Source organism: Adiantum capillus-veneris, chromosome 23 (genome assembly GCF_014529385.1).
Source record: "Adiantum capillus-veneris isolate H3 chromosome 23, ASM1452938v2, whole genome shotgun sequence".
Classification (NCBI taxonomy): Eukaryota; Viridiplantae; Streptophyta; class Polypodiopsida; order Polypodiales; family Pteridaceae; genus Adiantum; species Adiantum capillus-veneris.
Window position 1 is genome coordinate 64226506 of NC_140953.1, and position 72089 is coordinate 64298594.

The window sequence follows — 72089 nt, forward strand, 5'->3', positions numbered from 1 at the left end:
TATCAACACTTTCACCCCTCTGTGTGGGGGAGGAAGCAGGGTTCCTACAGGTGATCTAATGCAGTGCCGTCGCGTTCACGTACTGTTTTCGAGTGTGTGGAGGAGTGAATTAGAGCTTTCTCTCTTCAATTTTGCACTTAGGAGAGTCTATGGAAGTTCTGAGGTTTCCATGGATGTGTGTATGCGAGGAATTGAGGGAAGAATGTGCGGCTTTTTTCAAGACTACGTGACCATGTATCGGTGCCATTAGGCGCTACTCCAAATAGTCCAACAAAGTGGATTTTGGTGAAGCTTTTGCAATGGTTTGAGAGTGGCCTTTTGTGGCTGGAGTTTTTTAGTTTTTGATGGTTTTTCTTGTATATTTTGGTGACCACCAAGTGTAATTTCAAGTGTTGATCAATTCGACTCACCTTGTAGTGTCTACAAGCAGGCAACGGCTTGTAGGTCGAGGCGTTTGGAGTTTGAATTGAGCTTGTGGATAGTGTTTTTATTGAGCTCTTGAGTGGTGGTGTGTGTGGATTGGAATTCAAGTAAATTTCTTGTGTGGTGTTGAGTTGTCTGGGTGTGTGAGTGTGCGCACGGTGTCTTTTGCTCCATCATCCTTTGGCGATCCCGCTGGGGAGCGGAAATTTGTCGTTTGTGCACCCAAGTGAAGCGGTTTTGCTGTGAAGTTCGAGTTTCATTGAAGAAAAGTGGTCATTTGGTTGAGGTGCAAGACTTCAACTTTTGTGGAGTTACTCATGCAAGGGAAAAGCGACTCTGAAGAGATGGCTTATAGTCGGCCATTGTTAACAAGGAAGGAGGATGTGAAGGACTGGATTGCGGACTTCGATTGGCATACGCTTGGTATGCACATTGTGAATGACAAAGCAAAGCTTCATGTATTTCCTCTTGCGCTCAAAGGATAAGCTCGGGATTGGTTTGAAGGTTTAGAGGAAGACAAAAAGAAAACATGGGAGCAGGTGAAACTAGCATTTTTTGACAGGTTTGGGAAGAAACTAACCGCGACAGAAGCGACGACAAAATTGAGAGGTTTGCAGCAAGATGTTCATGCTAACTTTAAAAAGTTTTTGCAGTACTTCAAAGGACTTTGGATTCAATTAGAGGCGGCATCCCAAGTACCTCCAAGGGATTTCTTTAAAGTGAGTCAATTTATGGATTGTCTCCATCCAAGTGTAAGGGAGACGGTCGATCAAGATGAGCCTCCTACATTCAAAAGAGCTGTGGAAATTGTTGAGACCAAGAGCAAGAAGATCAAGAGAAGGTGGGAGCAAGGCATGACACACACTGAGCCAGCCGTGGTGCAACCAATGGTCCCTGTGGCAACGGATGATAGAGTGGAGCGAGTGGTTCAAGGTCCAAATTTCGTTACGGCCCCGGTTTTGCATGATCTTGCTGGTCAATTTTTGCAAGAATTAAGAATTAACATAATAAAAGGAACCAAAGAGAAGAGCGAGCAGCTGGGAGAGGTAGGGGATGAAGTCTACAAGGTAGATGCTACAATTGTGATGAAGAGGGTCACTACGCCCCTGATTGTCTTGAACCACCAAGAGAGAAAGGAGGGATATACCCTTTATATGGACGTGGTCGAGGGAGAATAGAAGAAAATCATCAAGAGCGGGCACTACAAGCACCACCACCGCAACAACAACCACAACTGTTGCCTCGAAATGGAGAAGGTAGAGCTATTAATATCATTACCCTTGAGCTTCAAGATGTGGATGTTCTAGTCAATAAGAGAGCTAGCCATGATAGGGAGAAAGAGACAGAAGAAGAGAAGGAAACAAGAGCAAGGAAAGGAAAGGCTAAGGTAGAAGGCAAACTAGAAAGTAGCAAGAGGCGGCGAAGAAGGAAAACTGGTCCAAAGGACTACCTCCTTGGCCAAGGTGTTGAAGACTATGATATTGTCGATGACATATGAAATCAAAAGGAAAATATATCTTTTGGTCAGTTGTTTGGTGGCTTTAAACTCTAAATTGAGGAGGCATTGGACCAAGCGTGTGAGTACGCAGCTTCCTTCCAAGAAGGAAAATCATCAAAGCATGGTGTCATCCTTGAGGGCTGGTCACCCAGTGGATATGGTGCCAATAGTTAAAGCTATAATGGGAAAGAAGACGGAAGTGCAAGCATATGTGGATGGTGGTGCCCAGGTGTGTGTCATGACCATGGCTATCATGAAGGAAGTAGGTGTTAAGATGTCAGTGAATGCTTCGATCCGTATGAGGATGGAAAACCACAAAAAGACAAGGTGTCTTGGGATAGCTAAAGATGTGAAGATAAAATTCTTGGGGATTGAGTGCTTGGTTGATTGCTACGTGATGCAAGCGGGTGAGAATGCTTATCCGATCATTTAAGGGATGCCATGGCTTATAACCCTTGGTGCTCAGCAAGGGCTTGATCACCATCCCTGACAAAGAGAAAGGAAGGACCATTGTCTACAACATGAAGATACACAAGAGTCGTACACAACCCCTAGTGGAGATGCAAGATACAGATTCGACAAAAACCACGTCATACGATAGTGATGCTTCGTCTACATCAGAAGAAGAAAGTGTAGAGGAAGGCTTGATGCAATTATGTCCTAATCTATTTGGGGTAAGTGTTGAAAAGGAAGCATCGATGCATGATGTTGATAGCCATTTTTCGGCTCTCATAAAATAATTTTAAGAAGCCACTTCACCCCACAAAAAGACCCTAGCACAATGACTAGGCTCGTTTTTTTATTATAAATAGTGTGCGTGCGTTTAGGTTTTCATCATATTTTTTTATATCAAACCATTGAGCGAGTCATTGGGCTAGGAGACAAAAAAATAAATTTATAATATTACTGTCCTCTTTATATGTAAATATTTTCTATCGAATAAAGGACCTAAGTATAAAGGGTTTTTTCTCAAATTTTTTGTATTTATATAAATATATATTCCTAGGTGTGCGTTATCAGGCCTAAGTATGCTAGCTTCCATCTCGTGTCATTCCTTATACATATTTTACTATCATTCTATCCCTTAAGCTCTACTCACACAAGCCTTGAAAAACCTTTATGTGACTTCATTGTAAAAATTCACCAATAACCTTATCGGCTCCGTCATATTTTTTTTTTCCATCCGTCCCAGTTAAATATTCACAAGTACATAGATTTTATCTTCAAATAAATTCCATGAGTAACTCAAAGTAGAGAATAACTGAGGTTCCCTTCCCTCATGATTTTCCTCCTTTTATTTTATATATTTTTGCCACCATGCATCCCATGTGTCCATTTTTCATGACTAGCTAGCCTATCTTCTTACCCCACAAGTATATATTATATTTGATACTTATCCTATACCATACATGTGTGCAAGCTCCTTGGCAATATTAGGTCATGGTTGATGTATGGGGGGCTCACTTGGAAGACTACAAAGGAAAAAGAATCAAATAGTGGCCCACTTCAAGCTTTATTAGGTGCTGCAGGGACAGCTTTTTGCTCGAATTTTGGCACCTTCTTATGATCCGAATTTGAGGATACTTCCAAAAGACAAAACGTAGCTCGTGAGCTGAAGTATTTTCCATTATTGTTTCAAAAATTTTGAAGTCAAGGGCGATTTTACATTAAATTTATGGCCTACTTCAAAACTGCCACCTCATACACCCAAAAAATCTTCCTATTTCTCTCACCCTTCCACACACCTACTCACTCTTACACACTCCTCCCTCTCCTTCCCACTCCCAAACCTGCAACTCCCATGTCCTAATTCACCCTCTTCACCATTGCCACTTCTCTCACACCTCCATAGCCTTCATCCTCCATTTCTACACCCTAGGTGCTCCCCTTTCTCTCTACATATATGTCCATATTACCATACTCTCTTCAGCTTTGTAAATAACTTCAAAAAATCAGCAAAAATCCAAGGTTAAACTCTGAAAATGAAGGCTTTTATCATGAATTTTCCAAGGTTTGAGGATAACATAGCTTCATCGACACGCGCTACTTTGCCATGCTGACTGCTTCTTCTTCCGGTGCTGTAAAGAGGTGAATGTCAACTTCTCCAAAGCTTCAACCTCTCTTTAGAAGCTCATCCCTTCTCTAACTTTTCTCATCATATATCTCACCATTTGGTGAATGATTTTGTAAATATTTTGTAGTGATAATTACTAACTACTAACCACTAACCTTATTGTAAAATGTACCCTCTACTAGAGTAGGCACTCCCAAATTATTCACTCAATCCTCTCTCCTTTCATCCTCAATAATTCTCTTCCCTTGAGCCCACATCCATGTGACTTAAAGGATAAGAGAGACCCACCCTCATTTAAAAAAATAAAATATGCATAATCTTTGATTTCTTCAAATAAACTTAATTAGGTCTAATCCTAATCGGGGCTTCTAAAACCTATAAATAGAGCCCTTCTCTCCCTTGTAAATCATCACATGATCACACTACACCACACCATTCTCAACACATAACACACCAATCTTCAAGCCTAGTTGTGTAGAGTGTGTGCATTGTGAGTGCTCTATTCCATCACTACACATAGGTGCATGGAGAAGCTTGAAGTTAGTTATGCCATTTAGAGGAGTGGAGTGATACTATACTCTGCAATCACACTTGTAGCCTACTCTTGTCCATAAATAAGATTCATAGTTTTGGGTGCAATTGTATGCTACAACTACGACTCTTCTCTCCAAATTGACTTGATAAGTTGGCTCATCAGGTGGTTGAAGGTATATTGTCCTTGAAGTTTGTTGTGCCATTTCATGCTTGGTGGTTTGAGGGCTTGTTGAATTGTTTGCCTAAAAAGTCAATTGTAAGAGGGTGCTCGGTGAGAGGGCTCCTGTGACCCTAAGACAATTTGTGTATTGGCAACAAGGTCAAGTTTTGTGTTGTCTCTCTATTTCTCATCAAGCTTTGTGTGCATCTAATATTTAAGGCTAAGATTGAGTTGCTCAAGTTGATTCGTGCTCTTTACCTCTCTCTCTGGCGTGGTGAATGTTTGTGTTTGGTGTGTGTGGCTATCTTGCATTCCCCTCTCTTTGTGCGTTTGAGTACAAGGAGATATCACATGCATCATACTTTGCATCTACAACTAGGTGGTGCCCCTTTTCTTGTTTGGTTTCTAGCTGTGGGTTGTTGTTGTCTCTTATTGTGCTTGCCCCAGCTCCAATTGAGTAGCACGGGAGCCTCGAAGGGTGTTTAGAGGCCGCTCTTCTTGTTGCCCGCCCCGGACCGCCTCAATGTGAAGGTCAAGGAGGAGAAAGATAGTCCAAAAGAAATTGTAGAGCCTACCAAAGTGAACGCAAGGAGCATGCTAGGAGAGGACTTGACAGAAAAAGAAAAGAAGGAGTATGAAGACATGTTTACAGAGTTTCCAAAGCTACTCGCCACTGAATATAAAGAGTTGCAAGGAGCTAAAGGAGTCGAGCATAGAATCAATGTAAAAGAAGGTGCCAAGCCAAAGGTTCAAAAGCTTAGGAGGTTGGGGTTCATTCATGAGAAGGCACTTCGTGAAGAGGTGATAAAGCTTTTGGAAGCAGATTTCATATTTCAAGTAGAGGAATCCGAATGGGTCTCTCCAGTAGTTATTGTGCCCAAGAAGAACGGAAGATTTAGGATATGTGTCATTTTTAAACCTTTGAATGCTGCCACAAAAAGTAATCATTGTCCATTACCCTTCCTAGATGAAATCCTCAATTAGGTTGCAAGTCATGAATGTTACTCAATCATGGATGGATTTTCTGGCTACTTTCAGATCTTGATTGCGATTGAAGATCGATTGAAGATGACCTTCATTACTCCTTGGGGTTGTTTTGCCCACAAAAGAATGCCTTTTGGGCTGTTTAATGCATATGCTACCTTCCAAGGATGGATGGATAGAGTGTTTGGTCCCTTGTTGGGTAAGTTCATTCGTGTTTTCATTGATGAGATTGGGTGTTATAGCTCCAGGGTCACACATTTGGAGAAGCTGAGGTTGAGTTTTGAAAGGCTTCAACAAGAGGGTGGGCAACTCAACCCAAAGAAGTGTAAATTTGCTCATGCCAGAGTCCATTTGCTAGGACATGTGGTTTCCCAAAATGGAATAGAAGCTGACCCAGAGAAAGTTAAGGATTTATTGCTTATGGATCCGCCCAAAAACACAAAGGATTTGGCATCATTTGTGCATAAGGTCAGGTACTTGTCATGTTTTTTTTGGATGCTCTGTCAGTATGTATATCCTCTCCAGAAATTGAGTCAAAGAGTTCAAGGGTTTGAGTGGAGTGAAGACATGCAACAGGCTTTTGATGGTATCAAGGAGGTATTGTGTGCTCTACCAACAGCGATTCCTCTTGACTTGCAATCATTTTTCTATGTATCTATTAGTGTGGGGTCATTAGCTTTTGGGTCGGTTCTCTTAGAAAAGCAAGGAAGGAACTTCAAGCCAGTTTATTTTGAGAGCAAGATGAAGAATGTAAGTGAATTCTCATACACAGAAATGGAACAGTGGGTATTTTCCTTGGTTCTTGCTTGTTGCAGGTTCAAGACCTATTTGTTGCCCCAAAAGTTCTATGTGCTCACCGCATCAAATCTTTTGCCGGATGTAGTACAACATTGAAGCCTAGCAAGCGCATCTTAAAGTGGACTTTGGAGCTTCAAGAGTATGAGTTTGAGTTTAAAGTGGATCATTCTATTAAAGCTCACTTGGCAGACATAGTGGTACATAAAGGGGGGGGGCTTCCATCTTACCCAAGGGTTGACAAGGATGATTATGAAGAGGAAGTAGATATTACAGATGCGTATACAATGATGTTTGATGGTGCATACCTGAAAGTTCTTCAAAAGGCAAGTGGTGGGGTACTCATCAACAACCCAAAAGGCGATGTGATCTTTTCTAGAGCTTACGATCTTGATGAAGTTGAAATTAACAATGAGGCCGAGTATCTCACGCTTTTCCTTGGGTTGAAACAGTGTGTTGAGTTTGGATTGAAGAGGGTCATTGCAAAAGGGGATGTGTTGCTAGTCATGAATCAGTTGCTTGGTTTGTGGAATGTTAAGAAAGACAATTTGAAGAAGTGGTTCTATGGTATCAAGAAGCTTTTGCATGATTTTGAGGAGATACAATTTAAGCACGTTCCTCGTGATCAGAATAAAGAATCTGATGAGTTGGCTAGGGAAAAGTTGGATGCCTTGGTATCTCCTTTAAAGGTCAAGGAATCCCTGTATGTAGGAAGGAAATCATTGCAAGATGTAGAAGTATTTCTTGGTAAAGGGCATTGTGCAAAGGGCATGTCAAAGGTTCCATGTAAGAGAATAGTTACAAAAGCAAGAAACTACAGATTGGTAGGTGAGGATCTCATGCTTTATGGCAAGGATAGCTTTTTGAGAAAAGTGCCATACAAAGAAGAGATAGGCTTGATTTTGGACCACTTCCGTGAAGAAACAGGCCATCAAGGCAAGGATTAGGTTGTCTTTTGTATTTTGAGAGCAGGTTATTGTTGGCCCTTTATGATGAGAGATCCTTATTTTTGGTGCAAGTCATGCCATGACTGTCAAGTGTTTGCAAATCGGAAGCTTTTGGATGAGCCTCAAAAAGCTATAATGTCTTTTGATGCATTTTCAAAATGGGGAGTAGATGTTGTAGGTCCAATGCCAAGAACCAACAATGGAAAAAGGTATATCCTTGTGGTTGTGGACTATTTGACAAAATGGGTGGAGGCAAGAGCAGTAAAAGATGTAACATCAGGAAGAATGGCCTCTTTTTTGTATGAGCAGGTGTGTTGCAGGTTTGGAGCTCCTATGGTTATCATTTTTTATCGTGGACCAGGGTTTAGGGGAAAACTTGTTGCTGCTCTCATGGAGAAATTAAAAATTCAGCACACGCATTCTTCTCCTTACTACCCACAACGCAATGGGTTGGTTGAGAACTGCAATGGTCAAATTGTGAAGATGCTATCAAAGTATGCTAGAGAGAATCCTAAAGAGTGGGACTCGGAATTGGAAAAGTGTTTGTGGGCTTATAGAACTGCGTATAGAGTGTCGACACAATTTACACCATATGAGCTTGTTTATGGAAAGGAAGCTCTTATGCCCATACAAGTGCAGTTGGATGCCTTGAAGTTGTTGTGCAGAATGTAAGGTGAGCATAATGACAAGCTGCAACAAGAAAGAATTCTTTCTCTAGAGTTGTTGTGAATGAATAGAGAGAAAGCCAGTGATTATTATCTTCAACAATCAGAGACAAGGATGGAGAAAATGAATAAGAGGTTTCCAGAGAAAGAGATCAAAGAGGGAGATCTGGTGATGAAGTATGATTCTCGCTTGGATTCTACTTTTCAAAATAAGTTGAGGGACAAATGGTTGGGTCCATACAGATTGAAGCATGTATTCCATAATGGCACCTATGAGTTGGAAAAATTTTCTGGTGAACGTTTGCGCTACAGAATAAATGGTTATAGATTGAAGAAATATTTTGCGAGGGATGTGGTTCCAAATGTAAATACTCTCTTGGTTGAGCATAAATGCTCTACCTAGAGGGTGGGCAATGATGATAGACCGCTTTTGGCGTGTACAAAGTAGCATTTATATGCATGTTCATATGTACAAAAATATGTAAATACATGCATTTGGGATCTTTGCAAAGTGGATTCAAGTTCGAAAAAAAGATGCAACGTGTACACATTGTGACTAGGCAGGTTCGCGTGCTAGTAGTCGGACACATGTACATGCCGGATAGGGTATCGGGGCCTTGGATATGGTTCTAGGTGGCTTAATTTGGCTCTAGAGAATGTGTTTGAGCTTTCTAGAATGTAAATAATGCAAGAAACAAGTATCGGTACTCTCATCCCGCTCGAGAAGTTTGGGACATGCAGTAACTGTCTATTTACGGTGCTTGATCTACGGTGATGCATGCACCGCCCTACAAGTGGTCAAAAATAGAATGTGGGGATGTGGAAAAGTTCTTTGGGTATTGAGGTTAAGCGTACAAAATTTGGTGAATTTTGGAGTCCGTTTGGGGTTTTTCCTGCGAAAAATGCCCGCCGGCGATCAAAATTGGCCAAAACTGGGCCAAAAAAGGTCAAAAATGGTCAAAAAGGTGTGAAAAGGCTTCAAATTTCCACATCACTCACGGTTCCGTGATGGTCCAAGCTGAGGGAAAACTTTTGAAGAGAGATATCAACACTTTCACCCCTCTATGTGGGGGAGGAAGCAGGGTTCCTACAGATGGTCTAATGCAGTCCCGTCGCGTACGCGTCCTATTTTCAAGTGTGTGGAGGAGTGATGAGAGATTTTTCTCTTCAATTTTGCACTTGGGAGAGTCTATGGAAGTTCTAAGGTTTCCATGGATGTGTGTGATAGGAACTGAGGGAAGAAGGTGCGGCTTTCTGCAAGACTATGTGACCCTGTATCGGTGCCATTAGGGTTGGCGCTACTCCAAATAGTCCAACACAGTGGAGTATGGTGAAGCTTTTTCCATGGTTTCAGAGAGGTATTTTGTGGCTGGTGTTTTTGATTTTTTTATGGTTTTTCTTGTATATTTTGGTCACCAAGTGTGATTTCAAGTGTTGATCAACTCGACTCACCTTGTAGTGTCTGCGGGCAGGCAAGGGCTTGTAGGTGGAGGCGTTTGGAGTTTGAATTGAGCTTGTGGGTAGTGTTTTTATTGATCTCTTGGGTGGTGGTGTATGTGGGTTGTAATTGAAGTAAATTTCTTGTGTGGTGTTTTGTCTGGGTGTGTGAGTGTGCGCACGGTGTCTTTTGCTCCATCACTGTTTGTTGTTGGAATCAAGCATGTGGATACTTTACGGAGGTCTATAAGACACAAGCTTCATCTTTATGGTCTTGGTTTTTGTCAAATTTAATCATGATTCAGGTTAGGGTTGTTTCCCGCCCGACTTAACAGGTGTTCAACATAGGTTATTTCCGTAGCTTTATGGTGTTTCCTTCCGATGGTGTGGTGTGTGCAAGGCTATAGAGGTTCTTGTTTTCCTTCTTGTTTGCATGCTAACATTGTTTTGGTGCCCCCATGGAGGAGCAAGTGCTCCTATGCTCCAATCCTTTGTGAAATATGTCTATTCTGCAGGTAGTGAATGTAAAAGGGATGTGGGTCCTTATGGACGACCGCCTATGTATGTGCAAATTGTGGACAGCATTTGAGGCGGTCGTATAATTGGATCATAGCCTTTGGAGAGTCGTGAGGTTTTGTGAAGCCAAACACTGAGGGCTAGGTTACCCAGTGTGAGGTGGATTAGGTACTGGAGAAATCCATCGACATCCCTTGAGTTTTTGACGTCACAAGTAAGTGTTTTTGTGGCAATCAAACATGGCAGACGAGTTCCAACAGTTTCATGGATTGCCTAATGAAAATGCACAGATGTTTATTGAAAAGTTGGAAGTCAATTGCTTACTGCACAATATACTAGACCAAGCCATATTGTTGCCACTGTTGCAATATAGTTTACAGCATGAGGCAAAAGTTGCATAATTTTGAGGAGTTGATGCAGGCACAAAATCCAAGGGTAGTTTTGGACTACAATCATCTGAAGCAAGCTTTCCTGGCACAGTACCGATCCATCGAAATGCTTGATGAAGTTTGGCATGAATTTTTAAGGTACACTCAAAGGGCTAATCAAAATGTTGATGATTTTGTCATGCAGTTCACCCGTTTATGGGATAAATGGGTTGGAGCTTTGGGAAATGATATCCCTTCATCCATGTTAAAGAAGGACCGTTTTGTGGCAAACCTAAAAGAAAGCGTGAAGCTCAAAGTTGAGCTGAAAAGACCTGTCACCTTCGAGGAGGCAGTCGCCATTGCCAGAGGGAAAGAATGGAAAGCTCAAAGCCTTAATAAATATGGGAAAGTGGTCCCTGAGCAAAATAATGGTAGCCAAAAGCAGGAGAATGAAGCAAAAGCTGGAGGTCAACCTGTTCAAAGGGCCTCTAGTATTGAGCAGTTACAACAAAATATGCAAGATATGATGACCATGATGCAAGAATTGCAACTTAGTGTCCTTGGTGGTGGAGGTGGTCGTGGTCGTGGGCGTGGTAGAGGAATGGCTCGGGCATGTGAAGCTCAACCTAACGTGAATGCTGGTTGTGTGGACAAGGAGGTTTTGAGCCACAAAGAAGGTTCATCCCCACTTGTTATAATTGCGGTGAACTTGGTCGTATTAGCACTTATTGTTCAAAGCCAGCAAGGATGGGAGGGGATATGCTCCCACTTCCTCAGCAGATTCCTAATAGAGCTAATGATTATGCATTGGATATATAGGGAGATCAAGGTACTGGACAAGAAAATCAATCCTCAACCTCGGGTAGTCATGTGGATATTGTGCGGGTTGAAAAGAAAGACACAGATGTATTTCCAGTAGAGGCAAAGGAGAGAGGAAAGGCTATGCAGCACCATGGCCTAGTAGAAAGAAAGGCAAGGAGAAGGAGGGTGAAGATGCAAAATCCAAGATAAAGAGAAAGCCTTGTAGATGATTTGAACTGGTAGATTTGCCTTTGGGAGAAGGCCAAACAGCTTACAGTTTAAAGGAAAACCTGATTGGGAAGAAAGTAGATTGTACTTTTGGACAATTGATGAATATGGTGCCCAAACTTAAAAGGCAATGGAAGTCATTAGTGAATCCATAAAAAGAGCGGAAGCATGGACAAGTTAGAGTGTTGTCTGTGGGAGAGTTACCCGACATCTGTCCTATGGTGAAGCTTGGCACAAAGGTGTGGGCATGGAAGAAACCTACATTGATGGAGGTGCTCAAGTTTGTGTGATCACATAGTCATGTGTCGACAGACTGGGTCTCATTACATGCGGAATCTCTGGGTTTCGGATTCGACTAGCAAACCATGCCACAATGAAATTTTTGGGAATGATCAAGAATTTGGAAGTCGAAGTCTTTCATGTGAAGGTTATGGTGAACTTTCATGTTATGCCAGTTGGTCTGGGAGCCTTTCTTTCATTTTCGTACGACCTTGGTGGAGATTTGTTGGTGTTGTACAAGATTGGGGGAAGGGCACAATTGGTGTGAAGGGTGAAAAGAAGTGTTTGATATGACTACCAAACAACCTATGGCACTTGAAGATGTGAGTGAGAATGACGAGTCCAAAACTACTAGTGATGATAGTTCTGAAGACTCAGAAAGTAGCACTACTTCGAGTTCCAGTGATGAGGGTGAAGTGTCATTCTTGTTGTTGGACGAAGAAAAAAAATAATTATTGAAGTGTTGCAAATATCAAGAAATATAAATGCTTCAAGCCATTTAGAGCAACTTGAAGAGTTGATGCAACCTAAACAGGAACTGCCAGTGAAGAAAGAGTTGATTCAAAATATGATGAGTACTGATTTGACACAAGGAGAAAGAAAGTAGTACTTAGCAATGTTGGACAGGTTTCCAAATCTTTTCATTACCTCATATAAGGAAATAAGGGGTTTTGTTGGGGATCCTATGAAAATCGAGCTAGTTGAAGGGCCAAAGCCAATACGGCAGAAATTAAGAAGGATAGGTAAGGAACAGATGAATTCTTTAAAGGAAGAAGTAGATAAGCTTTTGGATGCAGGGTTCATTGTGCCAGTGGATAATGCTGAATGGGTGAGCCCCGTAGTAGTCACCCCAAAGAAAGATGGGCGTTGGAGAGTTTGTGTTGATTACAAGCCACTAAATGCAGTAACCAAGAAATATCCTTACCCTTTGCCTTTTATTGATCAATTGTTAGATGTAGTGGTTGGTTTTGAGAGATACAATGTCTGTGATGGGTATTCAAGATACTTTCAGCTTATCCTTGCGCCTGAAGACCGGAAAAAGACTACTTTTATCATGCCATGGGGTTGTTTTTGCTTTTGTTGCCTTCCTTTTGGGTTGACAAATGGGCCGGGAGTCTTTGAAAGAAAAGTAGATTGGGTCCTTACCCCATTCCTTGGGAAATTTGTCAAAGGCTTCATAGACAATTTCTGTGTATACAGTTCAAGTAAAGAGCATGTTCAAAAGCTTGAAATGACTTTTGCAATGTATGATGAATCAGGGGGTCAGCTAAACCCTAAAAATTGTCATTTGGCACAGCTACGGGTGAAGCTTCTTGGGCATGTTATTTTAGAAAATGGGATTCAAGCAGATCCAAAGAAAGTGGAGGATTTGTTGTTACTGTTATCTCCAGACAATTGGCCACTTTCATACAAAAAGTTAAATATCTGTCTCGCTTCATACCATCGGCATCGTAGCTATTACATCCATTGCAGCAAACAGCCAAGAAAGATTCCTTGGAATGGTCTCATGACTGTGAGGACGAGGTTTTTGATAGAGATAAAGAGGTTTTGAGTACGCTCCCCATTATGCAGGCTCTTGATTAGGAAAAGGAGTTTTATGTTAACCCATCACTGGGAGATGATGCTATCAGGGCTATGTTATTACAAAGGGGGAAGGAATCTCAGTATATGAATCGTGTTCATTATGCTAGCAGAGTAAAGACTCCTCATGGAAGAGATTTTTTGGAAATTGAATTGGCGTGATGACCAGTATGGTTTATGCTTGCAAATGATTCAGACACTACTTGCTGCAAAAGTCATTCACCTTTCTCACCAGTTATTCATTGCTTCCTCAGTTGTTCAATAATTCAAATATATAAAAAACAATGATGGGATGGGTTATTGAGCTCTGGGAGTTTCAGATCACCTTTTTGGTGGAAGAAAGTACTCGGGCTACCTTGGCAGATCTTCTCACTTATAAGAATACTCTAGTTTTGGTTAAACAAGAGGTGGTGCGAAAGAAGGAAGTCGGGACTCTTGCCATCCCTAATGCTTCACTGTTATACTTTGATGGTTCTTATTGAAGAAGTCATGATTTCCCTTCAGAAGGCATTGTTATTTATGATGCACAGGGGAAGCTTATGAGGAAGCAAGGGCTGAAACTTGATGCCAAAAGTAACAATGAAGCAGAATACATGGCTCTTGAAGGTGGTTTGCATATTTGCTTACAATTGGGAATTAGACGCTTGCAAATTAAAGGAGATGCTTTGTTGGTTGTGAAGAAAGTGTTGGGAGTATGGAAGAATAAGAACCATAAACTAAAGAATTTATGCTTCAAAGTAGAGGCGTTGCTCAAAACACTTGAAGCATGGAGTTTGCAGCATATTGAGAGGTCTTTAAATGAAGAAGCTCATGATGTTGCCCAGGAGATGATCACTTGTGTGTTTGTGGTAAAAGCAGATGTCCCCTTATATCATGGGAGGGAAATCTTATCAAAGGAAGTGGATTTTCTATTGCCAGGTGTTCTACCTAAAGGTTTGTCGTCTTCTAAAAAGTATGCATTCATAAGGACAGCTAGGAAATACAAAATGCTTGATGATGTGTTTTACATGAAAGGAGGTGATTTGGTTTTACGTCATGTGCCTTGGAAGGAGGAAATTTACAAAATACTGGAAGAAAATCATGAGGGGTCTTGTGGAGGCCATTTTGCTATGAAGATCATGTTGCATAAGTTCTTGCAAGAAGGTTATATATGGCCGAGTATTCAACAAGATGTTAATCATTGGTGCAAGTCATGTTTGCCTTGTCAGAGGATGGGAAAGAGAATTTTGAAGCCTGAGTTGCGGAAGACAATTTTAGCTTTTGATGTGTTTGAAAAATGGTGTTTTGATGCTATTGGACCCTTACCTATGACTAGCAAGAGAAATGCTTACATTTTGACGGCAATGGATTATTTGTCACAATGGGCAGAAGCCAGTAGAAGCCAAGGCTGTCGCAAACAGATTACTGGTAAAGAGATGGGAAATTTTGTTTATGAGTACATATGTTGCAAATTTGGTGTGCCACTAGAGCTACTTTCGGATGGAGGACCAAAATTTAGGGGAGAGCTATTTGATTTCTTCTGCAAAAAGCTCAATATATAGCATAGGTACAATTCTCCCTATTATCCACAATGCAATGGTCTTAATGAAAGGTTCAATGGAGAGTTGGTAAAGATCTTGACAAAGATTACTCAAACACATGGGAATACTTGGGATTCAAAGTTGCCTTGTGCATTATGGGCCTATAGAACTGCTATCAAAACGAGCACAGGATTTCCCTTACCACTTGGTTTATGGCAAGGAAGCTTTATTGCCAATTGAAGTGCAAATTCCTGCTCTCAAGTTGTTGTCATTGGAAGATGAAGAGCAAATAAATGCATGGCAGAAAAGGTTATTGGATTTACAATGCTTGCAATTGGATAGAGTTTTAGCTTTGAGTTACTATGAGGAAGTGTCGAGGAAGGCTCAGCTAAAAGTCAATGAGTGCGTGGAGGATGAAAAAATTAAAAAGGGTGATTTGGTGTTGCGATACAATAGTAAGTTGGACAATACCTTTCAAAAGAAGTTTCAAATCAAATGCGACGGTCCTTTTACTGTTGTGGATAATTTTGATAATAGCACTTATCAACTGGCTAATTTGGGCGGTGCATAGCATAAATATTGTGTTAATGTTTATAGATTGAAGAAGTATTTGGCGCGATGACAATTGTGACAGATGAAATGTTATCAATGGAGGGAGACAATGTTGGGACATCTAAGGATGTAGATGAGGTTTCTGGGGATGAAATGAAGCAATTGTTCACCCTAGGGACCTCTGCTTGTCATGAATGACTAAGCAGGAAAGGGGGGTTGGCAAGCTATGGCAGGCATTTTTTGGATAAGCATGAAGTTACTAAGTCATGCCAAAAAGCTTGCCCACTAGCTTCATGTATATATATGTACATAGCCCTGCAAGTTTTGGAAGTGGCCTTGTAAAAATTCATGTATAAAGGTGTGATTTTGTCAAGATTGAATGCTGATGTTTTGGGTTGTTGAGACTCCAAAATATGGTGTTTAATAAGTATTTTTAGCCGTGCTTTATAGCTTGTGAATCGGACTTGTACATCACGAGTTATGAGCATCCGAAGCGGGTGGTCTCAACTTAATAGGTGCTTGCAGGTGCATGCGAGAAGGGCAACTAGGCCAACTTGGGAGTCTAAGATTATAAATGCTAAATTTTTATATTTTTGGAGATAGCTGAGGTGATGGGCTTCGAGCCATGTGTTATAGTGCATTATTCGGTGACCGGAGTAGCAAGGTATGCATGGGGGAAAATTGTCTGAGAAGTCCTCTCATGCTTTGGGAGAAGCTGGGAATTTTTAGGGAAGTTGGGAAGCTTGTGGAGAGTTGCCAAATGGAAATGGAGTAATTCCACATGGGGGGGTGAAATTTTGGAGGGTATAAGGGGGGGAATGGCTACCCCCCCCCCCCCCCCCCCCCCCCCCCTTAGGTTGTATCAAAGGAGCAAATGGAGCTCACTTGCCTAGCCCATGAGGGCTCATGGACTTTGGGAAAGGAAAGGACACCCATTTTGAGTTCCCACTACCTAGACAGGAACCTGGCCATTTTTTTGGTCCCCGAACACTTGCCCCCACCCCATTCCTTGGTCAAATGGTCACTAACAGCTCATTTTTCACCCAAAAAAGACCAAAATTGGACCAATTAAAAGGTGCCCAAGGAGAGAACCATGTCGGCTAAGAGGAGAGAGAAAATCCTTAGGGATAAGAGACAAAAAATACCCCTTTTTAAGGGCTGCAATTCCCTACACACCCTTTTTCCTAACAGAGACTATCTTTTTTGGAGCTTTTGAGAGATACCCCAATTTCGAAAGCTTGTAGCTCTCTCATCTGTTGTCGGAATCAAGCATATGGATACTCTATGGAGGTCTACATGACAAAAGATTCATCTTTATGGTCTTGGTTTTCATCAATTTTAATCATGGTTTGGGTTAGGACTATTTCCCACCCAACTTAACAGGTGTTTGACATAGGTGTTTTTTGTAGCTTTATGGTGTTTCCTTCCAATGGTGTGGTGTGTGCAAGGCTATAGAGGTTCTTGTTTTCCTTATTGTTTGCACGCTAACAATGAAATTTATGAATTGTTTCAAGAGATACTTCTTTGATCCCCAAAACACTCAAAAACTATGGCAAGACATTGTTTCTCATAAGCAAAAAGACTTAGATGACTACTACTTGTACAAGCAAGAGTTTCTACGTATTTGGGCTCTATGAATATGAAATGTTGCTAACCCTGGTGATGGTGTAGAGTTCCTAAAGAAGGAGATATTCATAGCTAGTCTCTTTTCCACACTCAAGATAAAAGTCGAGGTGGGTGCACCTGCCACCTATGATGCAGCTAAAACTAGAGCTTCCAAGAAGTATAGGAAAATCAAGTGCCTAAGAGGAGAGGTTCGAATAGAGGGTCATAGACCCAAGGGAAAGTTGCAGGCATCAACATCTAGAGAGATTACTAAGGTAACACCTGAGGTGATTGAAAAGATAAATGAATCCTTAAGCAGCTTGCCAATTCACCTTGCACAAGCTGTAGGTCTCAAGGAACAAACAAAGAAAGCTGAGGAGCGAGAGCCACGACCTAGGAGACTTTTGTAATGTTGGAATTGGGGAGCCAGAGAGACTAACTTGAATTATCCAGTGATGAATGCAGGTGAAGGAACTAATCAACAACCAATGCTTCTAAAGAGACAAAATGGAGCAAGACCACCTCCACAAGGAGTGGAAGGAGTTCCACCTTTGCCAGATCCAAATGTGCATGTGATAGAGGTGAAAAATTCAAATGAGGTTGACTTGGAATCAAATGGCATTAATCATGGCCAAGGAAAAGGTAAGGAAAAAGAAGGAGTCATGTCACAAAGTGACCATGGACGAGAAAAGAAGGTGAAAGAGACCAAGGAAGCCAAGCGGACTTGACGTCGTATCAACCTCCAAGACTTCTCTCTTGGACATGGTATGGCTCCATACAACCTTTTGTAATACATGAGAGGTAAGGGTCCTGATATCCCATGGCCTCAATTTCTTGCATTATATCCACATGTTAGGAGGGATCTAATGAAGGCAATTAGCAATATGAGAAAGGTAAAAGAGAGTGTGCATGTTGTAAAAATTGTGCAAGCTGAAAAAAGTCATTAGCTCCCATTATTGGCTACATTTTGGAGGGCGAGTTTCCACAAGATTTCACAAAATCTCAGAAGAGGAGACTCATGAAGAAGTCAAGTGTCTATCTCTTCCTAGAAGGCTCCCTCTATCAAAGAGGGAAGGATCAAGTGTGCAGAAGAGTACTAGCTATCAAGGAAATTCTAGCCATTCTAAAAGGTTTGCATGAGGAATCATGTGGTGGTCATTTTTCCCAAGAATTAACTGTGAAGCAGATTTTTCTTGCGGAGTATTTTTGGTCAAGCCTACATGTGGATGTCCAGCATTGGTGTAAAAGTTCTCACAGCTGTCAAGTAAATGGAAATAGAAGATTGATCTATGGTCTAAGGCAAATCTTGCTTGCAAATGGACCCTTTGAAAAGTGGGGCATTGATGCTATGGATCCTCTGCCTAGAACAAAAAATGGTAAACTCCACATTCTAGTGGATGTAGATTACATGATTAGGTGGGTAGAGGCTCAAAGTGTGGCAAGGGTAAATGGAAAAACAATGAGCAAGGTTGTCTACACTAATATTTTTTGCAAATTTGGCACACCTTTGGAGATTGTTTTTTATAATTTTCCAAGATTCAAGAAGGGTTTACTCACGGAAGTTTGTGAAGAGCTTCACATTCTACATTATCATAGCACACCCTACTACCCACAGTCAAATGGTTTGGTGGAGAAGGCTAATGGTGTCATTGCAGGCATCATTAGGAAGATGGTGAAAAACAAGACAAAGTTGTGGGATGACTTCTGCCTTGTGGGCGTATCGAACCACATATAGGGAAGCAACAGAGTTCACTCCATTTCACTTGGTTTATGGTCAAGAGGCTTCATAGCCTATCGAGCTCAACATCCCTACAATAAGGCTTCATAGCAAAGGTTTTACAAGATGACCAAGAAGCATGGATAGATTGACTTCTTACATTAGTGGAACTTGAGTGGAAGAGAGAAGCAGCTTATGAGTGCTACAAGAGGAAAGCTACACAAGCAAAAGAGAAGCTTGACAAGAAACAAAAGGACAAAGGCATCAAGGAAAGAGAGCTTGTGCTAAGGTATGACAATCGCAGGGACCGTATGTAGTCAAGAAGGCTTTCAATTCAAGTTACTACCAGCTCATGGACCTGAATGGTAAAGAGCACTCCAAGAAGGTAGATGGGTATCGGCTAAAGCCTTATTTGAGTCGCCTTCTACCAAAGGATCTACCAAAAATCTGTCAAAAGGCAACTATCTCATGTAAGTTTTGTTGCATGAAGCATGAGTGTAACTCGAGCCAAAATGCCAAGGGACCAAACAATGAAAATCTTGTCTCAGAAACACTCTCTTTGGTAAGATGTTTTATGATGCTACATGAATATACCATCATCCAGGGGGAGGGCTAATGATAGCCGTTTTTTGGCTATCCAAAATTTCCATAGAGAGCTACCTCAGCCTATCAAAATCACTCAAACACTGTGATTATCCTCACCCTTTCACTATACATAAGTGTGTGTGAGTTATGGTACTTTCCCCATATCTCCTTACAAACCCTCAATTAGCTAGTCACTAGGCTAGTTGAGGCAAATAAATAAATTAAATAAAAAAGATAAGCATATTATGGCTTTTTTGTGTGTAAATATTTCATTGTATATAGGGCCTAAATATAGGGATTTTTTATGGTTATTTTGGTATTTTATTTAAATATTTATACCTAGGTGTGTGGCTAGGTATGCCTTCTTCTATCCTCTTGCACCATAAGTATATGTTTGCTACCAATGTGTACATTCTCTAATCTCATAAAAAGAAATTTCTTTTATACAAATCATCTCCACATTTCTATCCTCACCCTTGTGAAAACAAAAAAAACGGCTCCTAATCCCTTAGTCACTTTTATTATATAATTTTTATTTACTTGCACACTTTTTCCTCGTTCACCCAAAATAATACAAAAGAGGGACCATATCATATGATTCCAATATATTTTTCCATATCCATATTTTTTATTATGTACTCATAATTCAAACACAATATGCTCATTAAGCTAAAATCCATGAATAGTCCATACACTAGTCCCACCATGTATATATTTCTTTATTCGCCAATGATCCTCCTCCATGCATGTGTAAAGATAACTTGGATGCTTTGTATTATGATATGAATCAAAGAGGGGATCACTCTTGGATGCATTGTGAAAATTCAACAAAGGAGGGGCCCACTAAAAGACTTTTGTAGGCATTAAAAACAGGCTTTTTGGTGACATTTTTGGCATCTATCTTCGCTTGGCCTTTGAAGATGTGAAAAACAGACAAAATGTAGCCCATGACTTGAATAATCACCTCAAGATTTTGCATAATTTTTGGAGCTACTATCGGTGAGATATGAATTTTATGGTGGACCCCAGTTTTCCCATTTTTTCTCACAAGTCACCCTAGTCTTCTCTCACATACCTTCACACTTCTACACACACACACACTCATTTCTCTCCATACCTCACTCAAACCTGCAACTTTCATGGTTTCTTTCACCCTCTTCACCACTAACCTCCCCTCTCACCTCCATTAGCTCCCATATGAACTCTACATGTATATACACCCTATCTATGTCTCTCTCCATTACCTGTAACTCATAATTCCATCTTACCTCTTCTCTATGTACACAAAATTCAGCATGTAGGCCATGCTTAACCTCTGCAAAATTGGGAAGTCTCGTCACCAAATTCATCATTTTCATGATTGGTGATCAACATCGGCAACGAAGGTGTAAAGAAAACAAGAGAAGAAGAAGAAGAAGAAGATTGGCAGTCCTTCTTGACAATCTACACAAGGTAAGTCCAAGCTTCTTCAAGGCTTCACCAGCTTAAGGATTCCCACTTCATTCATCATCTCCTTTTACCATCAAACTCATTCTACCCATTGTAAATTGTACCACTGATTTTTTAGTTATTACTAACACTAACCACTAACCTTGTTGTAAAAAATGCATCTCTACTATCCACTAAAGTAGGCACTCCCAAGTTATTCACTCAAACCTCTCTTCTTTCAACCTCAATAATTCTATCTCGTTGAGCCCACATTCATGTGAATCAAAGGAAAAGAGAGACCCACTCTTATTTGAAATTCAAAAAAAACTCATGATCCATCTTACTCCTAATAAAATATATTAGGTTTAATCCTAACCGGGGCTTCCAAAAACCTATAAATAGAGCCCTTCTCTTCTTTGTAGGGAGCGATTTCACACATAACATAGCACTCGTCAACCCTATTTGTGTGAGGAGATTGTAAGCTTTGAGAGCTCTCTATCACATTATACTCATATGTGCATAGAGATGCTTTGAGGCTATTGAGAGGAATTGAGTGATGTCCTACTCTCCATCACATCTGTAGCTTCCACTTGCTCATAAATAATATTGATAGTTTGGGGTGCAATTGTGTACAACGGCTACGTCTCTTCTCTCCAAAATCAACTCAAAAATTTGGCTCAATGGCTTGTATAAGGTGAATTTCTCCTCAAGATTATTTGTATCCTTTCATGCTTTGTGGTTTTAAAGGGCTTGTTGAATTGTTTGCCTAAGACTAATTGTAAGAGGGTGATATGGTGAAAGGGCTCCCATAACCCTAAGACAATTGTAAAATGGCCGGATCACTATGGAAAGTTACTTTTACACATGTGTAATAGCACGGGTATGCTCATTGCCAATGGTGTATCTTTGTGGAGTGGAACCAATGGATTTACATGTAGAAGACATAATGGGGATAGTGTGATTGACTATATGCTACTCTCTGAAGCCATCATGTATCGCATAAAGAGTTTTATGTTTGGTCAATGGACCCCGGAATCCGACCATCGCACCTTATGTATTGACCTTTCATGTGGAGAAGCAACTAAGCATGATAATCTCAGCCAAAGGAAAGAGAAGTTATCACTATGTATGGATTTCAAACGGGCACCAATGTACATTGAAATGGTTGAGCAAAAATTATGGATGACAAAGCTTCAATGTGATGCACCATTGGAAACTAAATGGGAAGCTTTCAAGAAAGCTATTTGTTCTTGTGCGGAAGAATGCTTTGCCATAAAGCATCTCCATGGTATCCACAAAGATAGATCACGCAAAAGGTGGTTTGATAAAGAATGTCAAGATGCTCGAAAGTCTTTGATAAAGCTTGATGCAACTATGGACAAAGACAACTAACAAAGTCATTTGCGTACATACAAGGCATTGATTCAAAAGAAGAGAAGAAGATGGGAAGTAAAGCAACAAGAATTTCAAGTCCAAGAAAAGGCACATGCATGTGGAAGATTTTGGAGAAACTTGAGAGGCAAGCGGGTTGAGAATTTTGGTAACTTGAGTCTAGTGGATATGTACACACATTGTAGGCAATTATATGAGCAAGAAAATACTGAAAAAATGCCATTTTATGGTTCACTCCCATGTATGCCGTCTTTTTTTACTATTGAGGATGTATGCGGTGGGCTTGAAAAGTTGGCCACTCGCAAAGCGGGAGATCTTCAAGGTATCAAGCCGGAGATGATCAAATGGACAGGAGATTTTACCCATGAGTGGATGTGTGATATGTTCAACCTTGCACTTCAACATGGTATGCCTTATGATTGGAGTACTAATTGGGTTAAGCCTTTGCATAAAGGAGGGGATGTAAAGAATGTAAGCAACTACCGGACTATAATGATTGGGTCTCTTATGGCAAAGTTGTTTGGGTGCATAATGGAGATGAAATTGAGTGATTGGGCTGAAGAGAATGACAAGCGTGCAAAGGGACAAGCGGGTTTTCGTCGATGCCATAGCACCATTGATCATCTTGTCACTCTTCGTGTTCTCATGGAGGAAAGTCGGTTGAAAGGCAAGCGATTGTATTGTTGTTTTGTGGACTTTAAGAAAGCCTTTGATATGATTCCACGTAACAATTTGTGGAGAAGGATGGAAGAACTCCAAGTGCCAAGTGAGTTTATGCTTGCGGTTTCTCGAATCTATGAGAAGGTGATTTGTCAATTGCGCATGGGAAGAGAAATTTCAGAAATTTTTGTAAGCACTATTGGGGTTAAACAAGGATGTCCATTATCACCAACTCTCTTTGGTCTATGCATCGATCAATTGGAACAAATGGTACTTGACTTTATGCAAGAAGAAGGCATTGAAGAGGTCACTATTTGCAATGCGGTAATCATGCTTTTGTTGTATGCGGATGATGTAGTGCTTCTAGCACACACTTTAGAAGATGCACAAAAGCTTATGGTTGTCCTTGAGAACTTTTGCTTGCATAGTGGGCTGATTGTAAATGAATCCAAAACAAAGGTTATGCTTGTGAAAACCAACCATAAGGAGAAGCCATGCATTGTGTACAACAACGAGACACTTGAAGTTGTTGAGAGCTTTAAGTACCTTGGCCTTGAGGTTCCATCCAATCACAAGTGGCATGAATGTGCTATGCGTCGTTTGGAAGCGGGAAAGAGAGCATATTATGCATTTGAGAACATGTGTAATGCGGGAAACATCAAGTGTTGGGTTCTCAAGAAGTATCTTTTTGATGCATTGGTGACACCGGTTCTTCTTTATGGAGTTGAAGTGTGGGGCGGGAGCATCTCAAAATCTACTTGGAAAGAGTTTGAGAATGTCCAAAAGCGTTTTCTTACAAACTTTCTCCAAGTTAAGACACAAACACCATATATGCTCTTACTTTTTGAGTCGGGATCTCTTCCAATTGAGGTTATGGGCATGGAAAGGGTTGTGGAGTACATGATAAAGATGCGTCAAAACCCCTCACATCGACTTCCTACAATTGCATGGGAAGCAAGCAAAAAAGTTCAAAAGACGCATAAAAGCAAAATCTTGAGCACGGGATGGATGCAAGACATAAAGAAGTGGTTTGGGAGATGGGATGCATTACACTTGCTACATGATGCTTCAATTGACTCTCAAGTGAATGAAGCTTTTCTACAACGCCAATGTATTACGGCTTGGGAGAAATCCGGTGGGTCATGCTTCATACATTACACCACCTATATTGCCCCCAACTACAAAACCATGTTCTTCGCTGAGAGAGGAAACCGTACTCACACTTACATGCTTGAGCCTATTCCCTTGTCTGCGATACGCACTATCGCAGCAATTCGGCTTAGCTCCCATTTCCTTCGATGCGAGATAGGGCGTTGGGGCAATGGAGAAGAGTCAAATCGATTGTGCACATTATGCTCACTGCAAGTTCGAGAGTCTGAGTACCACACACTACTAGAGTGCTCAGCTTTTGATCACATCCGAACTTGCTTCTCTCACATTTTCAGCCATAACTTAGACCTACACACTTTCCTCTCCCAGCCAAAGTGTGGGCTCTCCATTGCGACTCTCATCACTACAATTTTGGAGCATCGAGAGTCACTCATCAGCCATACACATACTACATCACATGTAACTTTGGTCCCATAGGTCATATTTGACCTCCGAGGACGATAATAAAATCTATCTATCTATCTATCTCTCTCTCTCTCTCTCTCTCTCTCTCTCTCTCTCTCTCTATATATATATATATATATATATATATATACACACACACTTCAATAGCAGTCATGCAGTGTTAATACCATTTGCGTGCACAATTTTATTTTTAAAAAAAGTAGTTGTAATTCGGCCACTGTGAAGTCAGTGCCAATTGTAGCTCCCTATCTCTCTTTCTTAACTGCCTACATGTAGCAGCCAAGTCATCCAATCCATGAACAGCCATCCACCAAGCAACTCATTTCCCATCCACCTCACAACTTGCATGGTTCCAAGGTCTGCCAAATCGGCTACCAACCATCTCACACACCTTGCTAGCCAACAACACACATGTGAGCTGACAACCACTCGACAGTAGTGTGTGGGCTTGAGTTGGGATTTAGTGCTAGGCCCACAATGAGTGAAAGTTGGCTCATGCAGCCTTGGGTGACCGCCTTGGTACTACGCATGTAGTGGGTCAGATGTGCTTTAGCAGGTCCATGTTGCACCAGAATTTATGGGATGTGCTCCATATCCTCCATCACACCTTCCTCACACCATCAGCCGCATTGCATGGCCTCCACGTCCATAGAACCTCCATGTTACAACCTTCTACTCACCCCCTCACACACACACTCACACTTTCTCGTCTACAAAAACCCCAACACGCACTATCCCATCTGTCTCTCTCTCTTTGACGTGAGCATGCAAGCAACAAGAAGAAGAAGTGCAGCAAACCATGAATGAAGAAGAAGGTGATGATGGACCCAGCTACACAAAGGGAGGGATGCGGGTTTCTCAAAGGCTTCTTTCCATCAAGTAGCACCTCAAGTAGCGGCATCACCATCACCATGCATAGCTTATTAAGATCGAAGCAGTACGCACTTGCCTTGTATGGATAGCTGCTACCAGATACTCCCTTGCAGGCATGACGATGATGCAGGATGATGATGATCGCTTGCCCCCCTAAGCTGGTTTTCCAGCTCATTAAGAATCTATACCATGACCACCCTGGTGCCGTGTGGGGGGACACCTCATAACCGTCTATCTCGTTGCACCCTCTTCAGTCGTCAACCCTCTCTCTTGTGTTGTGACAAGGAACCATCAGACCTCTCTCTCTCTCTCTCTCTCTCTCTCTCTCTCTCTCTCTCTCTCTCTCTCTCTCTCTCTCTCTCTCTCTCTCTCTCTCTCTCTCTCTCTCTCTCTCTCTCTCTCTCTCTCTCCGTACGACTACCTATAGAGGTGGACATTCACGAAGCTCTGCAGCGACCATTGCAACTCTTTCTCAAACAATGCCAATTGTTGGGCATCCTCAGTGTTGTGTCGGGGCACGTACGTAATGTGAAACTAAAATACCTATGTTGGACGGATACGCCGCGACGGACGTCAGCACAGCGAGAACTCACCTAACATGTAATGTCAGCTAAGGATGAAGCTCGACCCACAGGTGTGTGGAAGCAAGCATAAGGTGTCAACCTACACTCGACCGACTCCTAACTGATTCCTACAGAGGTCTCTACCAATTGTCTAAGTCACAGCCTTCAAGAGTGCAAAAGAGGAAACTTCCTACAATGCTTTCTAGAGCCGAACACCCATCAAACAATCTCGAAACACCATAGAACTTGAAGGAGACCCTACTAATACCTATAGGCCGCTATCCCTAAGGTCTATGCACCAAAATCACGACCAAAACACCCGGTGTAGAAACACGTAGGATGTTTGGCCGAAATCTGCAGGTCTTCGTTTCCAAAATCTAAAGTGCCAAATGTGTAGTTCTACTCAATGTGAACGCGTGGATATGCTGCAATGCAAAATCGGACAACGTATGCTCACCCAAACAACCGATGAAGCTCGTAGAAGGAGCTCGCAGGGCCGGACCGTACGCGCGCAATGTTGGTATCGGCTCGTAGCTCTAGTTGGGGGAAACACGCTGCACTTCTCCCCACTCGATTCCGACCACCGTAGCACACGTAGCGTCAAGATGAATCTCACACTCACTCTCTCTCGTACACAGTACGCTCACTCATAGACTTCAAACTTGTTTTAAAATGACAAAAGGTCTTTCATTAAGGTCAAAAAGTGGTATATATACCTTACAATGTCTCAAACCCTAAAGTTCCAAAATCAACCATCTACTCAATCTAACTATCAAAACTGGGATACAATCTGGAAACTTCTGTAAGTCCCAATATTTACAAGGTGAAAAATCGGGTTTTCCTCAATGAATGAATAATTACAAAAATAATAGTCCTCCGAGTAGTTAGATGCTGTGGGGTGTGTCCAGCTTCTAACATCCCCCCCCTCCTTGTTCATGTCGTCCCCGACATGGCCTTGATCAGCTGCTTCATCTTATCGTTTCCCGCATCTTTAGCAGCAGTGATTCGTACCTGGCATGTAGGTCAGCATTGTGGGGCCAAAGATATCTGTATTCATGGTGAAGAACCCCGTATAGAATGCTTCTTCAAAAGCCTGGAGGTGATAGGATGGTAGAAACATGATTCTTTGATACAATGCATGTATCACCTCCTTGGAAGGCTGACCTGACAGATCATAAGCACATTTGTATGTATCCTGGAAGAAGAATATGTTGTCGGTCACCTGGCCTGGCTTGAAGGTCTCAAAAACTGCTAGGATGGTTCTACAGATTTTCCTCATCATAATGCATGTAAGGTCAGGTGAGCCAGTGAACAACTTTATGGCGCCCGTTAGGGTTTTCACCATGTATTGGACACTTATTCTCTCACCTGCCTTTACGCCCGGCAGCTTTGGGTAATTCAGCCAAGTGGGTTGGCTTCTTTGCAAAATTTCTTGTGCCTTCCACGTCCTAATTCTTGGTAGAGGACAGAAGCTGAGGCTGTCTCTGATATGTTTAGGTGCCTCTACCAAGTGGATTAGGTATTGTGGGTACTTGGTAAGCCAAGCCTTCCTCCACTTTGGCTGAGAATCTACTATAAGCTTAACTCCTTCTGGCTTCGAGGTGTCTGCATTGTAGAGAGGTACCGTTGGCTCTTGTCTGATCCGCTTGTTGATTGTTGCTGCCTCATATTTCAGCAATGGATATGGGAGAGAGGGTTGAAGCCACTCGCGCCTGAGATTGTTGGCGTCGATCTTCTGAATTGTCATAGATTTGAAGACCCTCTGCTCCCATTCCAAGGCTTCCTTCGTGCTTTCTCTTAGCTCTTCCTCTATTGCCTTATGCAATTTTTCCTCCTCTTCGTGTGTTAGATCCTGTGGCTCTTGAGAGGATCCTGCTATGCTTTCCTCTTGCATGGGTGTGTCCATAGGATCTGCCACATTTTTGAGTTCGATGCCCTCATTGGCGGCTGGCCCTGAGCTTTCTGCCTCTGCTTGTTGCTGGCCTTCCAACTCCTCAATTTGCCTGAGGAGTGTTTCCTTTTCCGCTTCAGCTTCTCCGCCCATATTCACGAGGATGTCATTAAGTTCAGCGTTTACTCTTTCCGCCTCCTCGAGCTTTTTCTTTATGCTTTCCACATCTTCTTGCAGGGCTTTTTGGCCCTTCTCCATTCTTGTTTGCATTACGATAGAACCTTCAGCCATCATTAACCTCTGCTTTTTCTCGAGAGTCAACTCCTTTTGAAGTTCCTGCATTTGCTCTTCATATATTTGACTCTCGGAAATGATTTGAGTCAAGCTCGTAGCTCTGACTCTAGCAGGTAATGCTCGCAGCCTCTGGATGGTTTGATCTTTGACTTTGAATTGGTCTTTGAGCTCAAGGACTTCATCCAGGCTTGCTTCTTGTTCTATCTCTGCTTTTTCCTGGGCATTCCTCATGGCCTCAACTTCTTTTGTTTCTTCTGCCAACTGTAGTGTCAGATTGTCTCGTTCTTTTTCAGCATCTCGCAATGACTTGCTGAGCTGCAGACACTCTTCTTCAGCTGCTTGTATTCTTTTTGTTGCTGCCTCATTTGCTTCTTCCATTGCTTGGCAGTTTTGTAGAGTCGTTGCCAAGCTGGCCTGAAGGTCAGCTTCTCTCTCTTTTTGCCCTTGGCTTTGTGCCTGCAGAGAATCCCTTTCCATTTTGGTCTTTTCTTCGGTGGCTTTGAGAGTTATCATCTCTTCCTCTGAAGCCATAGATTCTGCCCTCAATCCAGCTAGCTTTGTCATCACCACGTCCCAATCATTGGAGGGCGGGTGCAGGTCTACCGTGTCGGTAGCAATTTCTTTTAGTTCCACTAGCCGGATGCCTTGCATCTGTTCTTTATGCCCTGTTCTCGCCAAGTCAAATGCGACTATGGCGGCTTCTTCCTTTGTATAGCCTACAGCTAGCAGGTCCACAAATGCATAATAGGCCTCATCTAATCCTTTTTGCTGAGATTCAGGCTTGGCCTCTTCTTTTGGCTTAGGTTCTTGCCTTTGCTCTTGATCTTGTGCTTGCCTTTCGTCTTGTTTGTCCTCAGCTGCATTATCTTCTTGTGGAGGGCTGTTGAGAGGTGGTGATGGCGGTGGAGATGGCTGTGGGCTGGGTTTAGGGCTATCTGGTAAAGCTACCGGTTTGCCCTTTAAGTCCCTGTCCACTTTTGTTTTTCTTTCTCTTTCTTGGCTTTCTTGTTCATCTAGCAGTGTCTGCCTTATCTGCTCCACTTCCTCCTCGGTGAAAGGTACATGGGGGATGTCTTTCGCTGCCGCATCAAGAATCTCGAAATTCTTGATATAATCTTCAAAGCGGTCCCTTTGCACTCTTCTAGAAGATTCGGACATAGACTCGAGAGATGGCTTCTAGAGTTCGTTTAAATCCCCCTTGAGGGCTCTTTCTGCCCGGAAACTCTCCATCAGCCTCTCGAGTCTTGCCGCTTTTTGTGACCTAGTCTCTTTGGTCGGCACTTGAGCAAATTCTTTCTTTCCTTTCTTCTGCTCGGGTTGCTCCTCTTCAACTGGCTCTAGCCATCTTTTCAAACTTGTAGCCACCCTTGGTGCCCTTTGCGGCTCACCTTCCTTGTCTTCTTTTACTCTTAGCCAATCATTCTGAGATGGGGGGTCAGGCCACCTTCCTTTAGCATGTAGTGCCCCATAAACCACCTTGGTGATCAGCTCTTCTGGCACTATGTAGGTTGGCTTTTTGTTGCCCATCTTTACTAAACTGTCATGTATGTATGCAGCATAGTTAATTATCTTTGGGGTGCCTTTTGTCATTGCCCAAGTAAACGTTGTGGCAATTGCACCTGGCGGCATCATGTACTTCTGTGGCCTCTTAGTGCACATGTGGAAGTACTGGTTGTACAATTGGCTCATAATTTCACCTTTGGGTTGGCAATGTCTTCAAAAGTGTAATTCGCCTTTTTCGCCTTGTACACCTTGACTTCATCCCTTCTTTTTGTTACATTGTCCCCCTCATTGGAGAGGTCGAGTGCATGGGCTACAACCCGCTCTGTGATTATGATCTTTGTATCTGGTCTGCCTTGTAAATCTGTCACCTTGGCCACTCCATCCTCTTTGATGCTTCTTACAAACTCCCATACTCTTTTGATGTCCACCCCTGCTGGTATTGCTTTGAAGTAGTTATGGAGGTCAATTTTCTCCAAGTACGCTACAAGAGGTTGTGTGCTCTTGTGACGCTGTTAGCGACGGAAATACATTGGGTTTTTATAACCCCCGGCGTCGCTAAAAGCGTCGCTAATAGCATCGCTACGAGAGCGTCGCTATATGCGACGCTATAGGCGTCTCTATATGCGTCGCTATATAGAGACGCTCATAGCGAGGCTTATAGCGACGTTTACACAGAAGTCTATAGCGACGCTTATAGAACCATATTGTACTTGATTCACTTTTTAAACAAAGTGCAAGGGTAGATAATAGACCCAAAATAGTCACCCACAAGACGCATTGTTTGCAAAATTGACAAGCGTAAAATTGACAATTGTACACATCATAGGCAAAATGAATTGATTGGCAAATGTAATAATGACAATTGTACAACATCATAGGCATAAAGAATTGATTGGCAAAATGAACTGCGGTGCCAAATGTAATAGTATACATGGTTCAAAAAGACGTATAAAATCCGTCTCATGATACATAAGCTATGAGAAACCCTAAACTAATGCTATCTAGCTACGGCTAAACTGACATCGTCTAGTCAGACGTCTCATCGCGTCCAAGTGGCGTATCTGTCGGATTCTGCAAAAAAAGACAATAAGACAGCTTTCAGTAAGTATAAACATATAACGACATTTATAAAACAATACAAAAAATAGAAAAGAGTAAACCCTAATACTAACCATGCTACCGGGAGAACTGAGAATGTCCATCAAGGCATTTAAGCCCTTCCTGCCTGCGTACTCGCGCTCGTACGGTGTGGGATCACGTCCTGTCATCGACCACTGTCAAAACATACAAAGATTTCATTATGTTAGAATTAAAAAACTCATAAACCCTAAACTATCGAACATAAAGAGCAATGCAAAAACACTTACAAAATCGGCCTCAAATGATGCCCATCCACCGCTCCCCAAGTGGTGCGAGCTCCCTGCCTCTACTCGCGCTCTGGCTGCATCCTTTTGTTGCTTCCACTTGTCGGGATTCTCGCGCGCTGCTTTCTTCGCATTCTTCCAATCTTCTTTGGCCAGCCAATCTGGCCTGTTCCACCCATGCTTGATTGCTTTTTGCACTTCGAAACGCTTGTGTTTGCAGTATTCGCGCATTCGAATCTTCATCAGGTCTTCATTGAAGCGCTGATCCCGTGTTGGAACGGGAAACTCATCATGAAGTATGCTGATGACTCTGGCTTTTAAATCACTTGGTACTTCACTCCATTTGTTTAGTATGTAGTGTCTAAACAGCTGAGAGCAAAGACCACGCATACGTGAGATCACCTTCTTGCCGTCATCATCCATGATGATGCCGCCGCTGAAGTCGACGGAGTAAGGCAAGCCCTCTGGCTGGTGACGCGTGAACCTGGGTGTCCCGACAGGGGTCTCTAGCGGCGTGTCGATGGGGGTACGGACGTCAGGTGTCTCCACTGGCGTCTGGGTCCCGAAGCCAGGAGTGTCGAGTGGGGTGGCTCCTGGCAGAGTAGGTAGAGGTGTGTAGCTGCTAGGAACAGTCAGCCGCGCAAAACCTGGCGTAGATGGCGATGTTGTGGCTGGTGTGGAGGTGGGCAAATAAGGGGAGGGTAAAGAGCCTCGTCGAACACGAGGCGGTGTGGAGGCATCGGCGGCGGAATCCCCACAACAACCGCCACCGCCACCACTAGAGCGCCGGTGTCTAGACGAGTGTGAAGAACGTCTCGTCGACACCGAAGCTTCGGAGAGCGTCGAATGCTCCGAAAGAGAGGGAGATGCGGATGGAGTAGGAACGTGCGATGATGCGCCAGAGCGATGACGCTCCACGTACCACTGTCTCTGTTGCGGTGACAAAGAAGAAAGAAACTCCTCATCATCCATACCTGCATTAAACACACGAATATTTAAACTTAATATTGAATGAATAGAGTAGACAATGACGCAAAGACCATTAAATACAATGAGGTAATGACGCATATAAATACAATGATACAATGAATTGAGTGATAGAAGAGGCAAGTCGAAAACTCAGAATTTTCAATCAAAAGATGTGAGCGCGAGTAGAAAAGAGCGTTATACACCATGGAAGGTACTTAGAGAGCCACAGCTTTTACAACACGGAGCAAAATTGTTCAAATACAATATTTGTGGCTTTAAGAGATCTCTCTCTCATCCTCGCATAACTCATTATAACTTCCTATATCTATATAGAGCTCTCCATTTAAACACATATCCTCTGTTTCATTTTGTAGCTCCTCTGCATGCACCCCATATAGAGTAGTAGCATCTTGATGCTCGTCTGGCACCACCGCAGTGGCTTCTGATTGAGCATCTCCTCTGATCTCCTCCATTGATGCCGTTGTGATTGGCACATGGTAGCCTTCATACGTCCTTGCACTACGAGGGGCTACCTCTATGACGTACCACCAGTTTGATGTAGACTTTGTAGGATGAAATATTACCTGCCAGAGCCACATAACTTACATTAGAGCTTTCAAGCACATAACTTGTAAAAGGGGGAAGTTAACTATTTACATACTTACTTGTTCACAATGCTCGGGTAGTACGAAAGTGTCTCTTAGGTCAGTCCATTTCTTAGTAGAATCCACCTCAAGAAAACCAGACTCTCCTCTACGCACAGTAGCGTTGCGACCCTCCATGATTATCTTAAACCATTGCACGTCGAACAAGTCGACAAAAAATCCGTTGTAATCGATCCTCAAAATCTCTTGTAGCGTGCCAAAGTAAGTGAGTTCCGCCACCACAGGATCTGCATCAGAGGAACGTCGTCGACTAGACTGTTCAAATTTTGCCATGATTCCACAATCTTGAGTAAAACGCTTTTTGTCGATCCGTTCCACCCTAAAATGTCAACCTTTACACCATGTTGCTGTGTATGACTTATACTACAACGAACAAAGATTATGAGTGGCCGTTCAAACGTTTAGAAATAAAGTCACTAGCTAGTCGTACATTGCAAACTTACCTTGGTCGCGCAACCCCGAGAGTACTCCCACTCTTCCTCAGTCACTTCGTCACCGCATTGTTGTGCCCTTTTCAATTCGTTGTGCAACCATCTTAAGCTCATGAATGTTGGTAGGCTCTCCAGACCCGTCAGATAGTGCATCGGTGGTCGTCTTCCCCGTCTCCACTCGATTCGTGCCCTCTGTCGCTCTTGCTTTGCATCCTCATATTGTGAAATCCACTTTTGCATCACTGGATTGTGAAGCATGCAAAATCGGTTGATTTTAGCCTCTAGATCTTCCGTCATCTTCTTCTCAACACCGAGATTGCTCATGACAATCCCAGATATGCGCTCATCATCTATGGTTCGCCATAGCATGTCCCGGGCTTTATCAAATCCGTCTAGCCACTCTCCAATGTACACTAGGGACTCTGATACCAACCAACCTTCTGCCATGCTACCCTCCGGACGTGCCTTTTGACGCACATATCCCTTAAGCGTTTTCATGAAACGTTCTAAAAAGAACATCCATCTGGAATGAACTGTGCCAGCTATTTCCACCTCATCAACTATGTGAACAAGAAGATGCACCTGAATGGTTAGCATGGTAGTAGGAAAATGTTTCTCAAACATGCACACAAGCTCCGCAGCATTTAGTTTGGCGAATGGTATGGAGTCTACGTTGATCTCCTTTTGTGAGATCCATTGCACCAGCTTTGCAAGTTTGTAGATTGTGTTACGGATGTCGAGAGACAAACATCCCTCAATGGAAACCGGTAAAATAAACTGTAAAGTATGTGCAGCAATGATATTAAAGTCCACATTTTATGCAATGATATTAAAGTCCACTATGAATGTACCTGACACATTTTATGCCAATCGTGTGACTTCAAACCGGTAAGCTTTCCTTCTTTAGTAAAACACGTTCGGAGCGAGTGCATTACGCCAGTGGGGGTCCGCAAAGATCGAATGGTCTCTTGTACTTTGCGTTCTTGGGCTCCTGTAAAAATCCATGGTGCTTTAGGGAGTTTTATCGATCCATCAGACGCTGTTTGCGGCCAATATTGCTCCATACGATCCACATTTCTAAGGTCAACTCTGGCTCCCAAAGTATCTTTCTTGCCGGTCAGATGGTCCCATAGTAGATTACCCACATTCTTGAATATGTGCATTGGATCGAGCAAGTGATTGATCATGAGTCGGGGCCAGTATGGTAACTCGTACCATAGAGATAGTCTCTTCATCCCTGGAGGCAATCCGTCATCGCACATCTCCTTCTGCTCTAACCATGCTTGTGCAGACATCCTTGGTGGCTCTCTTCCCAAAAAGCCATCGCGTAACACATGATTCTCTGGAAGATACGCTTGATGACCTTCGTAGATTTGCTTCTTCAGTGAGGGCGTCCTACGTGCATTCAGTCTAGGTCCACATGTGACACATGCTCTGCATCCGCTTGTTTGAAGCCCTGCATGTATACACATGATAATAGATCAACTATGGAAAAAAACAAGATTTACAGTGTCTGAGTGAGGAGTGTCAATAGATCACCTGAGCATTCTGTTAGCCCGGGATAGTCATGCATGGTCCACATTAGAATGCCTCTGATCAAAGCATTCTGTCGTCCTGTGTGTCGGCTCATATCCACCACCTCTATGCCAATCCACAATTGTTGTAGCTCTTCCAATAGTGGACGAAGATACACATCCATATTCTCCACTTTATATCACCCTGGCACAATCAAGCTTAGCCATAGGTGCCCCTTCTTTGTAGTCAACCACGGGGGAATGTTGTAGTTGACGATGACAACGGGCCATACACTGTAAGATGTTGATCTTTGACCAAATGGATTTACGCCATCCATAGCCAGGCCTATGCGCAAATTTCGAGCTTCCCTGGCAAAATCCGACCATGTTCCATCTATATGTTTCCAGGCTGCGCAATCTGCAGGAATTCGTAGCACACCATCCGAAGATTTATTCTCCTCATGACATGATGCTAGGGCGGCCATGGACTTACATTCGAAGAAATGCTTGATGCGAGGAAGCAGAGGAAAATGTCGCAAAACCTTTTGTGGAATTTTTGTCCCGTGGAGATCTACTCGATATCTTTCGGAATCACATTTCGGACACTTCTCCATGTCTATGTATTCCCCTCTGAAAAGAATGCAGTCATTAGGACAAGCGTGGATAGAATTGTAATCTATCCCCAAGTTTCGCAAAATCTTTCTTGATTCATCTCGGGAATCTAGCATCACATTGTCAGCTGGTAGTATGTGCTCTTTAAGCAATCTACACAACATAAAAATACGATACAGTCGTGTAAAAATCTATCAGATCATTATACATTTAGAGTTTTATTAAAGTAAACTAATTGTAATAGATCACCTGAAAAGCGCTGTGACGCTAGTGTCACTCCATCCAAACTTTGTCTGCATGTTGAGAAGAACCAGGAGTGCTTTCAATCTAGACATACGTACTGCTCCATTATACAATGGCGTATCGGCTTCACTTTTCATATCATCATAGATAAGCCTTTCTGAATCCATGATTGTCTCGATCATTTCATCAATCTCGGGCTCAAACATTGCCTCGTTGGGAATGTGCTCTGCATGATCATCCCCCGAGCTGTCAGAGGCTACATCTTGTGGCCTCACATATGCTGCTTGACCAAAGCGCCTGCGAACACGTCTATTGGGTTGCAAGATTGCTGCTTGTTGGCCAGCGTCAGAGTCCGACGAGTTATAATTGGCAACAAGTCGATCTATAATAGATGGATCGAACTTGCCAAATTCGCGAACGTGCTGCAAAGAAACACATCTTGTCCGTCGCACAGCATGCTTGCATTGATTACAAGGACATAAGACCCTCGTTGAGAGATAGGTGTTTCGGTTGGACGGTCCCACATCCTCGTCACTACTCATAATGAGGATAAAAATCTTATAACCTGGACAACAAATTTAATATTCTATTGGCATTCTTCGTCTTATCTCTCTCTCTCTCTCTCTCTCTCTCTCTCTCTCTCTCTCTCTCTCTCTCTCTCTCTCTCTCTCTCTCTCTCTCTCTCTCTCTCTCTCTCTCTACCTCACATTCTCTAGTCATGTCCAATCCCCGCACACCTCGGTCTAGAGGTGCACGGAGATCAGAACCACCGGGTTATAATCTCGTCTTTATTGGTCAATACCTATATTTGTGGGTACAAGAAATCTACAGACCCACGTCTACATGATACTGCATGTAGTGGACAAAACCCCTTTGCCTCTTCTCTAGCTGTAGCACTTCACAGCATCTTAACATCTTTTCACAGTAGATCTTTTCACTGTTCGTCTAACTCTAAACCCTAAACCGTAAGTAATTCTTGCGTGGACTCGATCTAACGTAAATAAGCGTAAATCTAACTAAAAATAAACCTAAATCTAATTTAACGTAAGTCTACATCTAACCTAATCTTTAACGTCTTTTGGGATAGTTTCCTACGACGTTAAAACTCTCTTCTTCTTGTGTGTGTGTGTGTGTGTGTGTGTGTGTGGGTAAACCTAAATAAACCTAAGTCTAATCTAATATAACATAAATCTAAATCTAACATAAATTATGTTATCTTAAAAACAAAGAACTAAACTAACAGGGATTATAAGAACCTTAAAACTGATTTAATACATAATTTTTCACATAACTCGGCAAGAGTTGGCATTCTCATCACTAAAGATGTAAGAGTTAACTTCCGGCGGTGACGCTGCCTCATCTCCATCCACATCTGACGACAGCAATTGGCCCTTTGGACCGTTCTTGCTCTTGTTACTAACTTTGAAGTTGCTGTTGAATGACTAGAGGTTGTCTAGATGGTCATTGTCGGGGATGTAGTGACTCTTGCCGCCCTGAAGATCCACCTTCTTCCCCATCTTCTGAAGACATTTCACCAGTACTTTTGGATCGACGGAGCCCACCATGAGTGAAGGCAGCAATACCCTATATTCCATTGAGGGCTTTCTTCACCCGCTTCATGCAGGCATCGCAGTCTATGGAGACCTAAATCTAATCTAATATAACGTAAATCTAAATCTAGCGTAAATAAACGTAAATCTAACTAAAAATAAACATAAATCTAATCTAATTTAACTTAAATAAACCTAAATCTAATTTAACGTAAGTCTACATCTAACCTAATCTTTAACGTCTTTTAGGATAGTTTCCTACGACGTTATAACTCTCTTCTTCTTGTGTGTGTGCGCATGTGTGGACGTGTGTGCCAATAAAAAGAGATAAATGGTATAACCTTTCTATCACCCATGCCAAGTATGATAGATTGGTTATGTCATTTCCCTCTTGAATAAAAGGTCTTGAGTTCAACTCCTCGTCGGCTAGATCTTTAGGTCTTTTAATTTTAATTAGTTTCCTACGACGTTAAATTAGTTTCTCTCTCTTTCTCTCTCAATGTGTGTGCGTTTTTTTGTTTATGCATGTTTTCTCTCTCTTTTCCTCTCTCAATGTGTGCGTTTTTTGTTTATGCATGTTCTCTCTCTCTTTTCCTCTCTCAATGTGTGCTTTTTTGTTTATGCATGCTCTCTCTCTCTTTTCCTCTCTCAATGTGTGTGTGCATTCTTTGTTTATGTATGTGTGTGGGCGTTTTTGTTTATGTTTGTACTCTTTCTCTCTCTCTCTCTCTCTCTCTCTCTCTCTCTCTCTCTCTCTCTCTCTCTCTCTCTCTAAAACACTGTGTGTGTGTGTGTGTGTGTGTGTGTGTGTGTGTGTGTGTGTGTGTGTGTGTGTGTGTGTGTGTGTGTGTGTGAGAGAGAGAGAGAGAGAGAGAGAGAGGGAGAGAGAAAGAGGGGAAGGGAACATGAGAGTTAGGAGAGGGAAGGAGCATACCTGGCTCTCCTTCCTCTCCTCGTGTGTGTGTGTGTGTGTGTGTGTGTGTGTGTGTGTGTGTGTGTGTGTGTGTGTGTGTGTGTGTGTGTGTGTGTGTGGAGAAGAAAGAGAGAGAGAGAGAGAGAGAGAGAGAGGGAGAGCGTTACCTGCTCCTTGCTTCAGGGCACTGAAAAACTCAGATCTGAGATCTGAGTTTTTGGGCGCTCTCTGTTATTTTTTTTAGCCCAGCCGGCGTCGCTATGAACGTCGCAAATTTACTTGTAAATTTGCGACGCTCATAGCGACGCCGGAAAATTTTCTTTTTTAGCGTCGCTGTGTGAGCGTCGCTAATATGAATAGCCTCTTGTAGTGGTAGCCGGCCATTTTGCTTCGTACAAATTCATTGAGCTCTCTTGGCAGCATTGGTAGCTCTATTACATTGCCTTCATTGTCTTTGAACACTCCCTGGTAGACCTTTAGGTCGTTTGACTCTAACAGATCTTCTTGTATCCAGGTGCTGGTGGGCTTTAGTGTTCCCTCTGGAATGACAAAAGGTTCCACCTCGTCCAGATAATCTTTGATTGTCATTCTTTTCTTTTTTTCCGGTGACTTCGAGGCTGCCATAGATCCTGTTGCACTCAGTAGTCCAAAGTTAGGGTTTTTTCCATATTAGCTGCTAAACTGAGTTTTACTTATCCAAATGACTTGAAAATTGAAATTAAAGCTTAAAAGGAACTTGTGAAGCTGTGCATGTGCTCACAGTGCAAATCTGGCCAAAAATTTCCATCTAGACATCCTACGCGTAGGATGTCTTTTTCATCAGAATTGGTTCATACTTGACATGCAGGTAGGGTAAGGCTCATGGAACATGGCTATAGGCTTGGATTTGAATTTAGCTATCAAAAAGTGGATTTTTGGGCTGATTCAAGCTTTAAGTGACAATTTGGGTAGAATGTCCATCATAGGTAACAATTGATGTCCATTAAATGGGTTGAAAATTGGTATATGGGCTCATTGCACCATGGTATTGGCTCCCATGATGTCATTCTTTGCACAGAAGGCTAAATTTATGCTGGAGACATCCTACTTTTTCATCAAAATGACATGAAACTTGTTTTGTGGGTTGTCCTTGGCCTATGGAGCATGGCCATGTTCTTGGATTTGAATTTGGACATGATTTGATGCTTGTAGGGCTCTGTGAGGTGTTTTAGGGCTCAAAAAGTGTATCTTGAAGGTGTTGGGGGTCAAAAGTGATTAGAATGGCTTCAAACTTGACATATGGGCTCTTGATGATGAGGTAATTGGATCTGGAATGATAAAACATCCCTTGTATGCCAAAAAGGTCAATTAAACATCCTACGCGTAGGATGTCTATTTCATCATTTTTTCTCCCTGAACACACAGATTGTTTGTTGATGTGTTGGTGAATGTGTTGTGCAAGTTTCATGGGATTTGGACAAGATTTGGTAGGTCTTTGGCCCATTTTTGCCTCTATGCCGTAACTTTGCGTTTTTCCATGCATATGAGGTCAAACTTGGTCCAAATGTGATGAAACTTGGTGTATGGCTTGTAAATGTCATTCACAACATGTGCATGATAATAGATGTTGGAGTTTGTGCCAAAAAGTGCCCTTGAGACATCCTACATGTAGGATGTCTCCTGGTGATTTTTTAAGTGCTAGTGCTCCCAGTGCTTGCCCTTTGCTCCCCTAAGTCCCTTTTGAGCCTAATTTCAACAAAAAAGTCAAATGGATAGAGTATAACTCCCTGTGTGGACTTCAGAGCCTCCGAGCCATTTTCTGACTTTTGGAGTGCTTTTTGGCAATGAAATTTCTCGATGTTGGTCTCCATAGCTTCCCGATCCCTTGGGGATCCTTGACGTATGGTTTTTGTCGACTTTGGCTTCATCGGAGCTCCATTTGGCAATTTGTCGCTCTAGAAGCACCCATGGTTGCGTTTACATACCTTCGATGATTTGTGGTGGTCTACCACCATAGGACTTGGTTGTTGATGGTCTAGGAAAGCCGCTTGTGAAGTTTGGTGGCAAACACACTTGCGGTTGGCCGCAAGTGCATTTTGACGCTTTGTGTGTTTGATGTCGTTTCTGAGTTTTAGTGACGCTTCGGGTCACTTCTTGGTCATTCAGGTCATATAGACTTGTTGAGCATGTCGAGATGCTCCTACCCATGAATTTTGGTAGCATTTGGTCGCGGTTTTGCCGATTTCCCATTTGGTGGCCTCTTGCGGGTTTCTGGGAATTAGGGTTTTTCCCGATGGTTTCCCACTGCCTTTGGCTATCCAAGACTGGTCTCCTAGACTAGGGTAAGCTTCCGATGAAGTCTTGTTGCTTTCGGGTTAGCCGTTAGGCCACCGTCTCTACCTGTAGGTCTCTACCGCTCGCTTTGTGTGTGACCCCTACGCTAGTTTTCGCGACATAACGACAAACATGCGCGAAAATCTCAAGGTGGTGAGTCTACCTCTCATGTCTGGAGCTGGTCGGGTAGTCGTGCGCGTTGTAGAAGCCACTGGAAAGTCGATCCGCTCTAGGTGGCAGAAGCTCTCTCCACAAGGTCAATAGTGAAAATGAGCTAAAAATGGGGTGAAAATTTCTTATAATGGAGGTCCCCTAACCACTTTTCATGAAATTTGACATGTGCTTCTATCTTCTTGCGAGATGTGGTTTAGGCTCAAAAATTTATTGATTTGGACTCCGTTTGCTCTGTTGACCAGAAATTTGGCATTTTGGTCAAAACCTGGCCAAAACACGCTTTCCACTCCAGTCTCATAATTGCACCCCCACTATACCATAGGGTGTCCTATAGTCACTGATCATCACCATATTTTTTGTTTTTCATTACGACTGTTTTCCACCTGCTTTTTGTATTTTTGAAGTTTTTCTGCCGAAAATTAGCAAAATTAAAAGGAAAATAGCAAATCAAACCCAAAAAATCCCCAAAATTCATAATAAATCACAAACATCACCGCAACACATTATATAGACTCACATGCAATTTTTATGGCCGGCTTTCTCCATTTTATCAATATTTGCCTGAAAAATGGTTATTTCTAGTTATATACACACACCTAGGGGCTTGATTTGGCTTTTGGCCCCATATACTTGTAGATTCATGTTGTATAAGGGCATATGTACTTGGGTTACTCCAGAAAATTTTGCAATCAAACAACAACCCTTAAAGTAGTCGAAAATCATGCCCTTTTTTGTTGTTTCTGTCATTGGTTCGGCATTTGAGAGTGCCTCTAGAATGCCTCCCCCCCTCCTAGCCGGAGTCCTCCCGGACGACAAGGTTTTGCCTCGGAGTATGTGTCGTGCATAGGTTGAAAAAGTTGTGCTAATGCCTGGCCGATTAATGTGGCCCTATTTTATGCATACTCGATCAATGCATGGAAAAATTAATGCGGTGCAAGAGAAGGGAATAAGCAAGATGCTTATTGGCATTTGCTGTCAAGGTTTTTTGCTTTCTTTGCAAGTAGCAGCTGTAACTCTACTGCTCTCTGTTTAATTGTCTTTTTGGCAAGAGGCAATTGCTTTGTCGACACTGTTGATGGAGTCGTAGCTGTGTTTAAGGATAGAATTGGTTGGGATGTAATGGCTACGGGCTTTATGGCCTTGGCTTTCCATTGGTATTTTGTTGCTGCCGATTTTTGTAGATGGTTTGGCACTTTCTTGTTTGCCAGTGGTTTGTCTTTCATCAGCATCCACATATGTCGGTTTCCCTTTTTGAATTGCAGTTGTCTGCTTTCCATTGTTGCTTGTACGGCCGGTAGTTCCTTTTGCTTTTGCTTTGGTATCCAAATGTGAGTGACATTTGGATTTTGGCTAAGCATTTTCGTTGGGATCCATATCTGTTTTATGACCTTGGTTTGGGGTTGAAGCGTCTGCTTTGTTGGAATCCGTTTGTTACATTGTTGTTTTTCCGCCATTGCATTACTATCCTTCCGCATCCATACTTGTTTACCTTGTTTTGGTAGCCTAGATTTTTGCATTGTGGCCGGTGACTTCATCTGTCTGTAAGTAGTATGGTTGGCTTTTACTTGATTTTTGTTCTCGGTTTTCCTGTTGTTCTTTGATGGAATTTGTGCTTTTGGCTTTGTTTCCAGTGATTGCATAGCTTGCAGTTGTTCATGATGGTAATGTTGAGCAAAATCTATCATCTGTTGTTCATGTTCGTGCTGAATTTTGACTGCCTTTGCTTTCCAATCTATCTGCACATTGTATGCTTTTTCCCAAGGTTTCTCCAGCATCATTTGGTGTTGTGTGCTTTCATTTGTCACCACATAGAATTTGTGTGGATAAATATATTGATGTATCTGTACATGCAATATAGTCCATCCCAATGTTTTCAATGCGTGTGATGTGCTACTTTCCAACACTTGGGGAGTAGGATGAAGTTGATCTGTGACTTTGAGTTGTTGGTATAATCCGTAAGAGATCAAATTTGCTTGAGCACCGCACCCAAATCAAGCAAAGCTGTTGATTCAACTTGATTGTTGCCTACTTTGACCGCAATTATTGGCTCCATTGTTTCCTCCTCCAACTTAGTCAGTCGAATGGCATTGATTCGCAATGGTGTTCCACTTTGTTGTTGTTGTTGCAGAAGCCGTCTTTTTGCAATGTGTTCTTGTGCTTCGGCTTGACCTTCCTCCCGTACTCGCTCTTTTTCCTTCATTCTTTGTTTTCCTTGATGAATTTGTTGGAGCATCTCCTGTGTGAGTGGTAGATGATACCTCCTCAGTCGACATCCACTAATCCAGTTTGGCATTTCTTCACCTGCTAATGTAGCAAGCTTGACAGCTCCACTTTGTGATAGATCACTAATCACAAACGGTCCCATCCCTCGCTTTTTAAGTTTCTTGGCATGTTGTTTCAAGGTATAAACAAGTACGTAATCACCTGTTTTGAACTCTTTGGTACGCACATGTTTGTCAAAAAATTCCTTTTGTCTTCTCTTTTTAGCATAGATTGACGCGACAGCCCCTAAGCAGGGTTCATCTAGCTTTTCAAGATCATCAATCCTTGAAGAGAGATCATGCCCTGTCCATTCCAAGCTTTTTGCTACTCGTAGAGTTGGGATTAAAAACTCTATGGGTAGTATAGCATGTAGCCCAAATACCATGTTGTATGGTGTTGTTCCTATTGATGTTTCGTAAGCTACCGTGTATGCCCATAGTGTTGAGTGTAGCTGTTGATCCCAATCTGTTCGTGATTCTGACACTATTTTAGTGAGAACCGTGCATAGTGTTTTATTTGTGGCCTCAGCTTGCCCATTGGCCTGTGGATGGTATGGTGCGGATTTCCTATGTATGACCATGAATTCCTCTAGCAGATATTCAATGACTTCATTGAGAAAATGTGTGCCACGGTCACTGACAATTTCTATTGGTAACCCGTAACGTACAAAAACATTATCATACAAAAATTTTGCCGTGGTGCGTGCATCGGCATTTTGTGTTGCTTTGTCTTCGACCCATTTTGTGAGATAGTCCGTAGCCACAATGATATATTGGGTATGGGTGCGATATGCAGGGGGTGATATAGGTCCACAAAATCAATGCCCCATTTTGCAAATGCTCTTGCTCCCATCATTGGCCGTAATGGCATCTCATCTCTTTTTATTGGCATCTTGGTACGTTGACATGCATCACAACGCTTTACAAACTCTTCGGCATTCATGTGCAATGTAGGCCACCAAATTCCTGCAGTTAAGACAATTTTTGTCGTCTTATCGCCTGAAAAATGGCCTCCACTTCTTCCGCTATGTGCATGTTCTAGAATCAACAGGTATTCGCTTTCACTTGCACAGATTCTAAGTTGATTGTCCTTTCCCCGCTTATAGAGTTGATTCCCAATTAACTGAAAGTCACGAGCTTCCAGCTCTATAGCTTTTTCCCGTGCACTCGTGATGTTCTCAGGGAATGTCCTGGTGGTTAAGAAGTCAATGATATATTGACTCCATGCAGGTGCTATGTTTACCTGAAACAAAGTTGCGTGATCCACTGGTCGTTTGGCACTACATATAGTACAATTGGTAACATAGGAATGTGTGTCCGCATACATAGTTGGCCAATAAACCCCGAACTGTTTCAGTCTCTGGTGTGTTTTCACTGTTGAACAATGAAATGCACAACCTTGTACATGTGCCTCTTCAAGGTGGCACTCGAATTCTTCCGGATTTATACATAATTGTAGGATTAGGTCAGATCCAAGATGATACAACTGTCCTGCTATCAACTGGAAGTCTTTTGTTTGTCTAATTGTTTGCTGTTTGGATCTGCATTCCGTATGATCAAAACTACTTCCGAAGGAAAGAATGCTAACAATTTCCTGAGACCATTTGGGTACCATTTCAATGTTGAAAAGATAAGCATCTGGTATGTCATCATCTACTCCTTCAGGAGCTTCCCCGTTGTGTATCCTTGAAAGATGATCCGCTCGTAGATGGGTTTTACCCTTTTTGACCACCACTGTGAAGTCAAACTCTAGCAATATAATAAACCAACGTACGATTCTCCCTGTATTGCAAGGTTTATTTACTAGGTACAAAAGAGCTTGATGATCTGTGAAGAACACAAATTTGTTTGCAAGCAAATAATACCGAAATTTCTTTACAGCATAAATCATTCCTAACCCTTCCCGCTCGGTGGTTGTGTAGTTCTTCTCTGCACTGTTTAACTGTCGGCTAGCATAGCAAACCGGAAAATCCATTGTTCCGTCCCCAAGTTGAGCTCGAATACTTCCAATGGCATATGCTGAAGCATCAATGTGCACATGGAATATCTTTTCCCAATCTGGTGCCTTTAGTACAGGTGCTGATATAAGGTTGTCCTTCACCTTTTGGAATGAAGTTTCACACTCCTCGGTCCACTCAAAATTGACTAGCAAACGATATTGGGGTTGTGCGATAACCGCATACATGTATATGAATCTTCGATAATATCCGCAGTGTCCCATGAAGGATTGTACTTGTTTCGCATTAGTAGGCCTGGGCAGGTCTACAATGACTTTGACTTTGTCAAGGTCTATGGTTATGCCATTTCTTGAGACAAGGTGTCCTAAGATTCGTCCTTGCTTAACCATAAATACACACTTTTCCGGGTTAAGAAAGATTCGATATGTCCTGCACTTTTCAAAGACCTTTTGCAAATGGTCTATATGTTCCTCTCGTAGAAGAGAGTGTACACACAAGTCATCCATGTAAATTTCTAAGAATATTCTTAGGTATTCCTTGAATGCGTGATTCATTAACCTCTGGAAAGTGGCTGGTGCATTAGTTAAGCCAAATGGCATAACTCGATACGCATAAATCCCCCATTCTGTGGCAAACACTGTTTTGTGTTGATCCTCCCTTGCTATTGCCAGTTGTTTGTATCCTGAAAACCCATCCAAAAAGGAATAAGCCCGTTTCCTGGCCACTCGCTCAAGTACATGTTCTGTGATTGGTAAGGGATAATTATCCCGTATGGTTGCTGCATTCACCTTCTTGAGGTTTACACACACTCGTAGTTTTCCATTCTTTTTGGGAACTACCACAATGGGTCACACCCAATCTGTATGTTCAATCTCATAGATGAATTCCGCTTCCATCAGTTTATCAATCTCTTCTTTGATTCGTTTAGCAAATGTGTCATTATATGTATAAGGACGTTGTTTGCTAGGTTTTGCATCCGATTTCAAAGGAATTGTATGTTGGCATATCAATGGATCAACTCCTTTGAGGTCTTTATAGGACCAAACGAACACATCTTCATACTTCTTGAAAAGTTGTGTTAGCTGCACTTCCTCCTCAGGCTCTAAATCGTTAGCTATATAGACCGACTAAGGCTTTTCACCTGGTTCTGCGAGGTCTATCTTTTTTGCATTTTCAGGCCCATCGTAAGATTCTTGGTTGGTCTTTTCCCTGACTGGTGGTGTCATGATGATTTTTCGGTCCTGGATAGTAAATTTCCTATAGTGTGATGGTACGTTCATGTTCCCCTTTTCTGACTCCCCTTTACCATCACTATCTTCTTTAGTAGTCCATATCTCTCTCAGAGACCGTTTCAGTTCTTGGTATTTCTGTTTACGCTCCAGTTTGATCCACTCTTGGTCTTTTGTTGTTTCTTTTTTTTATTTGTGAGATTCTTGTGATTTTGTTTCGGTTTTAGCTTTTCGTAACTGTTTTATTTCTTCTCGCGTTCGTTCTATTCGATTTTTTGAGAATTTTTCTGATATTTGATCTTTTACACAATCCTCTACTTTTACAAGCATCAAATAGTGAGTTTTACCTTTTATCATGGGAATCAGGTTCTCTCTCGCTTTGTTTCCTGCTCGTTTCCTCCTATAGCGTTCTTGGCGTCTAGGGTGTTGATTAGCAAAATCATAAAACTTGATATTCTCAGCTTCATTTCCACGCTCACTTGAGGTGTCTGAACACTCATTATCTGCATCATCATTTACTTCCAAATGTTCATAGGAGTTGTAAAACTCTTCTTGTTCTAGAGGTGCCACTGTCTCTTTTTCTGGTACAACGCTTACCATGTAATAGGGTAACACATCATAGCCATCCTTATCGCAAAATTTTGTTGTTGGATTGTCGGTAATGGTATAGACATCCAATGCTGCCAGTATGTGTTCCCATTCCAAAGGTTCCAAGGCATCTTCAGGGAAAGGTTCCGGAATGTACTCCTTGTCCTCAATTGCTCTTTCTAAGACACAGTCCTCTCTTCTTAAGCTTCCACAATGTGAAACTCCGCACATCCATAGCTCTTTTGGTTGCCCTAACCATGCTAGTAGTTCTGATGTGCTATTGTAGCCGAATCAAACTCTTCCACCGGTGTTTGGTTTACATCCTTGTAACTATGGTCTTTCAGGTGTATTTTAGTTGTCGTTTCGCCATGTCTGAGGTATATGTGGTCATAACCCCAATCTTGGACCATCTTCAATTGTCTCATGAATGGTCGTCCCAAGATTATCTCATAATTGTTCTTTTTGTCGAAATCGACTATTGCAAACGTATGCTCATACTCGATTCCGCACGAAGTGACAATTACTTTTTCTAAGAGTCCTAGAGGCTTTTCCATGAATCCATCTGCCAATTGCAGTTTCATTCTGGTAACCCTCAAAGCTGGTTTTCCCCATTTTTTCCAGATTTCCTTGGTGGTGATAGCAACTCCCGCTCCACTGTCAAGAATAGCCTTGGAAACTACTCCTTGGAATTCTACCGGTAGAGTGGTGTTTCCGTCTTCTCCCTCGCAATATTCTCCAACCTTATTCAATGGTAGTGGCCTAGTGTTTAGTTGAGGCCTGTCCAACTCTCTGATCCCTTCTTGTAGCTTCAAGGTGGGGTCTTTCACTCCAAATTTTTCTAGGCATTTTCCTACTGTGGTCCACATGTTTGGCCTTAACCTTAGGAGTTCTGCTAACGTGATTGTGCATGCCACCAGAGTGGATAAAAACTTAATCAATCCTTGCGAATCCATCACCTTGTTAGAAGAAAGTCTTTGAGATGGGATTGCTCTCACTTCCGACTTGGCTTCGTACTCTCCCAGGTAAGAGGGTAAAGTTCTCAAAGAGTCTGGTTGGCTGTGCCCTGAACTAATAGATCCTTGGTCTCCCCCTTGTGAATGTATCTCAAAGTTCATCTGCGATCTTGCCTCAAATTCTTTAATAAGAGGTAAGATCACATTCTTTTCTTTTTTCGTGCTATTCATGTGGTTACTCATCCTATTAGCCTCGTTGGCCTCACGTATTTGCTTCCACAAATCATCTAGACCATTACCGTCCTTACCCATTTCTGACAATATTTTAGGCTGGAACCCGTCACTTGCCCCATCGGTGGTATTTGGCACTATGATAGGCTCTCCTCTGGACTCATAGGCCGTAGTGAGTCCTTCCTTTGTTTCCTCATGTTTCTCTAATGTTGGTTGGATAGGGATTGGAGTTGGTGCTTCATGACAATTTGCAGGTTTACCCAGAGGTTCTTCTATCAATGATTGAGCCGTCTCAATTATCTTTTTACACATATCCAACCTCTGTTTTTCTATTTCTGCATATGGATAAGTCATCCACCTTTGCTCCTGAGTTTGGTTCTTTTTAAGTCGAGCTTCATAAGCTTTTAGAAGCGCATCTAACTGCTCGTTTACCTTGTCTGCCAGTACAGATCCTCCTGATCCTGCATTTTTGGGTTCAGCTATTTCCTTGGGTGCTATGACTGTTGTGGTGTGTGAGCTTAAGCTAGCTAGATCCTCTAACCGCTCCAATCTATTCTTTGTATGTTTCAACTCCTCGGATAGGGCTGTTTGCTCTCGTTATTTCCTGGCTTTCCTACACGCCTCTCTAGCTTTCCAAGTGCTTCTCTGATTTTTCGTTTTTGAACTTTGAGCATCGGTTTTTGGTTCTTCAACTATGGGTTCGTTCGTCCTTCTTTGGGCTTGGGCTCGTGTTACCGCCTGAATAGGTATGATTGTTTCATTTTCCAATCCTCCACTATAAGGTACTATTTCTAACATGTTCAAGGTGGTTTTTGCTCCTTTGCTCGGGTTTTTAGGGCAATCGGGAATCAAATGAGTAATTCCACATTCTGGGCAATACGCATTGACTCTTATGATTTCATCATGAGGACAGTCTCTCAACCAATGGTCTCCACCACACTTGTAGCAAGGTCCTTTGGGTTGTTGAGGTGCTCCTTGAGCTTCTTTTTGCTGGTAAGCATGTCTCTGTCCACCCATGCCTCCATTGGCTATGAACATCAGTGTTCGTTCATCTAAGCTATATCTTCCTTCTCCTGTGGCGGTCGGTGCAGCAGTTGGTGGTCCTTGATTCCCTATCATGCTCCATGGTTCTGGTGTCGAGGGTTCTTCTGGTGGATAATAGACAGGGTTTGCCGCATATCCATTGGGATCTTCATAATATGCATGCATAGGCACCAAAGCCTTTTCTTCTGATTCAGTTACCGTTGGTGTGTATCTTATACCAACTGGTCGTAATCCTGGTAGGGGTGGTTGTTGCCCCAACACCGGTTGTGGTCTTTCTACACCTACAGGTCCTGGTAAGTTGCCTGCTTGATATCTAGGCATCCGTGGAACTTGAGGGGAAGCTACTGGAGCTTGGGGAGCATAAGGTCTCTCCCTCACATATCCCTTGTTATAATAACATTCCTCGGTCCCATGGTTTGTCCATTTTTGTTCAATAGCACACCACTTGGGCTGTTTAGCCTGGGGTTTGGCATACAAGTTGATCTTTTTTAGCACTTCATCTACGAGCTACTCCTGGTTTACCGCTATTTCTCCTTTCGGTGCTGTCTTAGAAGACTTTCTTCCACTTTGCTGTGAAGATGAATCGTCATCAAGGTCCTTGAACTCCCCTTCTTTGTAGACCGCACAATTGTCGACAAGGTACACAGCCTTTTTGGTCAACTCATTCAACGTCGTGCTCCTCTTCATATGTAAGTCTTTCTGAAGATCTGCATTCCTTAGTCCTTGGATGAATATCAGCATAAGTCTGGACTGAGTTGGCAGTTCTTCAACAGGACAGAACTTAACATATCTTTTTAGTCTTAGGGCTGCCTTTCGTACAGATTCTCCATCTTTCTGTTTGAATTTGTGGATCTGTGAGACGATATTATGAGCTATTCCCCTTTGAGATAATTCCTCAATAAACTCGTCAAACACTTCCTCCATCGACTCAAAGTCTCTACGCTCTACAGATTCAAACCAAGTGGCAGCATCATCCTCTAAGGTTAGTCCAAACCTTGCAAATTGGGTGGGAAAATCTAACACCTCCTCGGCTCTAATTACACGCACAAAGGCTGCTACATGATCTCTTGGGTCTCTGTTTCCGGTGTATTTCTTGTTTACCCATTTTTGCACTTGAGAAGGTCTAATTCTTTGATGGTCTACAAATCTCATCATTGGATCACCCCGTCCCAGTCGATACACCTCCTCAGGTCTTCTGTAATAGGCTGGTTCCTCTCCCAACGGTGCTCCTAAGCCATAATTTCTAACGGTTCTCGCTGGAGGTGGTTCTTCTCTTTGAACTCGTTCCATGGGTGGTCCTCCAGGCTCTGTTGACCCTTGTGTTTTTTGCTTACTCTCTGTCGGATACCTTGAATAGTGTGGTGGTTCTTGTAAATCCCTGAGCCCTCGTGCGGTGTGATAACCATCTCGGCTTCGATCTGGTTCCATTGTTGCACTCTGTCGAAGCCATGCCTGCAATGATGGCTGGTTTGCTAGTTGGTCTTGGTTGTTGAATGCTTGCGGTCGAGTGGAATGTGAGGTAATGTCATACTCATCTGAAAACGGATTCGTTGACTTGCTTGGGGTGTGGGCGGATCTTGGCACTTCCTCAGGGGCATATGCTGATGCTCCTGGACCTGTTCCTCTCTCTACTTCCTCTGGGAGAATACGTTGGTATTCTCGCCCGTATCTATCAACAAAAACTATGCCCTTCCCCGTAGCAGTTTCATAAGAGAATAAGTAAAGAACCTTATCTTTGCTTAATTCACTTATGTATGGTTCTTTGCTGCGAAAGTAAGAGACTATACTCTCACTCTCATGCTTGTAGATTCCCACGTTCTCATTATAAGTTGGAACCCTGGTTGTTTTCTTATCATACATAAAAATAGCGCCGGGCCTATCAATGTTTGGTTGCTGTTCTTGAGTTTCTGAAACCATTTTCCCTTTCGCCACGTTATCTCCATATCTGTTGTAATCTTCAGGGTTACTAACTATTAAATAGTGGTTCCCCTTTTCGTCTCAGAATCTATCTCCATCATCATAGACTCGGATTATCTCCAATCTTTGAGCTGGCCTCTCTTCGATACAAATGCACTTACGGCCTCGATAGTCTGAATAGACTAGGGCTCCTCTCGAGTTTGTTCCCTCTAAGAAGATCACCGTGAGCCTGGAATCATTCAAAGGATTTTGGGAGGTGCTTCGTCCTCGCATAGGTCCATCATAGGTGAAACCTCCTGGTTGTTGACTACCCATCATGAAGAAAGATTTGTCTGACGAAGTGTCAGTATCACTCCCTTCCTCAATAATCGGTGCTAGCGAATCTAGCCTTGCCTTAGTTACACTCTCTTCGGTGGACACTAAGCTACCTTGGTCACCTGCCACCTTCTGGTCTATAACAATGTATCTTCCTGATCTTAAATTCATCAAACTTATCAACGCAATTTATCACAAATTCAACCACTCACCTGGCAATGGGTCAGTCTCTACACAACTTCTTGCTTTGTTGCTGAATATACCTGTACACAAGCGTTTTAATTTCGGCAATCGAATCAAAGCATTTATCTTCTAGAGATTATCTTAGTAATGATTGGTATAACTGGAGAGTTAATCTCAACCACTATTGTATTTTATACATTGCTGATGTTCTAGATTAGGTTTGATAATCTGGAACAGTACTTCCCTCAGTTGTTGGTCAATTCACGCAAAAAAGTCTGAATTCAGTCTTTGCTTCGTCAAATGGGCAAACATGGTCCAAATTCACTTCTGAAAGAAGTTCTAGAACCCTCAAGCCAAATGGAATCTCACTGTCTATGCCAGGTCAAGTTTTCCTTGCAGTATGCCCCAATAGACATCCTACGCGTAGGATGTCTCCTACTGTGTTTTGCCTGGATTTTTGCATTGTTGTTTTCCCTTGTTGTGTTGAGCTTACAGCTGCTTTTACTTTTTTGATTTGGACACCTATTAGCTGGTCAATGAGTCAGAAATCTGCTCCAACGGTCTGTTGATGGTATTGATCAGTCTCAAAATTGGACCAAAATTGACTAGCAGGCTTGCCTAAGGCTATATAACCCCTTACTATGCTCAAAGTCAAAGTCTGGCTTCATTTTCTTGCATTAGACATCCTACGCGTAGGATGTCTTTTTCATCAGAATGGCTTCAAACTCAAAACCCAGGCTCCCCTTGAGTTGCTGATCACTTTGGTATACACAGAATTTAGTTTGGAGTCCAAAATTACTAAGAAGACATCCTACACGTAGGATGTCTTTTTGGCCTGTTTGACCCCATATTTGTCCCACAGCTTCCCCTTGATGTCAGTAACCCAGTGGTATACTTAGATTTTGGTTTGGATGTCAAAAGTCCAAATTTTCAGCTGTTTTTGCTTTTTCAGTCAAAAGTGCTAAAGTTCGCTTTGAACCCAATTTTCTTACCCAAATGAGGTAAAACCCCTTTCAGTCACTCAATATATCATGCAAGACATGCTCATGCAGCCATCTTAAGGTTTTGGTCTCAAAATAATGTTTTGGCACTATTTGGGTAGGATGTCTAGCATTTTCAGTCTATCTGGCCTTATCCTGTCAAGATATGGCCAAATTTACACTTTCCAGTTGAAATTAGGGTAAACCCTACCTCCTGAACACACTTGTCAACTCAAAATCCCAAAAGTCCTCCCACATTAGCTTGTAGACATCCTACGCGTAGGATGTCTCCTGGCTTAAAATTAAAGTTTTTTTTTACAAGAATGCTCCTGATGCTCTGTAGATCTATCAGAAACACTCACAGTAACCTTTGGACTTCAATTAGGATTTCAAACACACTTTTGCATCTTTTACAAACTTGTAATGATTCTACCAAGCAAGTGTACATGCATGAAATGCTCTAGATCCTAAATCATGATGTCCTACTTACTTTACTCCTACCTATCATGTGAAATGGTGATAATGGTGTTTTTGGTTTCTTTTTGGCCTCTCCGGACTCTCAAGCTCTCCTCTCACTACTTCTACCACTCCAACTCCTACTCTACAACTCGACTACTACCTAAAACTACCTAAGTCAACCTCATCTACCTAAGTCAAAGGATCTAGTCCAGACACACACTTCCTAGACTCCCTCTAAGACCTAGAGAGTCCTCCACCCTCTAATCCTATCTAAATGTAAATCAAGACTCTTGGCAAGCCAAAAATCCCAATCCTCAAGGATTAGTCTCGGTCACCTACCTAAGGTTTTGGTCCACGGTAGCGGCGCCAATGTTGGACGGATACGCCGCGACGGACGTCAGCACAGCGAGAACTCACCTAACATGTAATGTCAGCTAAGGACGAAGCTCAACCCGCAAGGACGTGGAAGCAAGCATAAGGTGTCAACCTACACTCGACCAACTCCTAACTAATTCCTACAGAGGTCTCTACCAATTGTCTAAGTCACAGCCTTCAAGAGTGCAAAAGAGGAAACTTCCTACAACGCTTTCTAGAGCCGAACACCCATCAAACAATCTCGAAACACCATAGAACTTGAAGGAGACCCTACTAATACCTATAGGCCGCTCTCCCTAAGGTCTATGCACCAAAATCACGACCCAAAACACCCGATGCAGAAACACGTAGGATGTCTGGCCGAAATCTACAGGTCTTCGTTTCCGAAATCTAAAGTGCCTAATGTGTATTTCTACTCAATGTGAACGCGTGGATATGCTGCAATGCAAAATCGGACAATGTATGCTCACCCAAACAACCGATGAAGCTCGTAGAAGGATCTCGCAAGGCCGGACCGTACGCGCGCAATGTTGGTATCGGCTCGTAGCTCTAGTCGGGGGCAACATGCTGCACTTCTCTGCACTCGATTCCGACCACCGTAGCACATGTAGCGTCAAGATGAAGCTCACACTCTCTCTCTCGTACACAGTACGCTCACTCACAGACTTCAAACTTGTTTTAAAATGACAAAAGGTCTTTCATTAAGGTCAAAAAGGGGTATATATACCTTACAATGTCTCAAACCCTAAAGTTCCAAAATCAACCATCTACTCAATCTAACTATCAAAACTGGGATACAATCTGGAAACTTCTGTAAGTCCCAATATTTACAAGGTGAAAAATCAGGTTTTCCTCAATGAATGAATAATTACAAAAATAATAGTCCTTCGAGTAGTTAGATGCCGTGGGGTGTGTCCAGCTTCTAACAACCTACCTCACTCTCAATGATTTTGCTGTGTGGGACCAAATGCTATGATGTACATAGTGTGATATATGCGAAAATAGATGCCACGGTTGCAGTCATGTGCATACCTTCCCCGGAAGGCGCAGCCCTAGAAGTGGCACTGTGGCATGCCTTTTTACATAAGTATATGCCTATTTTGCTTTAGAAATGTAGAAATGTCAAGTGTATCGAAGTGGCCCGCTCGTTTTGCCTAGAAAGTTCAATGCGGGTGATCTCGGCTAAAAATAACAGGTTTCATGCGCGGGCGGAAGAGATGCATCCAAAGTGCTTGGCAAGTGGTAAAATGAGATTCAAGATGAAATTTAGGCCCAATGGATTTTTCCACAAATTTAGGGATTTTTCCCAACTCATTTGGGCTTTTGACGAGCAAATAAAGGGCATTTTTGGGCTAAAAATGGTGAAAAATGACCCAAAATTGGTCCAAAATGGCTCAAAATGCCACATCACTCACGGTGTCGCGACTATGAGGAGTGAGGGAACATTTTAGAAGTACAATATCAGCACTATAATCTCCTCTATGAAGGGAGACAAAGCCTGCTCCTAAGGGTATGCTAGTGTAGTCCCTTGCTGTTCCAACCGTGTATTCGAGGCTGTGAGGCCACCAAGTAGGGTTTCTCCTCTTTAAATAACTACTTGGGAATGTATAATGAAGTTATCAAGCTTCCATGAAATGGCTATGATGGAGAATTGAAGCGTTTGTATAGGGTTTTTATCAGGGCGAAAGAGCACTGCACAGTTGTGTAATTGGAAGCGAGGCTACACCAAATCATCACACACATAAGTGTTTTGAGTTGATCTTGGTCCTTTTTCAAAGAGAATCTTTCATGGCTGGATTTTTGTTCTTAGTGTGTTTTTAGACTCAAATCTTCTATGACTTGCTTGATTTTGTTGCGAACTCTCACAGTCAGAGGCCCGACGCTTTCCTAGCCGCACTCCGCACTTCTTGACACAAGTTTGGTGAACCCGATGCAATTAGGCTAGGGTGAGGGTTCAAAAGCTTCATTGAAGGTATCAAAACAAAGGTTTAAATCTATGGAGCAACAAGAGCAACATGGGGTTCGATTTGATCCAATCACAATGCTTTTGCAGTGTTTATGCAGTAGCAGCAAGCTGCGAAAAGGAGGGAGCTTTCATCAACCAAAGAGCTTCAATCTGTGGTGAAGAAAATGGACCAATTTAAACGTAAACATGTAACAAAGTATCTTTGTGGATATGTAAAGTAGATGGAGCTTCATCGAGTGCCCGAAGCAGAGATGGTACAAAGTTTTGAGCTAGTTGTGGTTCCTGAGACCAAAGAGCATGTAAGGGGAATTATAAATGAGCATGGGGCAACTTGGGAAGCATTCAATAAAGAAGAGTATTTCATGAAAGACTCCAAAAGGGTGACAAAGAGGACTTTTTTAGAGGGGGTAATTTGGCCAAAAGAGGGGCTTTCCCCTACCAAACTGCTAGCGGAATTTTAACGCCTCTATGATCAACTTTCAAGGATTGAAAAGGCTACCCTAAACTCGGAGAAGACAAATCTATTTCTGTAAGCAGCAGGTAAAGAGATTCAAGACAAGCTAGAGTTACTACTTGAGGATAAGGATGCGGAACAGGGCTTAAAGACTGATTGGAATGAGGTCAAAGATGCCATTTCACTACTAGCAAAGCGAAACAAAGACGGAGAGACAAGATAATAGTCAATCCTACTCAAGCCCCAAGTGTTCTCAAGAGTCCTATAAAGCTAGTTATTGTGGTTCCAAAGAGTGACAAATCCATCTTAGACGACATTGTCAAGGGAATGCAAAATTTGAAGTTAAAGCTTACAATGCTAGAAGAGAAGGGGCAACCATCAGGTCAATCTACAGGGCACCAACCTCAAAGCAGAGAAGGTTTTGTAAATAGATGCATATGATGTGATAGTATTGACCATGCAAGGAGGGATTGTGAAAGTTTCAAATATGCTTTGACAAAGGAGCTTGTTTTCTTTAAAGATGGCAAGGTTTGCTTAAGTGAAACAGGTAAGCTCTTGGGGACAAGCTTTGGGAAAGGTGGAATGAAGAAGCTAGTTGAGGACGTGGCTCCTAGCCATGCCATCTCAATGGTTGAGGCAGCCGCCTATGGGTTGAAGGTGGAGCCTATTAAGCAAAAAGGAGTCAAGGTTGGAGAAGAAGCATCTAATGGGGTCCGAGAATTATGGCCATGGGCGATAGAATCTTCTATGAAGGGTAAAATGACTAAAGAGGTTTTACATGAAGCTAGAGACTGCATCCGGCTAGAAATAGGTTGGAACGACCCTGTAGATTCTTTGTGAGGGCATGCATACATTGCCAAATGTCAAGCCAATGAGGCCATTGCAAAGAGAAACATAGGCATGAGAATGGGGATTAAGTGCCTTCAAAACGGTTGACGAGGAGTGGGGGTAAAAATGACACAGTGCCTCCTAGATCACCTTCCCCGCAATAGATGCCTATCCCTAGAGTGCCTATGCAAGAAGCCTCTAAAGAAAAGAAGAAGGATGCAACAAAAGCTAAAGCAAAGGGTCCGACCTACAAACTCCAATCTGATATAGAGGCAGCAACTGATCTCAAAAAGGTTTTGGAAGAGAGGATTTTGAACAGTAAGGTGGAATGTACCTTGGGTGAGGTCCTTGGAATAGCAAAGAGGGAGTTCCATGAAGAGATAATTGATATCATCAGGAGGAAGCGACAGTATCTTAATGAATCTATCCATGTACAGGGTGAAGAAGAGAATTTAAATGCCCACATGGAGTATAGGTCTATGGCAAGCAAGGTGATGAAACTATTGTTGGTTGTTATAAGTCTAGGGGAGGAGTAAAACAAGTTCACTTCTTGGATGATGAAGATGAAGTCGAGACCACTCACAAGAGTTGCTACTTGAAGAGTCACTGGGCAAGAGAAACTATTGAGACCCTCGTAAAAGTGAAAGACTTAGAAGAGCCATATATTGCGTTGATAGATCATGGGTCAGAGATTAACCTTACGTAGAAGAGTCTTTCTCAAAAAGGAAAAAGGCCAATTGATATAAATCATGGATGATGATTCGTGCAGCAAACAACTCATCAAGGGAGCTGTACGGAGCTTGTCCAAATGTAAAGAGGCAGCCATACATCACTGCCACTCATATGGAAACAAAGGTGATGGACGACGGGTCAGCTTATGCTATGATAAGGAGCAGGGATGGGAAGCGTTCATTATAGTTCCTTATTGTTTGTGTGGACCATGAAAGGAACCGTGAAAGTCTTAGAGAGAAGCCCTTGTCAAAGACAAACAAATAATTCAAGGACTACAGGGATATGAGGGGTTTTGGCCATGTACCATTGTAGAGCGCGATTGCAGTGGTACAAGAAGAGAAAACTTCTCGCATGATGTATAGGCAAAGGAAACGTTTTCTATAGGTTTCTTAGGATTAACAGACTATGGATTTATTGCTTTTACAAAGTGTGAGTACTTAAAGCTAGGTGAATGACAACATGTAAATAGTGTACAAAGAGGTTTGAAGATGAATGGTTTGCTAGAAGATGATGAATGCATTGCAGGTGTGGTAATGAGTGTTCATTTGTGGATACTATGCAAGACTTGGAGTCTTTAGTGGATTGCAATTTGCGTATGGGAAGTGAGGTTGTGAAAGTTTTCTCAATAGAAATGTACAAAGTCATTGGGGATTTCAAAAATGCTCAAGGTATTGATGTGCGAGTGGATACTAAGTATAAGTCTATGGCAAAGAAAGTGAAACTAGTGGCATTACCTCTACCAAAAGATTGCACAAATAAGATGGAACGAGCTTCTTTGCAACCTAGCCTTCTTGACCCCAAGCAAGATTGGACACAAGTTCATGCAAGATCCTTTGAAGGAGTTAAAGGTTGGTTGCGAGGACAGTTTGACAAAAGCTGAAAAGGTATGCTTTGAAAACATGCTTGCCAAACACGGAAAATATTTTACATTTGAGACTCATTAGATAGGGTGTGTTGATCCATCCATTATTGCTCGTATGGTGATCTTAACTATCCCTCATGTACCTTGGAACTTGAAACCTATTCTGGTTCCAAAGGCCCATTTGCCAAAACTCATTAAATTGCTTAATGAAAATATCAAGATGGGTATTTTGGAGCCTTCTTGTGCTCTATATTCAAACAGGTGGTTCACAGTTCCGAAGAAAAATGGTTCTTTACGCTTTATTCAAGATATGTAACCTGCAAATAAGGTGACAATCATAAATATGGGTACAGGGCCAGTTGTAGATGAATTTGCAGAGGCATTTGCAAGAAGGGCAATATATTCTATGGGAGATTTGTACTCAGGGTATGATCAGTTCCAACTAGCAATGGAAAGCAGGGACCTAACTACCATGAGGACACCTTTGGGCCTGGTAAGGATGTGCACCTTACCTCAGGGAGAAACTAATCACTTGCGCATATGATGAATGGTATGAACAAAGTCCTACGTGAATTCATACCTCAAACTACGACTTTCCTTGATGATGTGTCAATCAAAAGATGTGATGTAAGTGATATAATATAGGTGTGGCTCTGGACTTGACGGGTGTCGCAAGTATGTGGAAAACCATATCAATGATTGTGATAAGATCTTGTCAAGGTTGGAAGAAGTGAACCTTGCCTTGTCTGGGCAAAAGTCAGTATTTGGTGTGAATGAAGTTCTTATTTGTGGGACATATATGCAAGCCATATGGTAGAAGGCCTTGTCCTGCAAAGATTGATGTAATTCACAGAATGAAAGAGAAATGTATAAATGTCACTGAGGTTCGAAGTTCTTGGGTGCATGCGTGCTTTATGTTATCTGGATTCCGCATTATGCACATGTAGCAGAGCCTTCGTATCAACTTTTGAGAAAGAACCAAAAGTTCAATGGGAAGGAATGCATACACATGCCATGAGGAAATTAAAGAAGTTGTCGCTTATGTCACCAACTTTGAGGAAAGTAAACTATGATTGTGGAATACATGTGATTGTGACAGTAGATACTAGCCCCACAGGAATTGCATGGGCGATTGGCCAAGATGATGAAGATGGTAAGCAATATGTAGTGAGATTTGGAGCAAAAGTCCTAAGTGCTCATGAAAAGGGAATTATGGGGAGCACTTACAGCCCTCAAATGTGATAAAGTGTATTTGATAGGTGCAAATGTAATAGTGGAGACTGATTGTCTACCTCTTCTTTGAATGATCACAAGCTGCTCAACTCCTGACATTGCTATGTTGAGATTGATTGTCTACATAAAGTCCTTAAATTCAGAATTTAAGCATATTGCAGGGAAATAATCCAATCGCGGATATGCTTTCAAGAGCAAGATATGAAAATGAAGAAGACATGGTTGTCGAGGGAGATTATGTAGGCACAAGGTTCTATAGTATCTATCATGCCAAGGATGATCATGTTTGCCTGTCAAATGCACTTGAGTCATTTACAGAGGACCTATATCAAGGTAATTGGTTGCTCATTTGATGCTATCTGAGCACTTTGACAAGGCAAGATGGGTGGACAGATCAAGAGTTCAAAATAATACGCAAAAAATCTTATGGATACTTTTTGAAAGATGGATACTTGTGGAAACATCGAAAAGAAGAAATGGGATGCCGTTGAGAGTTGTGAATGATAAGGATGCTCAAAATGAGCTTATGAAAAAGTTTCATGCGAGTCTTTATGCTGGACGTAGAGGGGTATGGGCCACCTTTACTAAAATGAAAGAGAGGTATTGGTGGAAAGGTATGTATAAAGATGTATCTCACTTTGTGGAGTCTTGTGAAACCTGTCAAATGTATTCAAATGTACGTCATCGTGATGGGTTACACCCTTACCCATTCGCCATGCACTATAAGTGGGTAGTAGATTTGGTTACAATGCCATTGGGTTTATGGCAAATGAGATACATAGTGCTTGCACGAGAAGACTCAACTAATCATGTTGAAGGTCGTGCTCTAAGAAAAAAAAAGCACAGAAGGGATATGTAAGTTCCTCTTTGATGATGTAATTAGCCATTATGGTTGTGTTGGGTAAATAACAGCGGACAGGGGTGAGTTGGATGCTGACAAAGCAAGGGAGTTTTTCTCTAGATTGGGCATTAAACTCACTCTCACTACTACTGCATACAATCCTGAAGGGAATGGTAAATCAAAGCATGGGCATCCTCCTATCATTAAAGCTTTGGTTAAGGCTTGCAAAGGTAAAATGAGAGAGTGGCCTAGGTTATTGCCTTATGCTTTATGGGTTGATCGTACAACTCATAGTTGAGTTACTGGTTATATGCCTTTTGAGTTGATGTATGGTCAGAAACCTATAATGCCAATTGAGGATGTAATTCCCACATGGAATGTATTGCCTTGGGAAGATTTAATGAGTAGGGAAGACCTTCTTGCTTTGTGCATACAGAAATTAGAAAAAAGGCCTCAAGATATTGAGATTGCAGTAGCACGATAAAAGATGCAAGGCTGAAGAATAAGGACAGATTTGATAAAAGGCACAGGCTCAGACCTAGAGCTATTGAGGAAGGTGATTGGGTGTTGGTGTATGACAGTAGTCTTGATAACCAACATTTAGTGATAAGAAAGATTTCAAAGAGATGGTTTGGACTTTATGTGGTTAAGCATATACACTGGAATGCAACTTATACCTTACATGAGTTGGAAGGTACAAAAATGAAGATTCCATTGCAGGGAAAAGAATTGAATTGTTCAAAAGAAGAGGTGATACAGATCCCTTTGTTTCACGAGAAAGTCAATATGAAGGCATTGATGAACATGTTATGGATGAAGATGAAGAAGAGATGATGATGCACTGGACTTCGCTGCAAGTGATGATGAAATTGATATGTATGTTGACTTAAATGAGGAATAAACCTGCAAAAGCTATGTGTGGCACATGCCGGAGGATGTGCAGGTTTAGAGGGGGTGGATGTCATGCTATGGCATGTAATTAATGTGAAACTAAAATATCTACCTCACTCTCAATGCTTTTGCTGTGTGAGACCAAATGCTATGATGTACATAATGTGATATATGCGAAAATAGATGCCACGGTTGCAGTCGTGTGCATACCTTGCCGGGTAGGCAAGGCCCTAGAAGTGGCACTGTGGCATGCCTTTTCACATAAACACATGCCTATTTTGCTTTCAAAAGGTACAAATGTCAAGTGTATCGAAGTGGCACGCTCGTTTACCTAGAAAGTTCAATGCAGACGATCTCGGCCAAAAATAGCAGGTTTCATGCGCGGGCGGACGAGATGCATCTAGAGTGCTTGGCAAGTGGTAAAATGAGGTTCAAGAAGAAATTTAGGCCAAATTGGATTTTTTCACAACTTTAGGGATTTTTCCCAAGTCGTTTGAGCTTTTTACGGGCAAAAAATGACATTTTTGGGCTAAAAATGGTCATAAAATAATCAAAGATGACCCAAAATTGGTCTAAAATGGCTCAATATGTCACATCACTCACGGTTCTGTGAGTACGAGGAGTGAGGAAACATTTTAGAAGTACAAGATTAGCACTATTAGCTCCTCTGTGAAGGGAGACAAAGCCTACTCCTAAGGTATGCTAGTGCAGTCCCAACCCTATATTCGAGGCTGTGAGGCCACCAATTAGGGTTTCCCCTCTTGAAATAACTACTTGGGAATGTATAATGAAGTTCTCAAGGTTCCATGAAATGGCTATGATGACGGAGAATTGAAGCGTTTGTATAGGGTTTTTATCAGGGCGAAAGAGGACTGCAATTGTGTAATTAATTGGAAGCGAGGCTACACCAAATCATCACACACACAAGTGGTTTGAGTTGATCTTGCTTCTTTTTCAAAGAGAATCTTTCATGGCTGGAATTTTCTTTTTTAGTGTGTTTTTAGCCTCAAATCTTCTACGAACTTGCTTGATTTTGCTGCGAACTCTCACAGTCAGAGGCCAGGCGCTTTCCTAGCAGTACTCTGCATGAGCTTCATTTTCAAGGCATACTTGATCCAAAAAAAATGTGCCCATAGCATCACGTTGGCAATCCATAGGAACCTCCATCTGCTCTTCTCTTTAGTCAACACCTAACAATTCACGAGCATCAAATATATGCCCAACCCCCTTGGTTTCCTCTTCATCATCATCCTCCTGCAGCCTTGTCAGGCTAACTTGGTTATCCCTAGACTCAGATTTATCCCCCTCTACAAAGCTTTGAACAAATTATACCACCACAGTAGTTTCCAATGCTACCTTCATCAGCATGGCCGCCAAAAGAGCACTGCATGCTCCCTTTGACAGCATATCCTCTCTCATTTTCTCTGGCACTTCAACCTATTCATCTTCCACATTGTCTATGAAGGCATTTTCATCTTTCATCAGCTAAACAAGAAGGCATCTTTACTCTTACCATCACTAGCTCATCAGACTCGGTCTCCTCGCCATAGGACGTGGGCTCATCCAGTCTATCTTCGTCGCTTGGCTCCCAGAAATTGGAACTAGCCTCTCCATCTTCATCAGCATCATACACTGACTCGGTATCAGCATCTTCAACCACTTGCTACTCCACAAATGCTTGACCTTCATCTAGGCTTTGCTCACTTTCTTCATCTCCTTTTGAACCCTCGATTTCTGCAACTTGATTGCACTCTTCTACCTTTTCATACAAGCTTTCCACAAGAACAGGGTTTACCTCTTCAATCTGCTCCAAAACCTCAACATTTGCCACCGTTTTTGCACATTGGCTCACTTCAACAAGGGGCTTATCCTCTTTGACAAGCTCATCCATCACTAGCACGTGCACATCATAAACTGGAAACCTCCAAGGAACATAATCAATTGTTGGCCTTACCTCAACGGGCTTTACATTTTGCACAACCGGCACTGCCTTTGGTTGAACCATAGGATACTCTGCTAGCTTTGCAATGGGCACATAATCTGCAGGCTCCATCAAGCCGAGCTCTAGCTTTTGCTTCACCTTTCTACTCTTCATCTTGGCTAGATACACCATGTCTTCATAGGTATCAGCACCGTCTTCCACCCAGGAAACTTTGACAGCTTCAAAAATTGCTTGCCTTTCACCCCCGTGGAAACCTCCAACTACCTTCAACAGGCTTCAAATTGCTCAAAGAAAATGAAAAAAATATTTACTTACCTCATGGCACACAAAAGTTTACTCAAGATGCTTCTGAGAAGGTTGATAGCTTGTGGTCATATGCAGTAGCCTCAACCAAAAAAGGGAAGGTAACTAAACAGGTATACATGAAGGTGGTGATTGCATACGCCATACAACAGGTTGGGATGACCCTGTGGACTCTTTATCAGTGCATGCCTATCTTGCAAATTTCTATAACAATGAAGAAATTGTGGAAGAGAAGCGTAGACGTGAGAATGGAGATGCAGGTCCTTTAATTTCAAAGAGGGTTACAAGAGCCGGAGGAAGAAAGGATTCAAGACCTTCTTATGAGGTGGAGGTGCCTCGTCCTCCTAAGATTCCTATGGAGGAAGCATCTACAGGGAAGAAGAAAGAGCAAGGAAAAGCCAAAGCAAAAGGCCCTGCATACAAACTACAATCTGACATAGAAGCTGCCACAAACTTAAAGCAGATATTGGAGGAAAGGATTTTGAATAGCAAATTTGAGTTTACCTTGGGTGAAGTTTTTGGCATTGCTAAAAGCGAGTCATCAAGAAATTATAGATATCATAAAGAAAAAGAGAAAAACTCTCACTGAGTCTATTCCTCCACAGTCTGAGGGTGAAGGGGAGTCACTTAAGGCACGTGGGATACATGTCCAAGAGAGTGATTGTGATGACAGTGTGGTAGGATGCTACCAGTCTTCTCAAAGAGATGCACATGCTAGATTTTCATATGATGATGAGATGAAGATGAAGCCTCCTATAAAAGCCACTAATCCAGATTTCATTGGACAAGAGCTACAATAGAAACTTTAGTCAAGGTGGGTGATCTTGAGAAGTTATATGTTGCATTGATAGATCATGTCTCTGAAATCAATCTAATGTCCAAGAGTCTTTACATGAAGAGCAAGTGACTGATAGACACAGACCATGGGTAATTGATTAGAGCTACAAATAACTCATCAAGAGATCTGTATGGGGCTTGCCCAAATGTGAAAGTGACGATTGGTAATATAAAAGATGAGCAAAATTTCTTTGTGTAAGAGATATCTAGCTATCCTCTTATCCTTGGACATCCATACATCATAGCCAGTCGCATGGAAACAAAGGTCTTGAATGATGGTTCTGCTTATGCCTGGGTAAAGAGAAAAGATGGGAAGCGAGTTGTGCAAATTTTTTATTGTGTGTGTGAATCACGAGAGGAACCGCGATAATCTTTGTGAGTATCCTCCACCAAAAGTGAACAAAGAGTTCAAAGAGTACACAGAGACAAAGGGTTTTGGCCATGTATCATTGTAAAGATGGATTGCATTGGTACAAGAAGAAAAAGATTCTTTCCTGAACCAAAGAGAGAAGAAGCTTTTTCTACAAGTTTCAAGGGATTAACAGAGCATGGGTCAGTATGTTTTATTAAGCTTGAGGATATGAAAATAAGTGCACGACAATATGTATATAATGTATAGAAATACATGAAGGACAATGGTTTCATAGAGGATAGTGAATGCATTTTTAGGTTTCTTTGAACAAGCTTCTCATGTAGATACTATGCTTGAGCTTGAGGCTATAATGGACTCTGGTATGCATAATGGAACCCATGTTGTGGAAGTATGTTCTATGGAAATGTATGATGTGATTGAGGCTTTTGAAGATCAAAAAGATTTCAATGCTAACGAAGGACCAAAAGTGCGTGTGGAGACCAAATACAAAATGGTGGCAAAGAAAGTGAGACCAGTGGACTTACCTTTACCATCAAATTACAAGAAAACGCTAGAGAATGCTTTCAAGACATGGTAAGTCTTTTGCTTCCCAGTCACATGAGATAGGGTGTGTTGATCCTAGTGTTCTTGCACCTATGGTGATCTTCACTATCCCTCATGTACCTTGGCATCTACGTCCAATCCCGGTTCCAAAAGCACATTTGCCAAAGCTAATAAAACTACTCAATGAAAAGATTAGCATGAGTATTTTGGAGCCTTCTTGTGTGCTATATTCAAACAAGTGGTTCACTATGCCTAAGAAGAATGGAGGTTTCCAGTTCATACAAGATATGCAGCTTGTAAACAAGGTTACCATCAAGAATGTGGGTACATGACCAATAGTGGATGAATTTACAGAGGCGTTTGCAGGAAGGTCAATTTACTCAATAGGGGATCTCTAATCAGGGTACGATCAATTTGAGCTAGATATTGAGAGTAGAGATCTGACAACTATGAAATCACCTTTGGGACTCGTAAGGATTTGTACCTTACCTCAAGGAGCAATGAATTCAGTTACACATATGATGAATGGGATGAACAAGGCTCTGCATGACTTCATACCTCAAATCACAATGCCATTTCTTGATGATGTGCCTATCACAAGATGCGAGGACAAAGACAAAGATGAAGCTATGGATTTAAGGGGGTGCTATAATTTTGTTGCAAACCATATCAAAGACTGTGAGAACATTTTGTCAACGCTAGAAGAAGTTAATCTTACTCTGTTAGGACATAAATCTGTCTTTGGAGTTAATGAAGTGTTGATTGTGGGACAAATGTGTGTTCCTTATGGTAGAAGTCCTTGTCCAAAAAAGATGGATGCAATCAAAAACATGAAAGAAACATGTACAACTATAATTGAGGTTCAAATATTTCTTGGTGCTTGTGTCTTCTAATTTATTTGGATACAACATTATGCACATGTAGCAGATCCCCTTTATAGGTTGTTAAGGAAGAATTAAAAGTTTTGATGGGAAGAAGAGCACACAAAAGCCATGAGGAAGCTAAAGAAGCTACTTCTTTCATCCCCAACCTTGAGAAAGGTAGACTATGCATGTGAGAGACCTATCATTGTGACACTGGACACGAGTCCTACAGAGATAGGATGGGCAGTAGGGAAAGATGATGATAAAGGAAAAAGGTATGTGGTGAGATTTGGAGCCAAGATTTTGAGTTCTCGCCTACAAGATTATGCACAAGTAAAAAGGGAACTATGGGGGGTGGCTACGACATTGAGGGGTGACAGTGAGTACTTGATAGGGGCATCAATGGTTGTGGAAATTGATTGTTTGCCTCTTCTTGGAATGATCACAAACTGTTTGAGTCCTGATATTGCAATGCTGAGATGGATAGACTACATAAAGTCCTTGAATCCTGAGTTCAAGCATATTGTAGGGAAGGACAATCCAATGGCAAATATGCTATCTAGGGCAAGGTATGAAGATGAACTCACATGATTATTGAGGGAAATGTAGGCACAAAGTTTTACACTATTGCTCATGCATAGAATAATTATGCATGTTTTGTGTCTTCACTTGAGTCCTTTCCAGAGGAGCTATATGAGGGTGAATGGCTCTTGATAGGTCATTACTTAAGTACTTTGCAAAATCAGGATGATTGGTGTGGGACAGGTGTCTAACCTCACTCCTATCTTATTGTAGACATAGCGAGAACCACGAATATAATTGTCAATCCATGGGATGAAGCTGATTTGACTAGTGCATAGAGGCTACAAGAGGTTTTCAATCTCTTGGAAAACAAAAAGCAACTCGCATCTAACTCAAGCTACACTCAAATGACAGAAATCACCAAAAGCTGGTCGCTAATCGGCAAACAAATCACAACCGTTACAGCATCAAATGACATCCAAACGTTACAAAACTTCTAGGACATGTTTATAAGACCTAAGCACACATGCTTATGGTCTCAAATCTCACTTTAGGTCAAGTGCAAAAATCGCGATTATTAACAGCAGTGAGTTTTTGACAGTCGTTTTCGACCCAAAATGCATCTAAATGCTTAGCAGTGATGCCCCAATACCCCGCCTATACTTATTTTATGATTTGAAGCTTAAATTCCTACTTATGATGAAATTAGGCCACGGGTCCGCGACGTCGAAAGCTACGGATTACCATGAAATGGTTACGTCAATGTGTATAGCTCTTACCTGCGGTTGCAATGCTACAGACGACACTGCAATATCACAACCGGGAAGGGAGTAGGAAGGACGAGAGGGAGAGAAGTGAGCACCATTAGCTCACACTATGTTTCTATTATCCAAAACTTATTAAAAATTTACAAAAATTGGCTTTTATACCTTAGCCAAGGTTTTTGTGGTCAAAACTAATAATCTGGGAGCTCTAACTAAAGATAGGTTGATACAATCTGGAAGCTTGTAGCCCCGGCTCATCAATTACATTGTTTATCTAGAAAGTAGGCATTGCAACATTCCCGTATCATCAGAATAATAAGTGTTTTTACAATAATCTCCGAAAAATGTTATGCGAGTTAGTTTGCTACTAACATCCCCCCCTCCTCGACTGTGTCGTCCCTTGACACGGCTTCATGGACTGAAGTAGTCTTTAGGTTGAAGGCTAGCGAGGCGGTCTTTAAGTGCATGTGGTGTTTTCTCATATCTGATTCTTTGTTCTTTGTCTGGGACTTGCAAGAATTGCATGGTGACTCTGTTTTTAAGTTCAATGGCTGAATAGCCAACAAATCTTGATGTAAGGTTACTTATCACTGGCCCAAATATCTTCATTCACCAAGTGAAGAAACCTATGTAGAATGCTTCTTCAAACGCCAACACATTGCTAGAGGGCAGAAAATGCATCTTGCGTAGAAGCCACAAAGAACTTCCTGATCTGAAGGCTGTCCACTTAATCATAACATAGACCTTTATTGCCTTCAAGAAAAGAGATCCATGGTGCTCTAGCTTGTTCAGGCCCTTCAAAAGCTTGAATGCAGATGAGAAGCATTTTGCAAATCTTATACAACATTGCGCATGAGAGGTCAGGGAGGCTCTTGAAGAAGGTCATGGTGGCCGTTAGGATTTTCACCATGTACTCTTTCGTTGTTGTTAGTCCCTAATCTGGCGCTGGTAGTCGTGGGTAATTTAGCCATATCGGCCTCTTCTTTTTCAGTGCTTTGTATGCCTACCATGTCCTTACCCTTGGTACAGGACAGAATGTAGGATCTTTCAGGAGGGATGCAGGTGCTCTTGTGAACAGAATGAGATATCTAGAATTCTTGTTCAACCAGTTCTTTCACCACTTATGGTGGATATCCTCTGAGCCTTCTACTTGCATATCCTTGTACAGTCTTTCCTTTACCTGTAGTAGCTCCACTTTGATCAATGGGTATGGCAGTGGACTGCTAATTCCATTGAGCATTAATTTGGTTGGGAGTGAGTTAAGTTACATTGACTGAGTGGAGAACTCTCAACTCCCAATCCATTGTTGCTTTTCATTTGGCATCTGTTTCTTGGACAATCTGCTCTTTTAGTGTATCATCCTTAGCTTTAGAAAGCTGGACCATGGGCACTTGCTCAGCTTCACTGAGTGGTACTTGAAAGTTCGACTCTCCTGTCAGCCCTTCTGGTGACTGTGTTTCCATCTCAGCAAATGAGACTGAGGGTATGTCGACGGTTGGCTGTTCAGAAGATCCTACTTCATCTTAAGTTTCTGGTTGTCCCTCTCGCAACAGCTGATTGACTCTCTTTAATTCCGCTATCTCTTTGAGCAGTTGCTCTTCTCTTTAGACCCGCATTAATGCAAGGTCTCTTCTTTGCGACTGTTCCAGCTTCAAATCTAACTGAAGGTCCTTGTTCCTCTTTTCTAAAGTCTTGTAGACTTCATCCTTTCCCTTGATTGAGGCAACAGCAGGGTTTTCTCTTATTTTTCTCAAAAAGGTTGCTTGATCATTGATCCGTTGCTCGAAGTACTGCAAAGAAGCATTAGCTACATCGAACTGCACTTGGATCTTTTGTACTGGCAGGGTAGTGGTGAGAAGTTCATTGCTTACTTTTGTCAGTTGTTGATCTTTACTTTTGCATGCATCCAAAAATTTAGTAAGAAGCTCTTCCATCTCCTTTTGTTGTTTCTCTTTTGCAAGCTGGTGTTGTTCAGCTTCATCTTTCAGCTCTTTGATCTGTCTTTGGAGATCTGCAATAATGTTCATTCGGTCATCCAGCTCTCCTTGTAAAGCATCAATGACAAGTTCAAGCTCCTTAGCCTTAGCATTGCGGCTAAGTGATGATGTTCGCATCTTATCCGTCATCAATTGCATTTGCTTGGCATATTCATTGACTTGCAAGATGACTTCGTCATTTGTTTTCCAATCTTCACGCTCTCCCTGAGGTTTTTTAGAGGTTTCAGCCATTTCAGTTTGTGATTCTTTGGTTTGTGCTGTGGTTTCTACTTCTTGAGGCTTTGTGGATGCCTCAGCTGATTCTTGTTGCATTGTTGTAGAAGGTCCAGCTTTAGTGCTTTCTATTCCCTTTGGCTGTTCAAAACTGGCCTCTTCCTGTTGTTTCTCTTTTCCCTTTACTTCCTCACCTTCATTGGGTTTAGCAGTTGTTGAAGGCTTTGGAATTGGCATTGGTTGGTCTTCTTGACCGGTAGTGGGTGAAGTGGGTCTCGGAGACATCTCCCCCTGGTCGTGATGTGACTCACTTTATTCAGTGGTCTATGCTTGTCTTTGTTGCTCGGCCGCTTCTTCCTTTTAGCTTCTTGAGCTTCCTTTAGCTTTAGAGCTTCAGCTTTCGCATACATGCGCTCAAGAAACTCCTTGGGATCCTCTGTCCCTTTCCTTACAGGGTTCTTGGTTCTTGGTCCCCTTATATCTCTTGGACTCCATCTTTCAAGGTCCTCACCTGCAGCTTGGTGGCTCCTTTCATATGTCTGCTTTTCTCTTTCAAATCTCACCTTCTTTTGTTGAGGTTCCTCTTGGTGTGTTGCGACTGCTTTCTTTCTCATTTCTTCAATTATTGCTCTTCTTTCCTCATTGTCCGAGATTTCACTACTATGAGCCTCGTGGGAGCTTTCTTCAGATTCTTCATCTGACTTGTATGATCTCTTTGTTGAACGAGTGGTTCTTGGAGAAGGTTGAGCATATACAATCCAAGTGTTCGGATCTTGGGCAGGCGGCAAATTGTTGGCCATTCCAATAGCATGATAGGCTATTCTGGTTAGCACTTCTAGAGCGCCCAAATATGTGATTTTGCCTTCTTTCTTTGTGCCATTTAGTGTCGTAAGCACATTTTGCGCATGATCAGTTGTCTGCTTGGTTGTCAATTTTAATATTTGAGTGAAGGTTGTTGCAACTACATGGTTTGTTGTGTACCATGGCGGTCTCTTTGATAAGAAGTGGAGGTGTTGATGGTAGAGGTGAGCTGGTTCTTCCACTTGCCTTTGGATGAGATAAAAAAGGGTTGCAGCAGCAGTATCTTTGGTAAAAGTTCCTACTGTCTTTCTGTCTTTGGCCCGCATCATCATACCTTCAGTGAGCAGCTTCAGTGCCTCGGCCACTATCTCTTTAGTGATTACCACTTCTACGTTTTGCCCTTGTTGGTCGGTGATTTGGGCTGACCCATCTTCTTTGATTATGAACAATAATTCATATGCCTTCTGGAAATCCACACCGCATGGTTCCTGGTCGTAGAAGTCTCTTAGGCCCAGCCTTTTGTTGGCTTCTTTGGTGTCTGGCTTTGCAGCTACATCATATATCTCCTTTGGTAGCATTTGTAGTTCTACTTGGTGTCCTTCTTCGCTCTTGAATCTGCCAGTGAAAACAATTGTGTTGTTTTATTCAAGCTGCTCTTTTGACAAGTAAGTTGCCTTTGCCGTCTTCATTGAACTTGGATCTAATTGATAAGGTGGCAACTCTTGCACCTTTTCTTTTTGGGACACCCTTTTCTTTTCCTTCTCGGCAGTTTGCATTGCTCCTGTTATAAGTGAATACAATTCAAAGTTAGAAATTTTTGCGAATGTCGCTCTGAAATCCCCTGAGTCTGAGTTGCTGACAAATGATGTCCATTTTGCTTCAAATCAATTTTGGAGCATGCATAGATGCATAAAAACATGTAGAGATCAAATACATGCAGTTCAAGCAAAAATTGTACCAAAAGTAAATAATCGCGATTATTTACAGCTGGGGATTTTTTCCAACTTTTTTCATTTTTGACATCATAGGCTTGAAACATATGGCATTTAGATATTTTGAGTGCAGTGTGGGCTCATTTGAGTGCACTGGGTGGAAATGGTGCCAGATTTAGGCTTTCAGGCTCTGAAATAGTAGATATAGAGAGATTTTGAGTTTTTGAGATCCAAATTTTCTCAAACTTGATTAGAGGACTTCGGACATTATGTTCTTTGGTCCCATAAGTTCAAAGTTGCAGATTTCACCCATTTTGGCAAGAAAGTAAATAATCTCGATTATTTACTTTTTCATCAAAATGTACATTTTTTGTTGCAACTTGGTTCTAGGCATGATGTAGACTCTGTGTATGAGATATGGGGTGATTTGGATTAAAAAATTTGACAGATAACTCAAAAATTGGATTGGAAAGACTTTGTTGCGTCTTTTTGACAATTTCTAAGTTTTTCTTGATTATTTTGGCTCATACTTGAAATGTGGCATGTAATCGATGTGTACAAGTGATAGGTGAAGTGAAGAGGCCATTTTCAAGTCAAACAAGCACAAAAGTAAATAATCGCGATTATTTACATCAGACAATTTTTTTGCAAGACTTGACAATTTGATGACCTCCACATATTCATACATCTAAAAGAAGTCCTACAATGAATTTGGTAAAGTTTTATCATCTCGGCATCACTTCGTGCTCTTGTCGAATCTGACTCGATGATTTTTGTGACTAGATGGCCTATGGAGTTGGTTAGTCACTTTTGAAGCTATGGACTTGTCCGCTACATAGTCCTGATGCTACCCATCCATTTTTGGCCCATTTGAAGTCAGTTTGACTTCATATGTCAAATTTGACGCTTTGTAGCCTTCGAGCTGTTTTCTGTTGTTCAAGAGCTTGTCTTGACTGTTTTCATGAAACCTTCCAGGTACATTGTGTATAGACCCAGTCTATGAGCTGCCTGTGGAGTCAGAATCCAATTTTGTCATATAGCGAAAACCTAGATTATCTACTTACCCCCGACCCCTGTCAAATGGTCATCTGGTGATATGGCAAAGTTCTATTATATAGGGGCATGCTAGAGTTCAAGTCTCATCCAATTCGGTTGAGCGGACAGGCTGCTATGGTCAATTTTGTGCCGTAGTACTTCATGCATTGCTGGGTTTCTAGGGTTTTTTCCTGAGCCTAGACTTGCTACCCGGCCGTATAGAATTGTTCATTGATAAGCTTAGAACTTACCCCTCATGTCTCGTGTGAGACGGCATTATAAATGAACGACTGTGGACTCCAAAAATTGCGCGCGAAGAGGGCCGAGAGCTTTCTCCTCCAAGAGTGACTAGTGGAAATGAGGTGATTTTGGGCTACCTTGGATATCTATACTCGGACTTCCAAAACTATTTTTCCCCAACTTCCTCTGCTAGTCCTACTAGGCCATGAAATCTATGTTAGACTCAAA